Here is a 71,436-nt window from a genome sequence, read left to right as displayed (position 1 = left end):
ATTAAAAACGAAAAATATAAGATAGAAAAGAGTGCACCAGAAAGAGAAGAAAGTGAAGTTTTACACGATGCTGAGACAGCAACCCGCACAGAGGCCCTCACCCATGGGCCCCTCCCATGGGTCCCACCCGAGATATATAAAGGATAATCAATGAGAGTATATAAGAATACATAGAAATGACAGTGGACATAAAAGAGTGATAGAAAAATTTTCTTTTCGTTTCTCTGAGAAATTATTGTACAATAGATTTCTGCTATATTTCTTCTTTTGAAGTATTATTAGCTATATAAAATGAAAATATGTTAATGTTTAATTGGAATTAGTTTGAAATGATATTGGAAAATTAATACAGTATGCAGCCATTCGCTCGGTAATACCTGCATTTAAAAATTTACAATTAAACTTTGCAAGTAATACCGACCCAGGTCTCACTACGTGGAAGTTGCTGCATGTGGAGACCCACGGACTGACGGTTACTCTACTCTAAAATCCGCGTTCCGCGATACCGATCCGCGATACCTTTCCGCTTCAATGCACTGGCTTCTTAACTAACAGGGTATGCGCAGCTTAGCTGCAACACACCTCTTACAGATAGCTCCACCGATGTACCGTCCGCTTCAGACATAACGGATTATTAAGCACATCCGAATTCGTGCTTTCCGAATTTCGAACAATCAAAGCGCACTCCTTAGAAATACTAATCGCGTCGCGACACCCACGTGTGTGTTATAATTACGTAGATTCTACTGTTAAGCCGAAATTCGCGAAGTACCCCCCTCGAAATATCGAAAAAATCAAACGAAGTCCACGGTAGGACCTTTAATCGCGCCCGAACACCCACGCGTGTGTTAGAAAAACGATGATTCTACTCTACAATTCGCGTTATCGATTCGAACAATCAAACGTAATATAATCGCGCCCGAGAACACCCACGCCTGTGCCCGCCGACACGCGCGCCAGTGTTCTTCCTATCCTTCCCGTATTCGCGAGTAAAAATCGATGATGAATCCTGCCATGTGATGTATCATCCGGCCGCTGTTGAACCTATCCCTCGATGACCTATACTGTAAAAGAAAAAGATAAAGAGGAAATAAAAGAACAAAAAAATATATAAAACAAAATAATATATGTATACATATATATAAAATACACATAGAAAATAAATATATATAAATAGATAAGAAAGCTAGGAAAAGAAACGAAAAGAGAAGCAGTATGCACCATTCCATGGGTCCTACCTAAAGTTAATAAATCATAATTAATAACATAATTAAAAACATAAACACATAATTAAACACATAATTAAATACATAATTAGAATGAAAGAACATAAATAAATATTAAGAATACATAATTGAAAGGAAATAACATATTAATAACATAATTAAAAATGAAAAATATGAGATAGAAACGAGAGCCGGATATAAAAAAGAGAGCCCCAGAAAGAGAAGAATAGAGAGCCCCAAAAAGATAAGACAAGAGAAACATTTCTATATGATGCTGAGACAGCAACCCGCACAGAAGCCCTCCCCCACAGGCCCCACCCGTGGGTCCCACCCGAGATATATAAAGGATTATTAGTGAGAATAAATTAGAATAAATAGAAATGACAGCGGACATAAAAGTATAATAGATAAATCTTCTTATCGTTTCTGTAAGAAATTATTGTACAATATATTTCTGTTTGATTTCTTTATTCGAAGTATTATTAGCTATATAAAATGAAAATATGTTAATGTTTAGTTGGAATTAGTTTGAAATGATATTGGAAAATTAATACAGTATGCAGCCATTCGCTCAGTAGTACTTGCGTTAAAGTATTTATAATTAGAGTATGCAAGTAATACCGACCCAGGTCTCACTACGTGGAAGTTGCTGCATGTGGAGACCCACGGACTGACGGTGATTCTAATTTACTCTAAAATCCGCGTTCCGCGATACCGATCCTTTATGCCTTCCGCCGCTTGGGATATCTAGGGCGACTTAGCTAACAGGAGGTATATAGCCTTAGCTACAGGGACCCCACTTACAGAGAGCTTTACCGTTCGACTTCCTCGGCTCAGGCATAACGGATTATTATGCACATCTGAATTTGTGCTTCCGAATTTCGAACAATCAAAGCGCATTAATCGCGTTCGCGACACTCACGTGTTTTATAATTACGTAGATTCTACTGTTCTATCCAAATTCGCGAAGTAATCTAATGGAAATGTTAAAGAAATAAAACGAAGTCCCCGGTAGGATCTTCAATCGCGAACGCGAACATTTACGTGTGTGTTAAAATAACGGTGACTCTAAGTTGAAATCCGAAGTGACATGAGTTAACCGGGATTATGACTCTCGATGATATTTGATCGAGGGATTTTCTCCCGCTTACAAATAACATGATCGTCATAATATCGATCAGCTACATGTACTGCACTACTAGGTGACACCTTTCGCGCACCCCAAATTTCAACACTAAACGGAAGTCCATGATAGGACTTTTAATCGCGCCCGGACACCCACGCAAGTGTTCGGAAAACGGTGACTCTATTCTAAATAAACTAATCGAATATTCGAGCAAACAAAACGAAGTCCCCGGTAGGACTTTTAATCGCGCACGCGAACACTCACGTGAGTGTTAGAATAACGGTGACTCTAAGTTGAAATCCAAAGTGACATAAGTTAACCGGTATTTTGACTTTCGATGTTATTTGGTCGAGGGATTTTCCCCCGCTTACAAATAAGAGGATCGTCATTACATCGGCTAGCTACATGTACAGCACTACAAGGCAAGCCGTTCGCGCACCCCGAATTTCAACACTAAACGGAAGTCCATGGTAGGACTTTTAATCGCGCCCGGACACCCACGCAAGTGTTCGGAAAACGGTGACTCTACTCTAAAAAAACGCGTTCGCGAGATAATCTAATCGAATATTCGAGCAAATATAAACGAAGTCCCCGGTAGGACTTTTAAGTCGCGCCCGCGTTCATTCACGTGAGTGTTAGAAAAACGGTGACTCTACTCTAAATTCGCGTTTTCGATACGAACAATCAAACGAAGTTTAATCGCGTCCGTGAACACCCACGCCTGTGCCCGCCGACACGCGCGCCAGTGTTCTTCCTATCCTTCCCGTATTCGCGCGTAAAAATCGATGATGAATCGGTGATCCAGACCGGAGAAAACGAAGAAACGGAGAAAATATGAAAAAGAAAAGAAAAGATAGACGAGACCCTCGCGCACATCACAATATTGCTCGATGATCCCTCGATGATCCCTGAAAAATAAGAACAGAAAGAGATAAAATATGAGATATAAAAGAGATCTAGAGAAAGAAAAGTAATCAATAAAAGCAATAACAGCCAGCATAGAAGCCCATACGCATTGAATTTTTAATCGCGAGTTACCGTTTAGAAAAACGGTAACTGTACTCCAAAAATCGCATTCGCGCGATAAATCGAATTTACTTACATATAAAAAGTCCCCCATAAGACTTTTATCTGCACCGTGAACATCCACGCCTGTGCCCGCCGACGTTCTTCCTATTCTCCTCGTATTCGTGTGTAAAAATCGATGATGAATCGTGCCATGCAACGATGTTTCCGACCGCAGATGAATCCATTCCTCGATGATCTATACTGGAAAAGAAAAAGCTAAGGAGAAAATAAGATAAAGAAAGAAAATATATAAAATAAAACATAATATATATATATATATATATATATATATATATAGATTATAAATAGAATATAATAGAAAATAAATATGTATAAATAAATAAGAAAGCTAGATAAAGAAACGAAGAAAGAAGCAGCTCAGCACGATGCTAAAGAAGCAGCCCGCATCATCCCATGGGTCCTACCTAAGACATTTAAAACATAATTAAAAAGAATATATTAATGACATAATTAAAAATATAAATACATAATTAAAAAAAAATAACATAATTAATATCTGAAAATACATAATAAAAAGAAATAACATAATTAAAATCTGAAAAGACATAATAAAAAGAAATAACATAATTAAAATCTGAAAAAACATAATAAAAAGAAATAACATAATTAAAATCTGAAAAGACATAATAAAAAGAAATAACATAATTAAAATCTGAAAAGACATAATAAAAAGAAATAACATAATTAAAATCTGAAAAGACATAATAAAAAGAAATAACATAACTAAATTCTGAAAAGACATAATAAAAAGAAATAACATAATTAAATTCTGAAAAGACATAATAAAAAGAAATAACATAATTAAATTCTGAAAAGACATAATAAAAAGAAATAACATAATAAAAATCTGAAAAAACATAATGAAAAGAAATAACATATTAATAAGATAATTAAAAACATAATTAAAGAAGAAAAATATGAGATAGAAAAGAGAGCCCCAGAAAGAGAAGAAAATACAAGCAGCACTAGACAATGCTGAGACAGCAACCCGCACAGAGGCCCACACCCATGGCCCCATCACATGGGTCCCACCCGAGACTATAAATCATAATTAATAAGAGTATAGTAATGACAAAATTAAAAACATAATTAAAAACGAAAAATATAAGATAGAAAAGAGTGCACCAGAAAGAGAAGAAAGTGAAGTTTTACACGATGCTGAGACAGCAACCCGCACAGAGGCCCTCACCCATGGGCCCCTCCCATGGGTCCCACCCGAGATATATAAAGGATAATCAATGAGAGTATATAAGAATACATAGAAATGACAGTGGACATAAAAGAGAGATAGAAAAATTTTCTTTTCGTTTCTCTGAGAAATTATTGTACAATAGATTTCTGCTATATTTCTTCTTTTGAAGTATTATTAGCTATATAAAACGAAAATATGTTAATGTTTAGTTGGAATTAGATTGAAAAGATAATGGAAAAGTTGTACAATATGCAGCCATTAGCTCGGTAATACCTGCATTTAAAAATTTACAATTAAACTTTGCAAGTAATACCGACCCAGGTCTCACTACGTGGAAGTTGCTGCATGTGGAGACCCACGGACTGACGGTTACTCTACTCTAAAATACGCGTTCCGCGATACCGATCCGCGATACCTTTCCGCTTCAATGCACTGGCTTCTTAACTAACAGGGTATGCGCAGCTTAGCTACAACACACCTCTTACAGATAGCTCCACCGATGTACCGTCCGCTTCAGACATAACGGATTATTAAGCACATCCGAATTCGTGCTTTCCGAATTTCGAACAATCAAAGCGCACTCCTTAGAAATACTAATCGCGTCGCGACACCCACGTGTGTGTTATAATTACGTAGATTCTACTGTTAAGCCGAAATTCGCGAAGTACCCCCCTCGAAATATCGAAAAAATCAAACGAAGTCCACGGTAGGACCTTTAATCGCGCCCGAACACCCACGCGTGTGTTAGAAAAACGATGATTCTACTCTACAATTCGCGTTTTCGATTCGAACAATCAAACGTAATATAATCGCGCCCGAGAACACCCACGCCTGTGCCCGCCGACACGCGCGTCAGTGTTCTTCCTATCCTTCCCGTATTCGCGAGTAAAAATCGATGATGAATCCTGCCATGTGATGTGTCATCCGGCCGCTGTTGAACCTATCCCTCGATGACCTATCCTGTAAAAGAAAAAGATAAAGAGGAAATAAAAGAACAAAAAAATATATAAAACAAAATAATATATATGTACATATATAAAATACAAATAGAAAATAAATATATATAAATAGATGAGACCTAGAAAAAGAAACAAGAGATGCTGCATTATAAATCATAATCAAAAACATAATCAAAAACATAATCAAAAACATAATCAAAAACATAATTAAACACATAATTAAATATATAATTAAAAAGAAACAACATAAATAAATATTAAAAATACATAAATAACATATTAATAACATAATTGAAAACATAATTAAAAATGAAAAATATGAGATAGAAACGAGAGCCGGATATAAAAAAGAGAGCCCCAGAAAGAGAAGAATAGAGAGCCCCAAAAAGATAAGACAAGAGAAACATTTCTATATGATGCTGAGACAGCAACCCGCACAGAAGCCCTCCCCCACAGGCCCCACCCGTGGGTCCCACCCGAGATATATAAAGGATAATCAATGAGAGTATATAAGAATAAATAGAAATGACAGTGGACATAAAAGAGAGATAGAAAAATTTTCTTCTCGTTTCTCTGAGAAATTATTGTACAATAGATTTCTGCTATATTTCTTCTTTTGAAGTATTATTAGCTATATAAAATGAAAATATGTTAATGTTTAGTTGGCATTAGATTGAAAAGATAATGGAAAAGTTGTACAATATGCAGCCATTTGCTCGATAATACTTGTATTATAAGATTTATTATTAGACTTTGCAAGTATTAACGACCCAGGTCTCACTACGTGGAAGTTGCTGCATGTGGAGACCCACGGGCTAACGGTGATTCTAATTTACTTTAAAATCCGCGTTCCGCGATACCGATCCCTTATGCCTTCCGCTTCGGATATTTTGGGCATGGTTCAAAGCTAACAGGAAGTATCTAGCCTTAGCTACAGGGACTCCGCTTACAGAAAGCTTTACCGTTCAACACCCTTGGCTCAGGCATAACGGATTATTAAGCACATCTGAATTCGTGCTTCCGAATTTCGAACAATCAAAGCGCATTTATCGCGTTCGCGGCACTCACGTGTGTTATAATTACGTAGATTCTATTGTTCTATCCAAATTCGCGAAGTAATCTAATAGAAATGTTAAAGAAATAAAACGAAGTCCCCGGTAGGATCTTCAATCGCGAACGCGAACATTTACGTGTGTGTTAGAATAACGGTGACTCTAAGTTGAAATCCGAAGTGACATTAGTTAACCGGTATTTAGACTTCCGATGATATTTGCGGAGGGTTTTTACCCCTTCACACAAATATGAGGATTATCATAATACCAGCTAGTTATGTACAGCACTACAAGGCAAGCCGTTCGCGCACCCCGAATTTCAACACTAAAACGAAGTCCATGATAGGACTTTTAATCGCGCCCGGACACCCACGCAAGTGTTCGGAAAACGGTTACTCTACTCTAAATAAACTAATCGAATATTCGAGCAAACAAAACGAAGTCCCCGGTAGGACTTTTAATCGCGCACGCGAACACTCACGTGAGTGTTAGAATAACGGTGACTCTAAGTTGAAATCCAAAGTGACATTAGTTAACCGGTATTTAGACTTCCGATGATATTTGCGGAGGGTTTTTACCCCTTCACACAAATATGAGGATTATCATAATACCAGCTAGTTATGTACAGCACTACAAGGCAAGCCGTTCGCGCACCCCGAATTTCAACACAAAACGAAGTCCATGATAGGACTTTTAATCGCGCCCGGACACCCACGCAAGTATTCGGAAAACGGTGACTCTACTCTAAAAAAACGCGTTCGCGAGGTAATCTAATCGAATATTCGAGCAAATATAAACGAAGTCCCCGGTAGGACTTTTAAGTCGCGCCCGCGTTCATTCACGTGAGTGTTAGAAAAACGGTGACTCTACTCTAAATTCGCGTTTTCGATACGAACAATCAAACGAAGTTTAATCGCGCCCGAGAACACCCACGCTTGTGCACGCCGACACGCGCGTCAGTGTTCTTCCTATCCTTCCCGTATTCGCGCGTAAAAATCGATGATGGATCCTGCAATGCGATGTATCATTCGGCCGCAGATGGACCCTATCCCTTGATGATCTATCCTGGAAAAGAAAAAGATAAGGAGAAAACAAGAGAAAGAATAAAGGAAGAAAATAGAAGATAATATGTACATAGAATATAAATAAAAAATAAATAAAATAGAAAGTAAATATATATAAATAGATAAGAGAGTTGCAGAAAGATGAGAAAATAGAAGCAACTCTGCACGATGTTGAAACAGCAGACCGCATCATCACATGGCTCCCACCTAAAACATTAATCATAATTAGTAAAAATATATTAGTACCATAATTAAAACCATAATAAAAAACATAATTAAAACCATAATAAAAAACATAATTAAAAACATTATTAAACAAGAAAAATATGAGTAATAAAAGAGAGCTGCTGAAAGATAAGAAAATAGAAGTAGCTCTGCACGCTGCTGAAACTACAGTCCGCTTCATCTCATGGGTCCTACCTAATACTTAAAAATTAAAATTAATAAGAACATATTAATAATAAACCTAAAAACATAAAAACATAATTAAAAAGAAATAACATGAATAAATATTAAAAAAACATAATTAAAAGAAATAACATTATTATATTCTGAAAAGACATAATAAAAAGAAATAACATATTAATAACACAATTAAAAATATAATTAAAGAAGAAAAATATGAGTAATAAAAGAGAATTGCTGAAAGATAAAAAAATAGAAGTAGCTCTGCATGCTGCTGAAACAACAATCCGCTTCATCGAATGGTTCCTACCTAAAACCTATAAATCATAATTAATAAGAATATATTAAAAACATAATTAAAAGGAAATAACAAATAAATATTAAAGAAACATAATTAAAAATAAATAACATAATAAAAATCTGAAAAGAAATAACATATTAATAACATAATTAAAAATAAATAACATAATAAAAATCTGAAAAGAAATAACATATTAATAACATAATTAAAAACATAATTAAAGAAGAAAAATATTAGATAGAAAAGAAAGCTGCAGAAAGATAAGAAAATAGATGCAGCTCTACACGATGCTGAGACAGCAACCCGCACAGAAGCCCACACCCATGTCCCCATCCCATGGGTCCCACCCGAAACTTATAAATCATAATTAATAATAGTAAATCAGTATGAAAAATATGAAATAGAAAAGAGAGCCACAGAAAGAGAAAAAAAGAGAAGCAGCTCTATAAGATGCTGAAACAGTAACCCGCACAGAGGCCCACACCCATGGGCCCATCCCATGGGTCCCACCCGAGACTTATAAATCATAATTAATAATAGTAAATCAGTATGAAAAATATGAAATAGAAAAGAGAGCCCCAGAAAGAAGAAAAAAAGAGAAGCAGCTCTATAAGATGCTGAAACAGTAACCCGCACAGAGGCCCACACCCATGTGCCCATCCCATGGGTCCTACCCGAGACTTATAAATCATAATTAATAAGAGTAAATCAGTATGAAAAATATGAAATAAAAAAGAGAGTCCCAGAAAGAGAAGATAAAAGAAGCAGCTCTATAAGATGCTGAGACAGCAACCCGCACAGAGGCCTACACCCATGGGCCCCTCCCATGGGTCCCACCCGAGATATATAAAGGAGGAGATTAAATTAGATATATAGAAATGACAGTGAAGAAAATTTTCTGTGCGATAGTATATCTATTAATCAATAGTTTATAGTAGTACTTATGTATGATCTTTATAAGATTGATAAGAATATTCTGTTGTTTAAATATTAATTAATTATACTTTATTTATATCGTACATTATTTAAATGTTAAGATAATCTTCTTTATTAATTATTCCTTCCCGTGTTGTCGATCCCACGACCTGGAAATACCTGAAAAGAAATAAGGAAAGTAAAAAGTATATGTACGTGTGTATATTAATTATACGAATGATAAAATTATAAATTTAATTTAATTAAACATAACAAAAATAAAAGATTAATTAACAAAGAAAAAATAGAATATGCAGAACACTGACCTAAAGAAATATTATTATATCTATTAATCGATAGTAATATGATAATACATGTATATGATTTTTATAACGTTGTATAAGAATATCTTATTGTTTAAATATTAATTAATTATACTTTACGTGTATCCTATATCGTTTAAATGATAAGATAATCTTCTTTATTAATTATTCCTTCCCGTGTTGGCGACCCCACGACCTGGAACTAGCTGAAAAGAAATAAGGAAAGAAAAAAGAATATGTACATATAATATTAATTATATGAACGATAAAATTATGAATTTAATCTAATTAAACTTAAGGAAAATAAAAGATTAATTAACAAGAAAAATAAAATATGCTGAATACTGATGTAAAGAAATATTATTCTCTCTGAAAGAAATATTGTATTACTTGTACATTTCATAGATATATGATTTTTTAATATAGATCTCGATTTTATTAAAATAAAATTATGAATTTAATTGAACTTTAAAAAAGAAAAAAATGTACAAAATTTATCAATCGACTTTAACGTAAAATTTGATTTTATTAAACTAAAATTATAAATTCAATTGAATTTTAGAATAGAGAAAATGTGTAAAATTTATATCTCGAGTTTAATATTAAAAATTCATAAAATATGAAGTAATGTCTATTTGTGTACACGTGACAATGTGAGAATATTATTCACGGAATGTTTCTTCGTCTTAGTTTTTTAAATCTACACCCCTACAGGCATCACTATAACAACATTTTGAATGACAACATAATAAAATTAAAATACGACTAAGAGCCATTCTCGAAAGTTTCTAGTGAATTTTTGAAAATAATTCAATAGCCTAATAATTGTCCTCTTGAGCCATAATTTGTGATTGATCTCTTCGGCATATAATGTCTTGTTTACTTCGTGCCCTAATCAAATCGATTATCATTCAGAAACTGTAACGACAAAATTTTATTCGAAATAATAAGATATAAAAGAAAATCTTTACACAATTATTGGTAGCCTAAGAAAAATTTAAATTAGTATATTAATTGCTGAAAATCCTGAGCTAAAAATTAATTAATTTAATTATCTAGGCTTACGGACTGTAACTTTACAAGTCTTTTTGTTTTTTAGATATTATTCTATTCGACTTTTCTCTTTTAAAAGCAATGACTCTATTGAGACTTCTCTTTTATCAATTCAAATTAATAAAATATTTAATTAATATTTATTTAAAAATATAAAGCAAATCTTTGGATATTCCTTCTTACAAGCGAATATTTTTATTATTATAAGAAAATCATGCACAATTACGTTTGTAATCCGGAGACTATCCATCGCGAATATTTTCTTTTTCATTCTTTATTTAAACTCATGGATAACGATTCTTTGATATTACCGTGTGAGAAAATTATTTAAAAGTGAATTAAAATATTCCAAATTTGTAATAATTATAAACGCGTTTGAACAAGGAGAACTTATCCTGATCTAATAAATAAATCAAAAAATAAAAAATCATTCACGAGTAAATCTCCGAAGAAATTTACTCGTGGTTATTCAATGCTCTTCAAATATTTAATTACAACCAATCACTTGTGCCAATTTGGACCTTGCGTCCTTGACATGATTGAGTGATCGGAGGGATTTAAAAATTTACTCACTACTTAAGAAGTTCTGCGATGGCTCCAAAACACTCGTTCGCCGTTTAAATCGAAATTGAGGATGAATCATTCTTATAATTAGGTAGATCGACATCGAAGTTAGTTAAGATCCTCTTCAATGATGCACTGACTCTATTACGCGATAAATATATTTAAACGAACGGTCACTGAATTTACTTTGCGAAATTTTACTGTCTTTTATAAATACAATCTATATAACTGTTAAAAAAACAAAACGTTTTGTTGAACAAACACTGATTCTAACGATTGCATTGTACGCAATCGATGCAAATGTTTAAATCGCGGAACCCGAACGAACAAACACTGCTTCTACTTCGCGATATTCTTATATAAACGATACAAATATTCAATTTTATCATTGCTTCGCACGCGATTGCAATGATGTTATGAAACAAAAAAATAAAAACAAAATTATTATAATCATTGTTATAATAAGAAACTATATAAATTATTGAAGAAACGTGCGATATAAAAATATATTTACCATAAATATTCGGTGCTACTTGCAGCAAAGACAAGCTGAGAGACTTTTGATGTTTACTCGACAAAGGACATAAGAGAACTGATCCGGTAATCGCTCGAGTCAATAAAAAGATAGATTTCAATAATTACTCGTCGGAATGCAAGAGAAAACTAACTCGGTAACTGTCAAAGTTAAGAAAAAGCGCGTTTATGTTTATATTATGCAAGGCCAACTATCCCGAAAGTAAAATTTTAAAGTAATAGAATAATATATTACAATTATTCTAAGTTTCGCGCGCGTTTCCGTCTTTTTAATGTTTAAACAACTGTACTATTGTTTAAATATTACTCTATGCTATCCCGCGTACATGAAAAATGTTTAACTAATTATAAAATGATCGAAAATACTAATTTTTAAGTTTTCGCGTTTCGAAAAAGAGAGTTACGATGTACACACGTCGAAGTGCAAGAGAAAACTGACACTGTATCTGTCAAAGTTAAGATGCGACGCGTTTATGTTTACATTATGCAAGGCCAACTATCCCGAAAGTAAAATTTTTAAGTAATAGAATAATATATTACAATTTTTCTAAGTTTCGCGCGCGTTTCCGTCTTTTTAATGTTTAAACAACTGTATTATTGTTTAAATATTACTCTGTTCTATCCCGCGTACATGAAAAATGCTTAACTAATTATAAAATGATCGAAAATACTAATTTTTAAGTTTTCGCGTTTCGAAAAAGAGAGTTACGATGTACACACGTCGAAGTGCAAGAGAAAACTGTCAAGGTATCTGTCAAAGTTAAGATGCGACGCGTTTATGTTTACATTATGCAAGGCCAACTATTCCGAAAGTAAAATTTTAAAGTAATAGAATAATATGTTACAATTTTTCTAAGTTTCGCGCGCGTTTCCGTCTTTTTAATGTTTAAACAACTGTATTATTGTTTAAATATTACTCTGTTCTATCCCGCGTACATGAAAAATGCTTAACTAATTATAAAATGATCGAAAATACTAATTTTTAAGTCTTCGCGTTTCGAAAAAGAGAGTTACGATGTACACACGTCGAAGTGCAAGAGAAAACTGTCAAGGTATCTGTCAAAGTTAAGATGCGACGCATTTATGTTTACATTATGCAAGGCCAACTATCTCGAAAGTAAAATTTTAAAGTAATAGAATAATATGTTACAATTATTCTAAGTTCCGCGCGCGTTTCCGTCTTTTTAATGTTTAAACAAATGTACTATTGTTTAAATATTACTCTGTTCTATCCCGCGTACATAAAAAATGCTTAACTAATTATAAAATGATCGAAAATACTAATTTTTAAGTCTTCGCGTTTCGAAAAAGAGAGTTACGATGTACACACGTCGAAGTGCAAGAGAAAACTGTCAAGGTATCTGTCAAAGTTAAGATGCGACGCGTTTATGTTTACATTATGCAAGGCCAACTATTCCGAAAGTAAAATTTTAAAGTAATAGAATAATATGTTACAATTATTCTAAGTTCCGCGCGCGTTTCCGTCTTTTTAATGTTTAAACAAATGTACTATTGTTTAAATATTACTCTATGCTATCCCGCGTACATGAAAAATGTTTAACTAATTATAGAATGATCGAAAATACTAATGTTTAAGTTTTCGCGTTTCGAAAAAGAGCGTTATAATGTACACACGTCGGAGTGCAAGAGAAAACTGACACTGTATCTGTCAAAGTTAAGATGCGATGCGTTTATGTTTACATTATGCAAGGCCAACTATTCCGAAAGTAAAATTTTAAAGTAATAGAATAATATATTACAATTTTTCTAAGTTTCGCGCGCGTTTCCGTCTTTTTAATGTTTAAACAACTGTATTATTGTTTAAATATTACTCTGTTCTATCCCGCGTACATGAAAAATGCTTAACTAATTATAAAATGATCGAAAATACTAATTTTTAAGTTTTCGCGTTTCGAAAAAGAGAGTTACGATGTACACACGTCGAAGTGCAAGAGAAAACTGTCAAGGTATCTGTCAAAGTTAAGATGCGACGCGTTTATGTTTACATTATGCAAGGCCAACTATTCCGAAAGTAAAATTTTAAAGTAATAGAATAATATGTTACAATTTTTCTAAGTTTCGCGCGCGTTTCCGTCTTTTTAATGTTTAAACAACTGTATTATTGTTTAAATATTACTCTGTTCTATCCCGCGTACATGAAAAATGCTTAACTAATTATAAAATGATCGAAAATACTAATTTTTAAGTCTTCGCGTTTCGAAAAAGAGAGTTACGATGTACACACGTCGAAGTGCAAGAGAAAACTGTCAAGGTATCTGTCAAAGTTAAGATGCGACGCATTTATGTTTACATTATGCAAGGCCAACTATCTCGAAAGTAAAATTTTAAAGTAATAGAATAATATGTTACAATTATTCTAAGTTCCGCGCGCGTTTCCGTCTTTTTAATGTTTAAACAAATGTACTATTGTTTAAATATTACTCTGTTCTATCCCGCGTACATAAAAAATGCTTAACTAATTATAAAATGATCGAAAATACTAATTTTTAAGTCTTCGCGTTTCGAAAAAGAGAGTTACGATGTACACACGTCGAAGTGCAAGAGAAAACTGTCAAGGTATCTGTCAAAGTTAAGATGCGACGCGTTTATGTTTACATTATGCAAGGCCAACTATTCCGAAAGTAAAATTTTAAAGTAATAGAATAATATGTTACAATTATTCTAAGTTCCGCGCGCGTTTCCGTCTTTTTAATGTTTAAACAAATGTACTATTGTTTAAATATTACTCTATGCTATCCCGCGTACATGAAAAATGTTTAACTAATTATAGAATGATCGAAAATACTAATGTTTAAGTTTTCGCGTTTCGAAAAAGAGCGTTATAATGTACACACGTCGGAGTGCAAGAGAAAACTGACACTGTATCTGTCAAAGTTAAGATGCGATGCGTTTATGTTTACATTATGCAAGGCCAACTATTCCGAAAGTAAAATTTTAAAGTAATAGAATAATATATTACAATTTTTCTAAGTTTCGCGCGCGTTTCCGTCTTTTTAATGTTTAAACAACTGTATTATTGTTTAAATATTACTCTGTTCTATCCCGCGTACATGAAAAATGCTTAACTAATTATAAAATGATCGAAAATACTAATTTTTAAGTTTTCGCGTTTCGAAAAAGAGAGTTACGATGTACACACGTCGAAGTGCAAGAGAAAACTGTCAAGGTATCTGTCAAAGTTAAGATGCGACGCGTTTATGTTTACATTATGCAAGGCCAACTATTCCGAAAGTAAAATTTTAAAGTAATAGAATAATATGTTACAATTTTTCTAAGTTTCGCGCGCGTTTCCGTCTTTTTAATGTTTAAACAACTGTATTATTGTTTAAATATTACTCTGTTCTATCCCGCGTACATGAAAAATGCTTAACTAATTATAAAATGATCGAAAATACTAATTTTTAAGTCTTCGCGTTTCGAAAAAGAGAGTTACGATGTACACACGTCGAAGTGCAAGAGAAAACTGTCAAGGTATCTGTCAAAGTTAAGATGCGACGCATTTATGTTTACATTATGCAAGGCCAACTATCTCGAAAGTAAAATTTTAAAGTAATAGAATAATATGTTACAATTATTCTAAGTTCCGCGCGCGTTTCCGTCTTTTTAATGTTTAAACAAATGTACTATTGTTTAAATATTACTCTGTTCTATCCCGCGTACATAAAAAATGCTTAACTAATTATAAAATGATCGAAAATACTAATTTTTAAGTCTTCGCGTTTCGAAAAAGAGAGTTACGATGTACACACGTCGAAGTGCAAGAGAAAACTGTCAAGGTATCTGTCAAAGTTAAGATGCGACGCGTTTATGTTTACATTATGCAAGGCCAACTATTCCGAAAGTAAAATTTTAAAGTAATAGAATAATATGTTACAATTATTCTAAGTTCCGCGCGCGTTTCCGTCTTTTTAATGTTTAAACAAATGTACTATTGTTTAAATATTACTCTATGCTATCCCGCGTACATGAAAAATGTTTAACTAATTATAGAATGATCGAAAATACTAATGTTTAAGTTTTCGCGTTTCGAAAAAGAGCGTTATAATGTACACACGTCGGAGTGCAAGAGAAAACTGACACTGTATCTGTCAAAGTTAAGATGCGATGCGTTTATGTTTACATTATGCAAGGCCAACTATTCCGAAAGTAAAATTTTAAAGTAATAGAATAATATGTTACAATTATTCTAAGTTCCGCGCGCGTTTCCGTCTTTTTAATGTTTAAACAAATGTACTATTGTTTAAATATTACTCTGTTCTATCCCGCGTACATAAAAAATGCTTAACTAATTATAAAATGATCGAAAATACTAATGTTTAAGTTTTCGCGTTTCGAAAAAGAGCGTTATAATGTACACACGTCGGAGTGCAAGAGAAAACTGTCAAGGTATCTGTCAAAGTTAAGATGCGACGCATTTATGTTTACATTATGCAAGGCCAACTATCTCGAAAGTAAAATTTTAAAGTAATAGAATAATATGTTACAATTATTCTAAGTTCCGCGCGCGTTTCCGTCTTTTTAATGTTTAAACAAATGTACTATTGTTTAAATATTACTCTGTTCTATCCCGCGTACATAAAAAATGCTTAACTAATTATAAAATGATCGAAAATACTAATTTTTAAGTCTTCGCGTTTCGAAAAAGAGAGTTACGATGTACACACGTCGAAGTGCAAGAGAAAACTGTCAAGGTATCTGTCAAAGTTAAGATGCGACGCGTTTATGTTTACATTATGCAAGGCCAACTATTCCGAAAGTAAAATTTTAAAGTAATAGAATAATATGTTACAATTATTCTAAGTTCCGCGCGCGTTTCCGTCTTTTTAATGTTTAAACAAATGTACTATTGTTTAAATATTACTCTATGCTATCCCGCGTACATGAAAAATGTTTAACTAATTATAGAATGATCGAAAATACTAATGTTTAAGTTTTCGCGTTTCGAAAAAGAGCGTTATAATGTACACACGTCGGAGTGCAAGAGAAAACTGTCAAGGTATCTGTCAAAGTTAAGATGCGACGCGTTTATGTTTACATTATGCAAGGCCAACTATTCCGAAAGTAAAATTTTAAAGTAATAGAATAATATGTTACAATTATTCTAAGTTCCGCGCGCGTTTCCGTCTTTTTAATGTTTAAACAAATGTACTATTGTTTAAATATTACTCTTTTCTATCCCGCGTACATGAAAAATGCTTAACTAATTATAAAATGATCGAAAATACTAATTTTTAAGTTTCCGCGTTTCGAAAAAGAGAGTTACGATGTACACACGTCGAAGTGCAAGAGAAAACTGTCAAGGTATCTGTCAAAGTTAAGATGCGACGCGTTTATGTTTACATTATGCAAGGCCAACTATTCCGAAAGTAAAATTTTAAAGTAATAGAATAATATGTTACAATTATTCTAAGTTCCGCGCGCGTTTCCGTCTTTTTAATGTTTAAACAAATGTACTATTGTTTAAATATTACTCTATGCTATCCCGCGTACATGAAAAATGTTTAACTAATTATAGAATGATCGAAAATACTAATGTTTAAGTTTTCGCGTTTCGAAAAAGAGCGTTATAATGTACACACGTCGGAGTGCAAGAGAAAACTGACACTGTATCTGTCAAAGTTAAGATGCGATGCGTTTATGTTTACATTATGCAAGGCCAACTATTCCGAAAGTAAAATTTTAAAGTAATAGAATAATATGTTACAATTATTCTAAGTTCCGCGCGCGTTTCCGTCTTTTTAATGTTTAAACAAATGTACTATTGTTTAAATATTACTCTTTTCTATCCCGCGTACATGAAAAATGCTTAACTAATTATAAAATGATCGAAAATACTAATTTTTAAGTTTCCGCGTTTCGAAAAAGAGAGTTACGATGTACACACGTCGAAGTGCAAGAGAAAACTGTCAAGGTATCTGTCAAAGTTAAGATGCGACGCGTTTATGTTTACATTATGCAAGGCCAACTATTCCGAAAGTAAAATTTTAAAGTAATAGAATAATATGTTACAATTATTCTAAGTTCCGCTCGCGTTTCCGTCTTTTTAATGTTTAAACAAATGTACTATTGTTTAAATATTACTCTATGCTATCCCGCGTACATGAAAAATGTTTAACTAATTATAAAATGCTCGAAAATACTAATTTTTAAGTTTTCGCGTTTAGAAAAAGAGAGTCACGTTGTGCACTCGTCGGATTGCAAGAAAAAACTAACACGGCAACTGTTAAAAGTTAAGGAAAAGCTCGTTTATGTTTATAGTGCACAAGTTCAGCTACCCAGAGTAAAATTTTTAAATATTGGAATTTTAAATTATATTTATTTCAAATTCCTCGTATGCTTGGTATTTGTAATGTTTAAGCGAATGTTCTATTATTTAAGTATTAGAATATTGTAATCCGGGTACATTATATATTGTTTAAAAAATTATTGTAAGTAATTTTTAACTTTTCACGTTTATAAAGAGAGTGTTGAAACGTTCTCGCCGGAATAAAATAGAAAACTAATTCAATAACTGTCAAAGTTAAGAAGATGCGCGTTTATATTTATATTACACAAAACCAACTACTGTGAGATTAAAATTTTGAAGTATTGTAATTTTATATCGAAATTATTTTATGTTTGTCTTGCGTTACAATCTTTGTAACATTGGATACGAATTTCTTTATTTTTGCCACAGAATCATCTGACCAAAGAATGAATAAGCTTCTTCGTGTGAATATCGTGTAATGCATTTCTTTTCTTTTGAAATGGTTCAAAATATATTAGTATTACTTATATATATTGGATTGGCAACTAAGTGATTGCGGATTTTGTCGATAGATGGATTTTACACTTTCCGCAATCACTTAGTTGCCAATGCAATAGATATACAAACAAGCAGGTAATCGCTACTTCACGTAACAAACATATTTTATTTATCATGATATGAAATTCAGTAAAAGGTGTACGAGCTTCTTCTCTCTTGTCGCAAATTTCAAGAGGCGCCACTGTACAAAACTTTTTCTTTCCAAAAAATGTCGCAAACAGCATTTATCCCAACAATTATAATAAACATAATTCTTAATTAATTTTGATAGACAAGATCTCATTTTAAAGACGAAAGCTTAATCTGGGAAATTGCTTTTTCAAATTTTTAAAAAAGCTTTTTATTTTTGCATAAACTTTCCTCAAATAAACACCATTTTTTAATACGACTTTTTTAAAAAAGAATAAAGCTTATTCGAAAATTTGAAAGATCAAGGTCCTAAATTAAACCTTCCTTTTTAAATTGAAACCTTGTTCATAAAAATCGGTCAAGAATTACGCCTGTTCTCATTGTGGCGTAAACCATATTGTAAAAGCAGGGGCGAAATACAGCCTTAACATACTTACATGTACATTTGAAAGCAATAGTTCTAGTGTGAAGATTGTTAGATTGTTTTTCGTGAATATGTCGCTGGAATTTGGAAAAAATCAAACATATTCTATGCATGTTAATACACGCGTTTCTCCTCACGTGTTTACAGCGATACAAAATGTAAATATCAAAGAATTATCAAAATGTTCGCACAAGGAAATTCGTCCGATTTTACCATGTTTGGTTAGGATGAGTCTTATTACCCCTTTGGATATAACAAAAGAATGTGTAGAAGCAAGAAAAGAAGTTTTATCAATTTTGTCTGGAATTGAATCAGTTAATTCTATAATTGCATTACTTTCTATCGATTTTCATGCCTTGGAAACTGATGTACGCAAAGAACAACAATTAAGGTTAGAATATAATACAAATTTATATTCTCTATTTTATAAATTAAATATATTATTATGAATATTTTAACTAATATATACGATATATTTTTTAAGACAAAAATTGGGAGGCATACAAGCAGACAGTGTATTAGCACAATCATTGCAAAGTGGTCTTGCATTGGAATTTGAGAGAAGTGAATCTACACGTAGAATACGTTTGGTTTTAAGTGAAATTTTATTCATAGCATCGCAAATTCAAGAATTTAGAAAGAATCAAGACTTTCAAATCAAGCAATCTGATTTATTCGACAATGCTGTATACATGGAAGAAATTAGTTATGTTATATGTATTGCACTTGCTGAATTGCCAACTCTTTTGTCGATATTGGATATAACGGAGACGCTTTTACATGTGAAACACGGTCCACATATTATTTGTTGGATTGTTGCTAATAATCCTGACAGTTTTTCAGAAGTGTGTGGACATTTGATAGCTAATGGAGAACGTCAAGAAGAATCTGCATTAGGGAGAATTAGAACATCAACACTTACAATGTTATGTGAAATGAATCCAAGTCAAGCATTTGCTATAAGAGCAAAATGTGTGGAATATTGTAGAATGCCTGCATTGGCAATTACTTTAAGTCTAGAACATGAACATGCGAATACATTACAACCAGAAAGCGATATTGTTGCTTTTATATCCGGTTTATTACTTGGCAGTGATCAACAAGTTAGAACATGGATAGCAATGTTTATAAGAAATGGACAAAAACGAAAGTGGGAGTCCCATACCGCATTACAATCATTGAGAGAAGAACTACTCAGAAGATTACAAGCTATTGCTTTACAAAGTACAGATAGCCAATTAGATGAATCACAAGTTGTTCAAGCAAGTGCACTCTTAAGACTTTATTGTGCTTTAAGAGGTATTGGAGGTATTAAATTTCAAGATGATGAAGTTTCTATGATAGTTCAACTGCTAACATCACATCCTCCACCATCACCAGCTGGAGTAAGATTCGTATCTCTAGGACTTTGTATGCTTATAGCTTGTCCTTCCTTAATAGGGCATCATAGCCTTGAAAAGCGTAGTATTGAATGGGTACAGTGGCTAGTACGTGAAGAAGCTTATTTTGAAAGTGCTAGTGGTGTGACAGCAAGCTTTGGAGAAATGCTTCTTTTAATGGCCATTCATTTCCACAGTAATCAATTGTCAGCTATTTGTGAATTGGTGTGTGCAACATTGGGTATGAAAATACCAATTAGACCGAATAATCTTACAAGGATGAAACAAATTTTTACACAAGAGATCTTTACAGAGCAAGTAGTAACTTCTCATGCTGTTAAAGTGCCAGTAACTGCAAATTTAAATGCAACAATTCCTGGATTTTTACCAGTACATTGTATACATCAATTATTAAAGTCAAGAGCATTTGCAAAGCATAGAGTACCCATCAAGAATTGGATCTATCGACAGATGTGTGATAGTGTGCCACCTTTACATCCAGTTTTGCCAGCTTTAGTTGAGGTGTACGTTAATTCTATTTTAGTAACAAATAATAAAACATCAGAACACACAAACAAACCAATTACTGAAGACGAAATAAGAAGAGTATTTCAAAATAGTGTTTTTGGTGCAAATTTTGATTTTAAGAAAAATCTGATGAACATTGTGGAAGGAGAAATGCATAATATGGACATTGATACATTAAAACCTTCACTGACATCTCAATTGTTATTGTTATATTACTTGTTACTTTATGAAGATGTTAGATTATCCAATATGCATATATTTATATCACAAGGTAGAAAAGTGAAATCATACTCAACTGAATTTTTATCTGAACTACCGATAAAGTATCTCCTTCAACAGGTACAGAGAGATCAAGTGAATTATGCTGGTTTATTCTCACCTCTTCTTAGACTATTGGCAACTCACTTTCCACACCTGTCTTTAGTAGATGATTGGCTTGATGATGAGATGATTAATATAGATTCTCCTATCGTAAATTATGAAAGTACAAAGATTACTGATATTGCAATTGTTGAAGCATTTAGTCACATTAATAAATGTCCATCAAGGACAGGAAGATTATTGCGACAATTGATGGCAATGAAGCCAACAGATATTTGGCCACACACAGAAATAATAATACATTATTTTAAAGCTATACTCAATGATAGGGTTCCAAGATATATACAAGGTAAGACCACATTTGTGTGTGAGTTGAATTGTTAAAAACTTAATAACACATTTATAGAAATAATTAAAAATATAATTATATTGAAAATATTATTTTTACAGAACTTTATAAACAAGTATGGCTAAGATTAAATACTGTTTTGCCAAGATGTTTATGGGTTCTATCTATAAATACGTTATTAGTTGAAAATATGGTAGTCAAGAATATATTTCTTACGCAAGAAAATATTGTATTAGATCCATTACAAGTATTAAGATGTGATACAAGAGTTTTTAGATGTGCTCCAGTTTTGTCAGTAATTCTAAGGTAAATTGTAACAATTAATAAATATCAAAATTGATAAAATCAAATGTTAACTCAATGTTAAATTATTATACTAGGATTTTACAAGCAGTATTAGCTGCATCACGATCTCAACTATCCAGACATACACAAGATAGACCTTTAACGGAAAAAGTTGGTCAATTATCAAGTGAAACAGAGAGAGAAGATTTGAAAACAGCTTTGATAGCTGGTCAAGAAAGTGCTGCTGTACAAATTTTATTGGAAGCGTGTTTGGAAACAAAAGAAGATAGACAAATTCCTGGACAGATGTGGTCTTTAAGAGAAATTCGAAGTGTTATCTGTTCATACCTACATCAAATATTTATAGCAGATCCTTCTTTGGCTAAATTAGTCCATTTTCAGGTATATCTTATTAATATAGAAAAAAAGTAACTCTTATAAATATTTAATGTATTACATTTAAATTTACACATGTTTTGCAGGGATATCCAAGGGAGTTATTACCAATTACTGTTTCTGGAATCCCATCTATGCATATTTGTCTTGATTGGATCCCTGAATTGTTATCTCAACCTGAACCAGAAAAACAAGTATTCGCTGTTGATTTAGCTTCACATTTAGCAATTCAATATGCACTTCCAAAAGCTTTAAGTGTTTCCAGATTAGCAATAAATACTCTAATAACTTTGTTAGGAGTATTGCCTGCTAAAGATCGAGTATCTCTATTTATGCCTGTATTACCTTCATTGACAAGAATATGTCTTGCTTTTCCACCACTCGCTGAGGATACTACAGTATTGCTCTTACAATTAGGTAGGGTTAATTCTGCTCAAGCAGCTTTAGGTGATAAATCTGCAGATGCATTATGTCAGAAAGTTAATGCAACATTTTGTACATTATTATCAAAAGCCATATTACAATCTCAGATTTATTGATTTCCATACAAAGATTAGGTCAAAACTAATAAATTCTTGTTTTTTGTTAAATTTATTTTAGTATGACTTCAAACTCAATGGTGACATTTTATCATATAGAGTAGAATGTTAATAGTATCTATTTGATAGATCTATTGAATATACAAATTTATTATATAAACAAATGTAATATTTATGTTAAATAATGTATATGTATATTGTATAGTGTAAAATAATTATTTTTCTATTTATAACTTACTGTTTAGATATTATTATAAAATACGTATTCTACTTCTATCTTGTAGATATGAGATATTAATATCTATTTATATATGTCATTTATTAATATTATTAAAACACATTAATTTGAATCTGTAAATTTCAGCTAATTAAAAAATTATGCTTTTATTATTATTATATATGAAAAATAACAAATTTTAAATATTATTTTGAATTTCGTACGTAAAAATATGATTGGGTGGATTAGTATTAATTCTATCATCCAATCAGAAGGCGTATATTTTTAACAGCGCTATCTGTCGTCGTAAGAGACAAGCTCTGTAATTAGTTTATACTAGGTTATGGGTTGTTGTACATGTGATTTTGTTTATTAGTTTATAACACGCGATAAAATGCATATGAAATCAATTAAATTATCTAAATCAATAAATAATAACGGATTAGATGTAGATAATTTAATTGTAACGAGAAAAGGTGGTGGAAGTATAATCGATCATCGTCCATTATTTTCTGAAGATGGAGAGTAAGTATAGGTTATGTTATTAAGTGCCTTAATAATGACATATATTAAAATGTTAAAAATCGATATATCTTTTATTAAATTAACAAAATATCTTTGACTTACAAACGAAATTTGTCTTTGTGATAGAACATTATATGTCATATGGAAGCATACCCTACGAGCTTACAGTACGCAAACTGGAGATTTTGTGCAAGAGTTTGAGAGTATAAGTCGCAGAATAAGTGGTATTGTTCCATATCCTGATGGTTTTAATACAGTTATAGGTTGTACAGATAATGGGCAGCTTAATTTTTGGAGTTGCCAAAGTGGCATTATTACAAAAACATTAGTATGTATAGTTTGATATAATTTATAATGTTATATTTAGTTTTACAATATATCAAAGATTCTAATTGTATTTTATAACTTTTTACAGAACTTAAATTTTTCTTCGAAAGAACATACCAAAGTTAAAACTTTTCATATTGTAAAATATAAAAATGCAATTGATAGAGAAATTTCACAAGTTCTAATAACTTATACCACGAAAGGTAATAGCAAGATATATTTGCTATTATTTGACTTGCAAGATGGAAAGTGTTGTAAAACTACTTTTATTTTGTAAGTATTTTCTTAAATTAATTACTGTAATAAAAAAAAAAAAATAATATATTTTACATTTTTTCAGTATAAAAAATCCTGAATATTACGTTGATATAATAGGAAATCATGGAAATAATTTAGTAGCGGTTCTTCATGATACTGATTTGCACATATTAAATCCTTCACGTAATTTAGTTGACAAATTGTATGTATACTTTCTTATTTAATTAATTTTTATTCGTATCTATAAATTTATATATATTTATATAAAATTAGGCATAAAACAGGAAAAACAGGTAGGATACCAACATGTATTGCTGGACATCCTGAAGATGAATGTGTAGCTACAGGAGATTCAACTGGACGTGTAGTATTATGGAAAAATTTATTCCTAACTAGGCCACATACAGCAGTATATCATTGGCATACATTGCCTGTAACAGAGATAGCTTTTAGTAAAACGGGTAATTATTAAATTATTAAATATTTCAACTATAATTCATTAAGAAAAAGTTTAACTCACATAAATGTATTATAGGTGTTCATATGTACACTGGTGGTGGAGAGTGTGTGTTAGTAAAATGGACTATTGGAGCTCCATTAGAAAAATCATTTTTACCTCGTTTACCAGCACCAATTAAACATTTGACTATTGCACCAGATAATATTTATGTTGCTGTATCCACTTTAGATAATGGTAAAATATATAATTGAATATATGTATTAATATTTTATAAATATATTCTTAATGTCACATTAAAATTATTTACAGGTATTATTGTTGTAAATCCACAAAGAAAATTGACATCTGTGATACAAAATTTTACATGGGGAATTGCATTATCTTGTAAAGATTTATTTCCAGCAGGACTTGTAGTAGATCCACGTACAAATAGCCTTGTTTTAAATAGTCGTACAGGACATGTTCAGTTTTATAGCACACATACAAAAAGTCTATTATATAATGTAATTATATTACTTAGTTTGTGTATATATATATATATATATATATATATATATATATATGTGTGTGTTTAAAATATGCAAGTACATCTTATGAAGGATTTAATAGATATAATCTTTTATATATTCCATTTTTAGATTCACATAACAGCTGAAAATTTTATAACGCAAGAACGTAGTGTAAATATTTTAAACACAGAAGTAACAAAAGTAGCTTTGAATCACGATGGTACATGGATGGCTACGGTAGAAGAACGTGATGATAAAATTTCAACTCCAGAAGTAAGATTAAAATTTTGGATATTTGACATGAAGAAACAACTGTAAGTTAAATAGTATTTATATATAAATGTAGATAAATAATATATATATATATATATATATATATATATATATAATATAAACTATTGCATTATTATATAATTTAAATTTAATTATGAACTCCAACAGTTTTACATTAAATACATCAGTTGAACTTCCACATGAATTAGGAATTAATGCTTTACAATTTCAACCAAACTCATTATTTGGTGATGAAGATTCCTTAGTAGTAACTACTGGAAAAGATCAAAAGTTTAAGTTATGGAATCTCATAGAGCCAACATCAATCTATAGTAAGAAATGTTTTATATAATAGAATATTATTGTCTTTATGAAATAAACATGATTTATTTTATTTTAGAAAAAACAAAGCATTGGCATTGTTATGGTACAGGAAATTACCATGATTTATCAGCTACAGATGCTGCATTTTCTATGGATGGTTCTTTATTAGGAATTGGTTTTGGCTCATCTTTGACTATTTGGGAACCCGATACATGTACTTTGAAAAGTAGCCTTAGGCATAGTCAATATCCATATACCATAATGTAATACCATATCATTAAAATATTATCGCGTGATATATTAAAAAAAAGAAAAAATTTCACATTGTATTTTTTGTTAGGCGCATTGAATTTGGAAAACAGGAAGCTTGCAATCTTATTGTCGTTGTTTCGGATAAACATATTGCTGTCTGGAATATCTTATCTCTAAGTATTATGTGGAGTGTTTCTTTAAACGTGACGAAACTTACAGCCGATCCAAAATCTATTTATATGGCTGTTTTCACAGTAGATAATACATGTAAGTATTATCATTTTTTATGACTATATTTATTATTTAATTCTTTATTTATTTCTTTTCAGTGTACGTATTTAGTCCGCATAATTCATCGCCAGTATATGTAAAAAAATCAATCGTTGAAACTGATAGTTCAATATTAGGAGCTGTTTTTGTACCACGTTTGCAAGATAGTAAAGATTCTTCTTACAAGTTATGGCAAAAGAAATCACAATTATATTTTATAGATTCAAATCAAGTATGTTTTGTATATATAAATATGAGAAGAAAAAAATAATAATTACAATATTTATTCTCTCATTATTTTAATAATAAAATGAAGATATATTTAATAATTGATTTTTATATTTAGGAATTGTTGGCTTTGGAATCGGAATCCGAAATAGGAGATGCTTTAGAAATTTTCTCTAGAAATCAAAATATATCTTTAACGCCGTTCAGTAATTTTGTAGCATCTCAGACTGTATCAAATAAGGAAGAAAACATTTCATTCTTTCATGAATCATTCCGTATTTCAGGAAAAGAAAAAACAGATGAGGTAAGAAATATATGTATAAAAGTTCATTCAATAATTATATCTCACATTATAGCATCACACATACAGTATAAAAGTTGCTTATTTTTACAGAATTCTTATATCATTCGCACGCTCACGCGCGTGTATGTATATATATATAAAAACATGAAACAGTTCAATATTTTCTTGATAAATATTTTCGATAACGACGTATAAGATTAAATTTTCTATAACGTAAATAATTCCATTGAGGAATTTGTCTCATGTTTTTTATTGTCTATAAACGAAATTTTATAAATAATTATTGAAAAGAATTGATTTTCGGATAAAAAATACTTACCGTTTCCTTATCAGTAGTAAGATCCATTTGTAATGATTATTATTAACGTCAATATGAAAAAGCAAGAGAAGAAATATTTTCCAAACAATTTCATTTTTATGAAAATAATATCCTGGCAAAATCTTCTCACAAAAAAATATTTAAGTTAAAATAAATCCTCTTTTTTGTTTTTCTTTTCTTTTCTTTTCTTAAATTTTTCAATTGAAATATTCACCATGAAACAAACAACAATTGAAGTCAAAATCTTACAATAAGAATTGATAAATAATATGTATATAAAATGTATTTATTATAATTTATGATAGAGTTTCAACGTTCGATGTAACTGTCGTTAAAAAGTGATCTTGCCATGATTTTAATATAGGAGTTGCTTGGCTTTAACTCCCATCTTCTTATAATCTCATAACCCATACCTTCATTTTCCTGAAATTTCTTAAACACATCATTCAACATTCTTCTCCAGTTGTATATTAACTTCAATTCAGAAATTACCTTCTTTGAAAATTATCAATCAAATACACAAGTGTTTATTAATAGATATATTATGTTATATTAATAGATATTTTTTAAATTTATCCTATTATTACATAGGATCCAATAATTAATACAATATAAATAACAAAATTAAAGATTAATTTATGGTAAAAGTTATTTCATTTAATATGAATATAACAATATAAAAAATCATTTATATAATTTAAAATTAATTATTTTCTATTCCGTTGGCAACTAAGTCATTGCGGAAACAAAATCTTCAATCACTTAGTTGCCAACACAATTTATATATTTATATATAAATATATATATATATATATATATAGAGAGAGAGAGAGAGAGAGAGAGAGAGGGAGAGAGAGAGATAAGATTAAGTTTATCGTTTTATGAATGAGATCATAGTATCTTTGTTGCATCATTATGAAAAGAGATTTGAAGAATTAATACGTGTACTTTACACCAACCATAATTGTCTTCATTATGGTCTCAGTAAAGTATATTTTCAATTTCATTCTACTATATTTCTTGATGTTATTTTTCTCATACTACTTATGTTACTACTTTCTTCATCGTATTGTTGATATTTTAAATACAATTCATATCAACTTAAAATTTGCATTTTTCTATAAATAGAATTACACATTTAAATATTAATCAGTTAGTTGATTTTAAATACTTAAATTAAATAATATTTTATTAAGAAGAATAATATAATTCATTTCTTTTTTTTATTTATCAGCTTTTTAACGTCGCTGCTCATACGTTACCACCGATGAAAATGCTTTGTGCAACTTTTATAATGTCTTTACTATCGCAAAAAGATCAATCTTCGAATGATAAATTTTCAAGGTAATTAAAAATTAAAAATTTGATTATATATATTACATTAAAAATAATTAAATACATGGAAAATAAAAGAAAATGTAAATTTCTATGAAATATATTTTTTAGATCGGACGATCTTGATAATCTCGATAATCTTGATGATCTAGAAAATGAAGAAGTAGAGGAAAACGAAGACAATATTAAACATGTAAAAACAATAAAACGTGAACCATCACCAATTCCAATGAATATCAATATCGATGAATCAAACATACGATTAATTCATCATAATTGGTCATTTTTATCAACGATACTTCCAGACGAAGAAATTATTGAAAAATAAAACATATTTTGTATACATTATTTAAATAATATTAAAGTCTTTAATTAATAAGATGTATTTATCGTAGAGCACCCAAATACAAAAATAATGGTAAGTTTTAGAAAATTAAATACACGTAAGTCTAAACGTTTTCTTTTACAAAAAAAAAAAAAATTTATTAGATCTTTAAAAAAAAGATTAATTTATTAAATAATCAACATGGTACAGGTAATTCGTTAAGACGTTTAGCAATTTTAATTAACTCTTCAATCGTCTCCGTGATTCTATTATTATATTCCAAATTTTGTTTCATATGACCGATCACAATATTGGTTCTATCATTAAAAGTATATTCCAAATATCTGTTAGAATCGTTCATAATTTGGGTACTCAAACTTTCATCCATTAAAACTGTTGGAAAATATAACATGGCAGTTATCAAAGAACCTAAACGTTGTTCTTCTATTCCTTGAAGTAATTCGGACCAAGAAGGAGATTGTCCAGAAAATTGATGAATTTTTAAAGTCTCACAAAGAACTTTGTAATAATGTTTCAACATATCTTTTTCGCGTGTTTCTCTAAAACTACGAGATGTACATAGATAAAGTAATTGAGATACATCGTGTGCTAATGGACAGTATCTGACTATTTGAAAATCAATTAACAAACACTTCGGAGGTTCATCGTTATTAAACATCAAATTGTTAGCCCAGAGATCACCATGACTAATCACGTTTGATTTCTTTGTAGAAGACTGAATGGCTTCCATGATTTTTGGTGATGCTATTGGTATCAAGGTTGAATCAAGGCCAAGATTTTTAGCAATTTCAACAGCTACTTTAATTCCAGCATCAATCCATTGTTTATTTTGCCCTGCCCAAATAAATCCTTTCTCCTCAAACGCATTAGGATAGATTTTATTCAAAGGCACTGCCAAACGATCTTCTGCTATTAATGATGCTGCATGCATCTGTGCAATTGTTGTCAAAGCTGCAGTAATAAGTTCCTCATTGAAGAGTTTGTTTCGCATTGTATATCCTTTTCGTTGTAAATCCTCGAATATTAAATAATTATCTTTTACTTTGTAACAATTTGGTGACCAACGTTCTCCTTGATAGTTTTCATATAGTATTGGTATTATTTCATTGTAAAATATTACTTCCTTATTGAAAATACCTTTTGTTATTATGTAATCTGCTTGATCAGGTACATCATATGGTATTATCTTCGCAAAAAAGATGAATGTCCTTTTCTCATTCCTATGTCTCGTCGTAATGCAAAGTTTTTGATGCGAACCAAGAAAGCCAATTTTACCATTGGAATATGGTCGAAGAGAATAGTTTATGATTTCAATGTTGTTATTAAAAACACGATAAATTATTTCTTGAATATCTTCTGCAGTCAACAAATGATGAAACACATTCTGATTGGATATTAAATTTTCTTCATATTCTAAATCAGAATTAGATACAATTTGAACTTGTTTATTAGACATTCTCTGCTGTTTCTGCAGTCTCTGCAGTCTCTTTCTCTCTCTAATTCCTGTAGATTCCTATTATGTTCCTTTTTATATAGCATTGAATAAAGCTTTCACGAATATGATGCATTTATGATATGTCTATCTGTTTACTTTGAAACTTTGCTATGAGATATTTACCTCTACATGAATGATAATTTCCTATTTAAATTACCGATAAGGATACTACAGACAATATTCGATGCAATATGTTAAAGTATTTTTTTTTTTTTTTTTTTTTTACAGTACTCGTATTTTTTATTAACAGTGATTTATTGATCTTTACTGTACCAAGTTATTGATAAGAGTTTATGATTAAATTAAAATTGTATTATATTGTATAGGTTTAATCTGAGTTTATTTATAAAAAAAGATGTTTATAACAGATAATCAAGAAAATACGTGGCATTTCCATATTTTGCCATTGTTTGTATATTATCTATTTTTATTGATTAAATTTGGCACGAATTTTCTTGGTTATCTGATACTTTAAATTCGAAATAAATCAATCATATTCATATGATTTGATCACGACGAAGACAAAGCCAATAAGGTATTTCAAAGAAGCTGAGAATACTAGCGCCCATAAATAATCCAAGAGCACTTCCTACTGCAACTGAATAAAATATTAATTATTATTTACATTAGAGATTATTCGTAAAGAAATTTTCCATTAATCTACGTACACACTGTATATTATCATTAAATTTCCAAATATTTTTTGATAAGATATTCTTATGTTCTTGACAAATTCTTTTTATGATATCTTACAGAATGACATATTGCTCTGTCAAAAGATCAAATAATGTTGATTGCAGTTGCAAGAGATAGACAGAAAAATTCATTCATTTTAAATATTATTTTGATCTAATTGAACATATTTACCTATCAAATCTAAAAGGCTGTATACGACGTATCGACGATATTGTAAGAAGGGGCGAGATACTGACATAAAATCCATTCTTGCTACATCATTATCTATATGATTGAACTGAATGGGCTTGCTATGGTATCTGTGAAGACAAAATTATATTATAATTAATCATTACATTGTTAATTTAACAAAAAAAAAAAAATATATATGATAGGACTTCTTCTTACATGTTCATAGTATTTTCTTCACATTGAGGATAACATCTTTCTTTTATAGTTGTTAGCAATAAAATATCTTTTTTATTTTCAGACAAACATTGTAATTCCGTTAAATTACAGATTCTTGCGTTGGTAGGAGCAGGATAATAAAAACTTACACAGCCACAATACTCAATCATTTTTTGTATATATATCTATTAAAAGAATGATAAAAATATGAAGATATAAATATATATAATATTTATAATATTTATTAAAAATTTTTACCTCGATAGCACAGGTATCGCTACTATAAAATTCGAATATACTGTTTTTATCAGTTTCATGACTAAATCGACAATTTCTTTGTTTCATTGAAAAATATGATACGAATTGTTCGTTAAAAATAGGTATCATTAAAAATTCAATTCGAGTAGATTGTCCTTTTCTTATTGATGGAACTATATATTCACCCAAAGTAGCTACATTTGGTAATTGTAAATTATCCAATATATATGCCTACATTATATAATTATATATTGTATAACAATGTATATATGATCGTTTAAATAATTAGTATGAGAAGAGAAAGAAAATACGAACGTTAACAAATCGAGGAATATAACTACTTGATTTTTTATTTACTATAAGATCAATCACAAGATTTCCATTTTCAGTAGTACGATTAATCCAAAATTTAATATTTGAATTGTCGTATGGTTTGATATGTCGAGAATTAACTACGTAACAATAACCAGCGCCGGTTTTATTCAATGGTTTGAATTCATTGCAACAATCAAATTTTATATTGTTCCAGCTGCAATTAGCAAATATATCTTTACATTGTATCTGCAACTATAAAAATATTATTATTATTATTATTATGTATATATATATATATATCTTTTAAATCTGTAAATAAGCAGAATAACGATAAGTATACTGATTGATAGCCTTTCAATAATTCCTCAGCAGTAATATCGTCTATTTTCTCAGATGATGAAAATTCCAATTTTGATGGTAATCTATATAAAGTGATAATTATGAGAAAAAAAGCATGATGAATATTTAACAAAAAATTAATATTATTATAATATATTGTTAAAATTATTATTTTTTTTATGAGCTTACTGTTTAATATTGTATTTGTTTCTTAATTCGTTAGAATGCTTAATGCAAATTGCAATTGAAGGAAATGGAGTTTCCCAATTTATATATAATGTTTCTGTTGTAACATCAACTGGGTGTTCAATATATTCATAGATACTATCCTTGATCACTACAGTACAACCCCACCAACTCAGTACACAAAAGAATAACCAGAAAAATCTTCAAAGTACAAAAGAAAATGTTATTATTATAAATTATTTATAATAATTATTTATAATTATTTTACCGTTCGATATATAAACTATTCTCAGAAACAAGATATTTAACACCATGGATACTGCAATGACTTAAATATTGTTTAAGCACTTTCCAACAATAAATTATACATCGCAACATTTTAGATACCTTGTAATTTTTCATTCTAAATGTTAAGGTCGATTAATCGACATCACCACTGTCTCGGCTATATAATTCGATAGAGATATCATTCAACAATGAATTATAAAAAGAAAGATTTTAATCTTTGCTTTTAAACATTTATTTCTATAATATGCATGTGTCATTTGCTTATATTGAATATATGCAATATCATAAAATATGAAAGTGTTATTTAATTATGTAAACTCATTTATATTTCAAATATTTCTTTCTTTATCATATCATTTTCTCTCTTTTCTACATGTATACATTTTACCTTTTAACGCATATATATTTTCATAATTCATTAATGTATACACATCAATGAATTTTTAAAACTAAAATTATAAAAAGGGGCAATTCTTTTTTCAAATTAAAATATTTTAAAATTACAAAAGATCTTTTATTTTATTATTACTAATGGAAAAATATGACATCATCTGCTATAATAGCCGTTGATGATTTTATATTTCCTTCATCATCCTTAAATTCGCCATAAGTTAATCTTCCATTTACCAAAACGCGTTGTCCTTTCTTTAAGTAATTAGTTACATTTTGTCTAAGACTAGGTTTAAAAACACATATCCTGTGCCAATCAGTCTTTTGAATGAATTCATCTGCAAATAGTATTAAATAAGTGATATATATCACATTTTATTCTATCTAATTAAATTTATAAAAATTCATATATATGTACTATTTTCATATTTATAATTGAAATGAGTTGCCATAGAAAAAATCACTACGGGATGTTTCTCAGTTCCACGTTCTTGTGGAACTCCACCTACTCTTCCAAGTAATGTTATTTGGTTAATAGCTAAAATAATATTAATAAAAATTTATTTAAATATCATATTTCATATCTCATTCAATATATAATATATTATATATATTGTTAGATATAATACACATAACAGAAATTAAACAAATAATAATCTTACATACTTTTTTCTAGAGTATTCGTTTCGATTATTGGTGAAAAAAAACGTATATTGTTTAATTGATTTGTTCGAATACACACACGTGATATAACCTATAAAATAAATATATACAAATAATTATTACGTTATCATATGTTTTAAGAATAGTTTTATAATTAAAATGTTTGTTGATAATTTCTCACTTTATGAAACATTATGACAATTGTTAACACCAATTTTATTTATCAAAATGTAAAATAAGATTTTTAACTATTAGCCGATCTAAAGTTTAAGGAGTTATACTATGAAAATTATTTATATATATATATATATATATATGTGTGTGTATATATTTCGAATATTAAAAGAAACTACTATGTATTTCAAATGAATTGAATTAATTAGAAACAAAAGAAAAGTTTTAATTATGAAACATATAATTATCGCGCGTTAGGAACAGTAGAATAAATGATAGACTTGTTTAAAATAATTTAATATCTCACTCAATAAAAATACTTGTGTATTAGGCTTAATAGTTTACAATACAAATGATCCGTTAGCGCGTCAAGCTTTTGAGAACACATATTCGATTATAGTGATTACAACGGTAAGGTTCTCGAAGGCATTCTTGAATATTACTTTCATTTAATATTAAATTAATATTCTATTCTAAATATCATTTTATTATTGAAATTATCGATAAGTCCGAAGTTGGATATTTGTTAAAAATCTAAATTTGAGTTAGAAAATTGTACGTTATATATAAATAGAGAGAAAAGATATTATCTGCAAAATCAGTGCACTTTATAACATGCGTTTTAGAACGTAAATATACGAAACGTTAAAAATTTTTTATTTTTGAAGTAGAGAAGGCTGTGAAACTGACAAAAGCGCGCCGCCATATTGCGTGCTTGTGTTTAGTTACTGTTCTGGCGCGTGGTCAAGAATTATTATACTCTTAATTAATTACCATGTCCGAGAATCAGGTAAGCTCTCTCTCGATAAATGAAATTCTGATTTCTTCATTAACAATGTAATATTTATGATGCATTGTGAATTATTTAATTGATTGGCCGAATTTAACCGATCTAACCTTGCGAATTAGGAACAGAAACCTGAAGCCGGCCCAGGAGACGCGAATTCTGAATACATCAAGCTAAAAGTCGTCGGAAATGTAAGAATAGAGAATTATTCCATACTATTTTTTTTTTTACTTCAGTAATATATAGCAAATTCAATGTTACGTGAATTATCTTTTTAGGACAGCAACGAAATTCACTTTAGGGTAAAGATGACCACCCAAATGGGCAAGCTTAAGAAATCGTACAGTGATCGTGTGGTTAGTGTTTCTTTTTTATTTTTTACCTTCTTTATTCTCATTTTATTTCAATCATAAATATTCCCCTTTTCCTTTTATTCAGGAAATCTTTCAAATTTATACATCTGTTTACTTTGGTATAGTGTAGATATATGTACATATACATATATATATATATATATATACATTTGTATTTTGTATGTTCCATAATATAATATTGACAATATAATATTTTCAATGTAATATTTTAAAATATTATAGTATACGATAAAAGTAATTTTATAATCTTCTCTGATTTTAATTAGGGAGTACCTATGACATCGCTGAGGTTTCTTTTTGATGGTAAAAGAATTAATGATGATGAAACACCAAAGCAGGTAATTTATGCGATTTAATATATGAAAATTAAAGAAAAAGAAAAACAAGTGTGTGTCTCCATTTAAGTATATCATGATTAAAAAGTTTAATATGTATCAGAACTTAGATGGCGACTAATTATTTTCAGTTGGAAATGGAAAATGATGATGTAATTGAGGTATATCAAGAACAAACAGGTGGTCTCTATTGAAAAAATTATAAAGTAATATCATGCAATTTGGTTTTAATATTTTCTAAAGTGAAAGTGACTATCATAAGAAAAGGACAAGTTTATTAATATGCATATATATGTTAAAGAAAAACAATATGTAGTTCCATTTTCATATAATATTCTAAATGTGCTGTTCTACATTCCTGTAACAAGGCAAGTCTAAGGACCAGCAACACAATCAATCTTTTGTAATGTATACATTCATTGGTTAAAAAATCAGTTAAGGCGAATAATTGAGACTACCGGTTCTATTAAAATATTCGATGTTTTACGTATTACATATAATCCCTGTTTAATTAATTAGTTGTAGATGTCAAAGAAAAAAAAAAAAGAATTCGTTATTAGTTTCGTTAAAAGTAAAACAAGAAGGTAAATTTTAGATGATATGAACGTGGTTTAACAAAATTGTTGCATTTAAGGTACATCTGTAATAAAAAAAAAAAGTAACAACAATAATATTTTTATTTGCCCTCACAAATATTGTTCTTTAGAGAACTTGTAAAAATGTGTGTGTGTGTATGCTAGTTTTTAGACATATAATATTATGCTGATTTATTAATATAAATCATAATATTTCTAAAGAGTTACACAAAATGATCACATTTTTGTGTAAGTAATGTGGATGCTTGCTGTGTTTAAAGTAGTCATATATTACACAAAAAAATCTTTAATCTGATAATATGAATAAGTTTTATTTTACAGCAAAAAATAATACATGTCGAGCAATAAATATTTAAAATATATGAACTAATTAAAAGATATTTTATAAAAATTATATTTGAGATATCAGTTTGTCGTGTATATTTCCATATTCTTTATATATGAATATTAATTCTTTTTATCTTTATATACATATATATACATATATATATGTATATAAGCATCCCCATTATAGTATTTATTTAATCATTCATTAATATAATTAATCATTTAAAATAATACAATTTTTACAAATGTAATAAAGTCTATTCTAACAGAGGGGCAAGTGAGTTTCTTTCTGTAATGTAATAAAGAATATAATTCTATCAATACTCTCTCATACATCACAGTTATTCTTTTATATTCATAATAATTTCTTATCTATAAAGGATATGACACACGTTTTTGTTATTTCTAAAAGATATGGCACATTTAAAACGATAAAACTTGCCAATGTAATATCGAAATTACGACAGAGTTTTTTAATTATATGTAATTAATTTTGTATTTAAATACTTATAATCTCAATAATGAATAAAACAACACTTAATGAATATATTTAATCACTCTCAAAATTAATTTCTTTCGATGAAAAGAACAACTAAAAAATTATTATTTAATAATAAAGTATCAATTAAATAATAATTACTGCAATTATTTACACGTAAGCAGTATATTACATAAAGAGGAGTTCGGAATTAAAAAAGAAGTTTGAAATTATTGTTCGACAAAAAATTTATTAAAAATTAAATTGTCTAATAATTATATTACATTAAAAAATATATATTTATGATTTGCAAATAAGCAATTAATATTTTACGAAGCGACAATCAAGGCATCATTTAATATACATTGAAAAATACTTACAATAATTTTCTATTAATGTTAACAATATTATTTAATTACAAGAAAATTTAATCTGTTTAAAACTTAATTATAAAATATTTCACTTGCGTTCAATATTAGTAATAACATAATTGTGGAAACAATAGAATTATATATATAACTTCTCTGTTGCTTCAATATATTCAATATAGAATATGAATTTTAATTCCCATCACAGCATCCATTGTAAATAGACTTTTAATTCACCAAGGATTTTGTCCTGGTGGATTTGAACCACCATATCGAGGTAATGTAGCATAATTACCATAACCAGTATAACCACCATAAGTACCTGGAGGTAAAGCTTGATTATAACCACCTAAAAACGGGAAAACAAAAAAGGATAAAACCTGATTATATAAAAGAAAATAAATATTAATATTTCATAAATTGAAATTTTTTAATATACCTTGCCCGGGATATGGCATCGTTGCATATGGATTATATGTTGCTGGCATAGGTGGAGGCATATAAGTTGGATACGGAGCAATAGGACTTGCACCATATGGTACAGGCATAGCTCCTGGATGTTGCATAGGGTATGGTAAATTTGGCATTTGCGGATTTTCTGGATTAGATTGTTTTTGACTCGAACTTGCTGTAAAGTACATGAAAAAAAAAGAAATTTTTTCATTACTTTATAATAAAGATAAAATTTTGAAGTGAAATCTTTTTAAATTTGATTATTCTTTTACCTTCGTGATGAGATGGAATACTTGGCGTTGTGGCTGGACCGGTATGACTTAAATTAGTGGTTAAATCCTTTAATAATTCTTCTTTCTCAGTCTTACGAGCAAAACAGAAGTCCGATATTTTATTTTGGAAAATGACTAATAGCTGAAAACAAGATCATTTCACTTTTATACATCTGAAGATGCTTTAGTTAATGATGATGATAAACACTTATGATAAAAAAATAATTAATATTACCTGCGTTAAATCATTGTAAAATTTGATTCCTTCATTCAAATGGCTCTTTAATTCTTTAAATGCATCAAATGCAGAGGCCAATTTACAAAGCATTATTTCTCTTGAACTACCACTACCAGATTGTTCATTAGTGAACTTTGTATGAGCATTCTGTAAAAATCAGAATTATTTCACTTGTTTTCCTTAATAATAATAAATAAATAAAAAAAAAAAAAAAAAAAAAAAAAAAAAGTACAATGAAAATAATACTACTGATGAGTTCGTCAATAATTCAGCAATCAATGAAATAATTAATTAATGATTGAAATTAGCACATTAATCGTTAATTAAATTAAGATATTGTTTAAAGTGTAATATATCCATAATACTATACCTGAATATCAGCTATTAATTTTTCTTGACAAGATAAACTTTCTCGTACTTCTTTTTGCAAAGGTCCATAACATTTTCCAATATTTTCAACGGATATATTTGGTTCGTCGATCACTCCATCCTTGGCAAGAGCACTTAAAAATGTTGTTTTCATATCTGTTGTAGCTGATTTTAATTCACTTTCAATTACATCACGTTCTGCTTTCAGTGTCTCTACCTAAAAGTAAATTTGATTTATATCTGATGTATAATAAATAAAAACATAAATTGAATTGTACAATCGAAGATATTACATCTTCCATCAATTTTCTTAGTTGCATCACTATATTACTTTCTTGTACTGCTGAACCATTAGGGACAGCCATAGATATTTGACTTTCATCCATACTTAGGATTTCCATACCTTCTCGATGAGTTTCATATTTATTACGAACTTCCTAATTGATAAAGATAATAAAGAAATTTCCATCAGTATAAAATACATTTTTATTATAGATTAAATATATATATATATATATTAAGAAAGTATTACTACCTTATCTGCAGAAACAGCATTATTAATAATTTCACGATATTTACGTGTATTGGCAATAAATTGTTCTGTCAATCGAGCACTAGATATTCTTGTCCAACGTTCTTTAAATTGTTCTCTCAATTGATCATCAGATTCACGTTCTTCTTGAAGCATTCGTTCACACTATATCAAAAGTAAAAATAAAATTGATAAGCGATTAAATAATTGTGTTAAAATAGTTATAATAAAATTTCATATTTACTTCATCTAATAATTCCTGATTTCGTTGTAATAATTCTGGAAGTTCTTTCATTGATGCTTCCAAAATTGCCTTACCACCACCTTCTCGTACATAATTTGCTTTTTCTAACAATGATTGCGGTAATTCAGTTCCACTTGTGTCTTCAATGGCTGCTGGTAAATTTAAATTTGCTAACACACTGTAAAATGAAAAATATTTTATTTTATAATAGTATCTTAACATAATAATCTTTTAATAATATGTGTCTTTCTATATTTTAATAATTGTACCTATTAAGAACTTGTGTCATTTCTCGTAGTTTAGATATTTCTGCATTAACAAGTTCATTGCGGCGAACTTCATAAGACGATAAAGCTTGATGCACACCAACTGGCAATAATTCCGTAAAGAGATCTATAAACATAAAACATTTTTAATATATGAAATCAATATAAATATTAACGTAATATAATAATAGATAATACAAAAGAAATAAATGAAACCTTTAAAATTTGAACTGAATCTTTCAGGCAATGGAAGTAATTTTGCAACATTAGCCTTTCCAACTGGTTCTAAACTCTTAACATCTGGAATTCTTTCATGATAGATAAAATCATTATCCTTTTTAACTTCAGTTAAATTCCTTTGTGCTTTGTTAGCATAATCTTGGAATAAATTAGGCTTGTTAGATCGTTGTTGAGCAGCTTTAAATAATTCCACAGCATGCTAAAAATATATATATATATATACATATATATTTTTGTTAATGATGAAACATATTAAATTGTATAATAATTATAAAATTTACCTCTAATCTTGCAATTTCTTCTCCTATATTCTTATTATTTTTACATACAAGCGACTGATAAAATTCCATCATAGCACGATAGCCAGCTTGCTTGCCTGCGATCTAAAATAATAAAATGTGAAAAAAAAAAAGAATTGTCTAATATAAATTAATTATCTAATATAAAAATATTAGTATGTTAAATAAATAAAGTATTTACCAATGGAATCCATTCTTTATCCCAAAATGCACGGAAAATTTCTTTCTGGAATAACTTTAAGGCATCAGCATATAATTCTTCAGCTTGTGCAGCTAATTTTGCAACAATGCCATCTTTCATAGAATCATGAATTGCTTTATGGACAAAAATTTCTTGAGCTTGTGCTAACATCAATGAGGATAATGCACCTAATGTTTCAGGACTAATGTCAGGAGTTGGCTCTTGTTGAATAGCCATCATTACATTTCCTTTTAAAAAATTAAATATACCGGCAGATTGCTAAAATTATTATTAATTTAATGATAGATCAAATATAAATAAACTAAATCATATATATATATATATATATATATATGTATACATCTTAATAATTAATTGTAGATATAGAAAAAAACTAACTTGAAACAATTTAGCAGCCAGTTTTAATCCTTCATCACTTTCCAAAGATTGAGTTACAGCAACAGAGCTTTGTAATGCAGCAATGTTGAAGAGTACACAAACCTTTTCATATGCCAAAGTGCTAATTGCTATAAACAATAAGCACATTTATGAACAATAATATATTATGTGAATTTTTATTATAAGAATAAATGATATATAAAACAATTTCGTTCAATTTTGATCATATCTCTGCTAAATTAATTAAATATAAAAACTTTGCCAATTTTATATATATATATTATAATATTTTATTAAATTTATTGTGCATATGTATGTTAGCTCGAAAGATATAATGATAATCAAAATTAAAATCTTATCTTATCTATAACTTAAGTGGTAACTTTCATATCTGTTATATAAAAAATAAGAGGCAAGTAAAAAGAATAATTTAATAATACTTACTTAAACTTAATTTTCCACCAAAAATAGTACGATCAAAGGCATCTTTCCACTTAAATGGTATTTGTAATTCGTGTGCAGGTATCTTTCCTTCTAAAGCACATAGTTGGTCATAATAACTACAAAAAAAAAAAAAAAGATAAAAAGAATCATGTATTTCTTTGTATACAATATATGCACTAGTATATTATTTTAAAAATGATTAATTGAAAACAATGATTATAATGGTGCCCATGCAATTTTCATATGTAATAAATCTATTAACGCATATACAAAATAATCTATAAATCATAATATTATAAAATTGCATTATAATTTTAAATGATCATTTCAAATGACAATTTATATTGCAAACAATTAATTTATATAAATATATTGAAAAATATGTATATCATTTTTATTAAACAGCTTTGAACAGAGATACATTGTCAGTTTTATAATTTATTTTAATAATAATAAATATAGAATATAATATTAGAAAGATAATTCGTATATTGTTATTAAAATTATTGTATTTTGATTCTCTTTATTAATATTGCATGAAACGATATAATCAGAGTAATAATTAAATTGAATGAGTCATACTTGTAAATAACCTCCAACGAACTCTCGTATTTTTCGAAAGCTCGCCATAATGCGTTGTTCCTTAATACACTTAAATCGTGAATTGCTTCGGTATAATCCTTTTGATTATTTCCACCACTGTATGTCGATTTAATAACGTTTGTTAATGGTTTAATAATATCTACGTCGGACGGTTTCTTCAATGGTATTCCTATCAGCTCAGCCATTTTGATTTTGACGGCTTGATTTCGTTAGTACGCAATGGAACTGAAAGACGCTGTCATTCTGAAGTGAGCTTTGTATTATATATATATATATAGATTATTTCAATTATAAAAGTGCTCACTACATGCAGAAAATAACCTAATTTTTTTAACAGATAGAATAAATTAATTATAATTCATATTAATTATATTTTCAAATAACAATAATATGTGTTATAAGAAAAAAAAAATATACAAAATATGTAATATTTAATTCATAGATATAATATTATCGAGCAGAACATGACAACTTCTTTATAGATATTGGAATAAATTAAATATATATATATATATATTTTTTTTTTCTTTTAAATGATACAACTTAAATACATTGTATATTTAATAATTATTATTTTGCTATTTATAAAATATAAATATTTAGATGTGACAAAACTTCTATAAACTTTGAAATGATATAAAATCAAAAATGTTTATAAAGTATTCTTTATAACCAATAATTTTTCAATTAATACCTCAGTGATGTATTAATTAAGTAACGTACTAAATATAAGTATATTACTCATTGATAATTTTAATTATATTATTCCTAAGTATAAATTATGGACATGTAAATATTAATTCTATGGTTCTTTTGATTTAATTATAGACTATAAAAAATTTATTCAGAACGTTTAATAATTTAAGTATATACATATATATTAGTAAAGCCAACTTTCTTTGTAATATTCTTAACACCATCTAGCGTTAGGATTGGTACTAAATGATTAAAAAATGTATTTTTTTTACTACCCATGGCGTCATCTAGCGTTTCTCTTTGAACGATATTTTCGCGCGTTTTATTCAACGAACTCCACTATTGTCATGTGTTCCTATTACAAATCAAGCATTTTTGTGACAATATGACTGCTGATTATAGACAGTCCTATATATAGATATATTAAATATATATATGGTAGATATTAATAATTTATTTCTCAATTATTAAGTATTAAGTATTAAGTATTAACTTTTACGATTTTATGTTATATTTGAGATTCCATAGAATATTTTAAACATCTAAACGTTTATAACTTGTTCTCGGAAATTAAATAAATTATATTTTTAATGTAGATTAAAGATGATAGTTTGAAATGAGAAAATGATATTTCGAATTATTGAATAAGATTTATTTTGTTAAATGAAAACATTTTCCTTATCAAAAATGCTATTCTTTCTCGAGAACAATTTATTAGTGAATAATTATTATGCATAAATATTAAATATTTTCCAAAAATTCGAAAATATATATGTCATTATTTTTGTAACTTCCTCCGTAAAAATAATAATACATTTTATATTATTATTACAAATAATTCTACTATTATAATATAATAACAACAACATAGAAATTTTTCTTTTTTAAACGTGACAATTTGAAAATTAATATTTTCATTAATTTTATAATTATTTAAACGATAAATAATATAATCGAAATACATTGAATTAATATATAAACAATAATATATTCGATTAAACGTAACAAAGCTCGTAGTAAAATACGCGATAAATCAAAAAATAATCTTTATTTAAAATTCCAATAATAACAAATCTTTAACTAGCGATCGTCGAGCTATGTGTAATGTCAACAAAAATAAACTCTTGATTTGACTTTGAACGATTATTATCATCGAGCCCAGTTAGTTCTCCTTTGTATCTCGACGAGTGAACATCGAAGCTTGCTCTCTTCTTCCAAGACGTACAATAACTACGTAGTTAAGATAATTATCTAACATATCAAATATTTTCAATAATTTCTCGATATAACGATGATATTAATGATGTTTCTGTTTTTAGAAGACATCAATGGAATGATGTACCAGACTAAAGAGAAATCGAGTATATTGCATGGGATAAATAAAAAGGACAAAAGAATCGTCATGAAGAATCAGGATTGTTTTAGTCACACATGAAAATTTCAATTGGAATAAGAAATTCATTTGTAGTTTCTTATTTTCTTCATGGGTTTCTTTATCATCTTAAGGAAGAATATCGTGGACCAACAGCAAAGACTTAAGATATGTATATTTTCCTATGAAACATTTTCACATATTTTCAATAGTTTCTTCATTATATCTATTATACTTTTATTTTTATTTTTTTATTTTTTTTTTTTTGTTTCAGAACTTCATTGCAATCGCGCGCTTAGCAATGAAGTACATCGAGTATTCATATCGTTAAAATAAAAATATCGCGAACTAGAAGCAGCGTTGGTGGTTTGTTCGTTCGCGTTTTTTCAATTTAAAGAACAAATGTTTTTGGATCAGAGTCAGTGTTTGTTAACAAAGCTTTTCCCCTTTTATTAACAATTCCACACAGATTGTATTTATAAAAGACAGTTGAGTTTAGCGAAGTAAATTCAATGACTGGGTTCATTAATAAATAATTATCGCGAATTAGTATCAGTGCATTAATGAAGAGAATGATCTCATTCAATTTCGATGTCGATCTATTTTATTTTCAATCAGTTACCCTTAAATCATTTATCCTCAATTTCGATCTAAATCGTGGACGAGTGTTTTGGAGCTCTCAGAAAAAAATTCACTTACTATTTAAGTCCCTCCGATAGCTCGATCATGTCGTGGATGAAAGATACGAATGATTGATTGTTTAATTAATTAATAGAAGAGTATTCTGTGACCATGAGTAAATTTTCACGAAGATTTATTCGTGAATGGTTTCTTGTGCGTCTTTTTTTTTTTTTTTTTTTTTTTTAATCAGGATAAAATCTTATTTCATACGCGTATTATTTTGAATATCGAATATTTCACTGTCAGTCCGTGGGTCTCCAGGAAAAAACAAGTATTTTTCTTTACAAAAAAATAAAAAAAAAAAAAAAAAAAAAAAACATGTAGTACTTCTAATTCTTCAGAAGATTCTAAAATTACAAAGTTCAAGAATTTAATAGAGCACTTTAAAAAAATAATTAAATCTAAAAATCCTTTTCAACAATGGTTTCTTACAACTTCATCTAATTTTAGTTATATAAAAAAGGAACTTCACTGTATGCCATTTATTAATGGATTATAAAAGGTTGATTAAACGTTCGGATAAATATATTTTGACATTGTGTATTTTTATTTATTTTTTTATTTTTTTTTATTTATTTTTTTTTTTTTTTATAATAGAGTATCATTGTTAATTCTTTTATATATATGTATAATATATTACAATTCAATGACTATACGAATGATAAAGGTGGTATCTTACAAATATTAAAATATTTTCCAAATATTCTTTTCGTTTCTAATTGTATATAATTTCACAAAGGAAGGACACTTTGTTTTTATTTTTTTTTTTTTTTTACGGCACTGTTGTTGTTACAAAGGTTTAATTTTTTGTTGATATGATAAATATAGCCTTTGCATTGGATATATTATCTGAATATTTTTTTTCCTTTTTTTTTTTCTTTTTTTAAATTACACATCTTATTTTACTTAAGTATTAAATTCAATTGTTACGTTAATACCACCATAAAAGTATAAAACAGTTTATTTAGTTAATTCTACTTATTTTTAAATGCTATCAATTAATAGTAATCCTCGAGTGCATTGAGTATGCTCAATTGAAATCATAATTACATGTATGTATAAATCATTGGTAATAAATAATAGCTTTAAATACTGATTTACAATGTGTCTATCCTATAAATGTATTTGTAATTATTCTATATGGCAGTGGCAGTGTTCTGTATTATTTAATTCAATTATTGATTAATGATTACATTGAAAATATTCAAATTATCAATTGCAATTAAAGATTAAATTGGTAATTTAATCATTACTTGAATTAATGATTAACAATTTAAGTTCTCATTGCCATGAAATAAATATTTGCTTTATTATATATTTTTCTTATTTTCTTATTAACATTTAAAAAGTTAATTAAAACGATAAGTGATTCTATATATATATATATATATATATACGGAGTAAGTTAGTCAGTGATTCTGCTTTGTATGATAAAACAATAAAAAAAATTTAATGGTCTTCAAAGAAGCTCGTTAATGGATGATTCTACGATAAGATGTAAAAGTGTGTCAATGATCGTCAAGTGACAATAGAGATTAATTTTACACAACTTGTGTCAAGTAACGCTCGACATAATTTTATAATCGTACGTAGAATAAAATGATTCAAATAATTTATATGTTTATCGATTAATTCTTTAACATGTAAACGTTTAAAACATCAATGATTAATATAAGTAAACATTTAATCGTTAATTAAATTAAATATTGTCCAACACTGGGCAGTGATTTGTTTAATTACATATATATATATATATTTTTTTTTTTTTTTTATTTTTTCTTTTTCTTGAAATTACTGTTTACACAATTTTGGATATTGTGTGACGAGCTTTTGTGCCATGATTTCTAAACGCAGACTGATATCAAGTTTCCTACTAACTTTAGAGCTTAATAGATTTTATATTTTAGCATCTTTTGGCTTCGCTAAGTCTTACGTCTTAAGGATTATTAATCCCTTTGTCGCGTTATGGCACTTACCTCTGTATTTAACGATTAATTTATCAAAGGATTCATAAGAACATTCGTCACTACGTTGCGCGTCTGCCTCGTAACAGTCTTTGGATTGATTCGATGCACTTCAAATTTGCATCTAATACATGTTACATCATTGTATCGGGCAAGAACTCAAATGTATATTATGTAGCTCAGCCATATCTGTCCAATCTCGTCTCTCTCCTCCTATCATTACGTTTCTTATGCATCCATTGAAATGATCTCGCGTGAGTAACGTTCCTTTCATAGCTGAAGCTAAAAATATTAATATATATATATATATACATATGTATTAAAAATGTTTGAAGTAATTCAATGACATTGATAAAATTATATTTTTGACTACCTGGTAAACCACCGATATAAAGAGGACCTAAAGTCGTGGATTCCATGAAATGATAATTAACATTAGTAGGCAATCCATATTTTTGATCCAGATCATCAACCTTTAATGCTAATTCTTCATCATTATAAACAGCTTGAATACGATGCCAACGATTGTCACAAATAGCATATGGACTAGGAAATCGTTGTTCCACGTATAATGGATTACTATCTCCCAAATCACCAGACATGATCACTTTACCATTATTCAATTCCAAGGATAAGGATGGAGAGCCACTAGGAGCAGTTATAGAAAGTAAAACTCCTGATAATTCTGAAGTTCTAAATTCTAGCTGAAGTTCTAATACTGCTCCCAATTCAAAATTTCTTTCTGAGAAAAGGGATAAAATTTTTTTACAACTTATACGTTCATGATCGTCTATTAAACGTGAATTGAAAATTTACTTACTATAAATAGCGTAAGCTTCATCTTGAAAATAAGCTCCACTTTCTACACTAGGAAAACATTGACCAACATTATAAGCTCGACTGGTAGAACCGACCATGTCATAGATATTTCCATTAACTCTTAAGCCTCTTATACATCCTTTAAGAGTCTCCAATTTCACCACAATTTGTTCTGGTAATGGAGTACCACTTTCTGGTAATCCACCAATATACATCATCGGAGCTAATCCAATCTTTTTAGGTACTTTGATTGTACGAGGTGTTTGTGTATCCACAACAAGTGTCAGCCTTCTTTCATCGTGGCTCAATACAACGTGATGCCAATTTCCATCGTTGAATGGTGTCTTAAATAAGATCTCTTTTTTCTGTTTGCATTTGACAAGAAGCAAAAGTTGTCCATCTCTAATCACGATCATCAAATAATGCTTTAATCTAAGTCCCTATATATATTAACAAAAAAAAAAAAAAAGACATATGTTTAATTGTATTTCTTAAAAAATATTTCACAATTTATTATTTATTTCATTATTTTAATCACTTTACCGGTGTAATAAATAATAGACCATTGGGATAATAAGTCCTAAAGTCAAACTCAATGGTATATTTTTTTTCCCAAAATTTTTTGAAGTTCAAATAGAGCTGAGTATGGCTGTGCGATTTGTCACCAAATTTTAATGCTCCCGGTTCCAAAGAATAATATGGAACCTTTTGACAACCCTCAGGCTGAGTAGACATTCCCCTTGACAATGAGGCAGAAGGTGTATAATTAGGGAGATCTTTACCCATGCTAGGTCCTGGTCGACCAATCAGTGCATGATCGAACGACGTGACTTCGTCGAATCTTAAAATTCTAAATTGACAAAATTATTTAATAAGAATTTTATAAAATATTGTGTTTTATAAAATTTCCTATATATATATAAATTTCAATTCTTTTCTTTTTTTCTTTTTTTTTAGAACTTACTCATCATTGAAGATAGCATCTTTAATTGCACCATATAGAGGAATTTTAGTAGCCACCATTTTTGTATTATTAATCAAAGCTGGAAGTCCACCAAAGAAGAGACCGCCATTAGAATCAGGCGCTTTAATAGCCGCACTGCTAGGTAATCTTCCAGTGTTTTGGTAAGCATCATCGATCCTCAACTCAACTTCCTTTCTTCTTTTAATAATCGTAACAGTATGATATCTTCCATCATTGAAAGTATTATTAGATCTAAGAACGAGTTCTCCTTTGCCAGCATTTAAACGAACTTCAACTTGTCCTTTCATCACACAGACGGAATAATAATTTTCTCTCTAAAAAGAAAAAAAAGAACAAATACGCATTAACGGAGTGAATAGATTCTCGGGAAAAAAATTCGTCGAATAAGAAAATGATCAAAAAATTATTATTACCGTTATATCCTCATTAATGTCTTGTGGATTGTATAATCTTTCTTCTTGACCTTGGAACGTGGATAACAATAATATAGTATCTTCTTGTAAAGTTCTAAATGAGAAACTCATAGACGAACTTATTTTACGCAAAGTATAAGAGGAATGCTCGAGATAACCATCTCCATAAAATCCTACTATTCTTAATGGCTAAAATTTAATTATAATTCATAATTATAATAATAATTAATTAATTAATTAATTAATTAATTAATAAGAAGAAAATTAATTTTTTCAAATAATAACCTTGTTCGCGCAAGTTGGTTCAATACCATAATACTGTTCAACCATAGGATCATAGCCTTCTTGTACAATAATATTAGACATACAACCAAGAAATGATACTTGAGATGGTAGTATTATATTTTCAGCTCTAAAACTAGGTGGTACACCACCGAAGTAATATTTAGCTTTTGCTAGATCTGGAATATCTTCTTTTTTAGGCTGAGGTGTTGGTGCTCCCATCTTCTTATCATTTTCTTCACCGACGTTTAAACTACATTTCTCGATGCTTTTACGTAATTGATATTGTCTAAAGGCATCTACCGTTGTCCAATTACCATTATTGTATTTGTAAGTGGAGGACATTTCCATGCTAACGTTACCACCATAGCCAATGTGAAGAATGACTCTTCCTTCTCGAAGAAATATCATGATATGTTGGTTCTATCGATTGGGTGCAAACAAATTTAAATAAGTAGAAAACAAATTTCATTTCTGGGACTCTGTAAGTATACACATATATATACATATATATATATATATATGTATATATATATATATATATATATATATATATTTTAAAATATACGTACGTTATCTTCATTAATTGCTAAGAAGATTAAAGCATTTTCATCATATGTACGGAAACTGATAGAGACACCAAACGTGTATTTGTTGTAAGGACCAGATGATACTTTATTTCTAACAGCATAACCTTCACCATTAAAGCTATAAGCTATGTCATCCCTGATATCCTCAGTTCTATTTCATAAAAGAATAAATTAATAAGAAAATATTTATCCTTAATAAACAATTTCAAAAGGAATAATCACTTATTTCTAATAATTACCCTTCCATGCAAGCTTCACAGGCCATATCTGGTGCAGTTGTAATAAAATTCCACAAACCAATAGGTTTACCATCGAGAATGACCTGATGAACACAAGCAGGTAAACCATTAACAGCAGTGACTTCAACAGGTCTTCTTTGAGATTCTGGTATGCCTCCTAACCAGACACGATCCATACTGATGATATCGAATCGTCCATATTCTGGATTCGTTGAATTCATCACAGGAAGATATCTTCCAGTTGTTGATGATTGTTTTCGAACACTGAGCTTACCGACGTTTCGTATTCTGTAAAAATTAAAAAAGGGACCAGTGAGTTAGATAAGGTAAATATAAAGATATATTATATTTATCTACCTTTCGGCTTCGATTCGATACCAAAATCTATCTTCTTTGAGTTTACCACTTTCGATAATTTCAGGATGTGTTAAAATACCTGTACCTCCTCCTACATTCCACAAAAATTTTACTTTCCTATCGATCATTTCTAAAGCCATAAAATCGTCCTATAAAATAATAACAGAAGAAATAACATTGTCATTTGGAGTATAAAAATTGATAAAACATTTAGATTAAAAAGAACGTACGTTGATACTGCTTGGTAAATAAAGTAAAGATCCATCTTTTCTATTATCGGGAATAGCAAAAGTCATTACTATATTTGTCATTGAGGATGGCTGAAGAGTTGTTAATCTATAAGATCTAACACATTTTTTGTCTTCCACCGATTTTACCGAAATTCGAATCTAAAAGATTAAAAAATTAGATTAGATAAAAAAAAAAAATTAGAAAATAAAGAACATTTGATTTTTCTTAAATGATTATTACCCCTTCAGCGGTATTTCTAGCCTCGGCAATCTTGTCTTTTAGATTTTGTAGCTTGGACGTTAACGTATCATTCCATTTGTCGAAAACACTTTTACGTTTCACCGCAGCATTTGATAAACTTATTAGCTTCGCATCTGCTTTTTTGATGTTACTCAAAGCCTCTGATACTGAAAAAAAAAAGAAAAAAAAATTGATGATATAATTTATTAAGAATTAAAGTTGATTAATTATTTTTAACTTTTTTACATTTTTCACTAGCCAAACTGATCTTCGAATCTCCTTCTCTCTTAAGATCTTGGAATTTTGGTTGCAATCTATCGGAAATTCCTTTTTTGTAATCGTCGATTAATCTTTGCATGTCGTTCACTGACTCCGAAACTTCATTGTTATCCTGCATAACTTTTTCTAATTTTTCTTCCACTGAAAGTTATATATATATATATAAAAAAAAAATTAATTTTATGTAAGTAAAAATATTTTTATTTAATATTTACATGCATTTACTTACACGCTTTGCTTTCACTCTGCACTTCTCTCAATTTTACATTTATTTTATTATCACGTATACCAGTATTGTTTAAAGTATTTTTTAAAAGTTTCACAGCAACTTCCTGTAATTCCGTTTTGTTCGACGAATCTTCGACGGATTCCTTCATATCATTGGTTTTTTTTAATTGTTCAATTGAACCACGTAAAACATCTATCGAATTGTCCAACATAGATATCGATTCTTTTCCATTTGGAAAAATCTATATAAAACAATTCTGCATTATTTCATGCGTTAGACAATGTTTCATTCATAGTATGATTAATTATTAAATCAAACAATGAGTGAAAATAAAAAAAATTAATCTACGGATTAGTCAAATCTACGGAGTCCAATGATTGTCGAGTGACACTCGACAGAAATTTTACAAAACTCGTTTATTGATAACTAACTTTTTTTTTGAAATAATTAAAATGATTGAAAATCATGTATCATTGAATTTTTTGACAAAATAAAATGAATTTAGTTTAGAATTAAAAATTTGTTTATAATAAATTGTTTATAACAAATTGTTGATTAATTATTAACAATAGGCTGAAAAAATAGAGAAAATTCTGACCTTTAAAACGGTATTTTAATCGAATCTCTACGATTATTAGTTCCGGAGATATTTACGTTGACACACTGACCTATATAATTTCATTCAAATTAACTCGCTGACACACTAACCTATATAAATTCCAAGAATTTACGCATCTCAGCTGACTGAATTACTATTACTATACTATTACTACGAACAGCTGTATTGTACGAATTATGAATGGAAATCTTTCGGAGATGATATCTCCGGAACGAAAAGTCGTAGAGACTTGAAACCACCACCATTTTAAAGTGCAATTTATCCTTTATTTATTTAAATATTGCAATAATATAGTTATAATAAAATCGATTTTTTAAATAATTTTTTAAATTGTTTATTTTTCCTTTTCTTTCGTGATAAGAACGTAACCATAAAAATAAAATGATAAAAACATTTTATTACAATTATGTAAATTTTATTTTGTTAATTTCTTTAAAATAAATAATATATAATATTATTATTAGATATAAGATATGAATAATGAAATATATCGTTCAATTTTAATAAATATAATTAAATAAATATTTGGAATGTTGTTACCTGAGTGTTTATATTTTCGGCTGTCTCTTTTGCCATTAATGCAGTATCATTAGCTCTTGTCAAGCTATCAACGATGTTCTTGTAAGCTTGACTCGCCTTCAGCGGGCTAGCCGCTATGTCGCGTGTCTCCGAAAACAGACTGCTTGGCAGAAACGCGAGTTGCACTTTATCAAGTCATCGAGCATCAATTACACAAAGTAGTATAAAATATATCGTTCGAAAATAATGAACTCTTTACCGATAAGACGAAAATCATTTGTATCTATTGCTATTACTATAATATTAAAAACATTTGAATCGATTTCGCACGTAAGAGTTTAAAAATTATTCGATCTTATCAGTTAAGAGTTGATTCACATTTAGAGTAACGCGAGTATTATGAAAATGGAGCTCTTATAGAAAAAGAAAAAAAAAAAAAATAATAATAATAAAAAAAAAAAAAAAAAAAAAAAAAGAATAATTTTCCTACCTAACATAATCGTCCACATAATTTGACAAATTCTTCGCATGTTCGATCGCTGGAACAACGTATTTATCATTATATTCGTAATTCAATCTGTACAATATTTCTTCTTTCTCATATAATTTATCGGTCCAAAAGGACAATTTCTTTTTCAGTTCTGGAAGATCCTAAAAAAAAAAAAAAAAAAATACACATTGCAATATTTGCTCGTTTAAACTTGAATTAATTTAAATTCTCAATTCATACTAACTTGAAGATCATTCTGTGCGTCGATAATGAATCCTTTCGCTTCGTCGATCAATTGTATTTTATCGTTTATTGCGTCGATCTCTTTTGCGAATGCATTGATTTGATTACAATCATTTTCAAATTCCACGTATGTTTCATTAATATTTTTATAAAGACCGTCGTAAGTAAATAAAATCTCCATTGTTTCTTCCAAGATCTTTTTCATATCGTTCAATTTCAAAGTGAAATCATCAGTGTCTTCTTGAGCTATCATTATTGATTCCGTTGAATTACAGACTGAATTTAACCATTCGATATAATCCTCGGTGTTTCTATTTATCAAATTAAAATTTATCTTTTTATACTTTGAGAAAACTAATAAGTAATAATTGTAAAGAAAGAATTATAATCGCTTACTTGATAAATTCTTGAATTTTCACAGTTTTCTTTGGTAAATTTACATTCTTCAGATCGTGCAATATCGTCTTTGCCATTTCCAAGACTTTTTTGATTTCAACCCTTTTGTTATCATCGCCATAAGAATTTAATCGCGAGATAGTGTCTGAAAGAACGATACAATATATCAACTAATCGAAGAAATCAAACTCCTTATCCTTATGATCTCTCCACAAAAAAGAAAAAAAAAAGAATTTAAAAATACGATACCTTCGATACGTTCGTGAAGATTCCTAATCTCAATTTGTGCACTGAAAATATTATTTTTCAGATCGTTCGACTTGTTCTTCCACAAAGTGCCACGATTAGCATGATCGTTCGCCTGTAAAAAAACGAAAGATCTCCTTTCTGATATCAACGAGAATATATATATAAAGAAAATTTCTATTATGAATGAAAGAAAAAAAGAAGAAAGAAAGAGAAACAAAAGAAAAAAAAAAGAAGTAATTCTCTCTCTTTCAATCATATATACACTATCATGAATTGATCTAATTAAGGAAGAGTGTTTCTCACATTTTAAAACATTGGTCAGTTAAGTACGTACGTTTCTTAACAAAGTTTCAGCGTTTTTCATGAGCTTTTTGTATTCGTACCAGGGCACGTTCTTCATTCTCTGTTTAAGTTGGCTTTGCAGCTTCAACTGGTCTAGTAGAAGACTCGTATTAGATTCGACATAAGTTAGTTCCTCCCAGGGAGGAGGTACATAACCATCAGCGATGTGAGACGTTCCAGTTGCAAGTTCTTCCATCATTGCATCTACGTCGTCCAATAAAAGTCCGGTACAATTGTCGTCACATGCTGAAAATCATTAACATCAGTTTAATCAGACAAATGTTGATGAGAAGTCAAATGAAATATTTATTAATCTAGTATCACTTACACGTGCAAACGTTATCGATGTAAACGTGACGATAAGCTGTACATTGAGAACAATCTCTTCCAGTTGAACCTTGTCTACAATTGCATTGTCCTGTCTTTTCATCGCATTTGTCGCTGGTACTACCTGCTAGATTGCAATTGCATGGTATGCATTGGCCACCGGGTAGATTAGGGAAACCATAATAATTGTGAGTACATCGTTCGCACATTCTACCAGTGTAACCTGTTTATGATCGATTGAAAAAGAATTGTTGATTATTGTCATTGATTATTTATCCTTTATTCTCTTTTATCTATGTAAATTTATATAAATTTCTTTTATTAAACTGTTAAATCATATTTAAATAATAAATCACCAACCAGGCTTGCAATGACAAATTGGTTCACTATCAGCACGAACGACACAGCTACTTGAGAATCTTTTATCAATCTGTGGACAGGGACAAGGTTTGCAACCACCGATCTCAGGATGTCCATAAAAGCTATCCGCACAAATCTCACATCTTGGACCGATAGTGTTGCCTCTGCAATTCTACGGAGAAGAACATAGATATCCATGAAATATTACCCAGGTTTATACATATACATATATACATACACACACACACACACAAACACACACACTTATATATGTATGTACATGTTTACGATTACACGGTTCGTTATGTAAGACAAGCAGTTAGAGAATATCTTAGTCACTCACTTGACAATATCCCGTCTCTCTGTCACATATCTCCGATCTACCGCTGCACTGACAACGTCTAGCTTGTCCGACAAGATCGATTACTATAGTAGATGTGACGGTTGTGTTTTCATACGATCTATAGAAGCCTATACTTGGATCTTGGCAAGATGTGCCGTTATATTCTGGAGGACATTGACAAATCTCAACGCCACTTGCCAATGGTGGAGAATGAGTGTGAGTTAACACTGCAGCTTCCAAGGATGCTTCCAGAAGGCTAATAAAAATAATATTGTATTTTATATGATTAGAATAATTTTAATATTTCATATTGAACATGTCAAATGGTATTGTTAAGCTTACGTCGTCTTAGTGAAGTCCGCATTGTCTGTTGCTTTTATGAAGATATGTTGCACATTCTGTAAAGCGACCATCAAAACCTCTCTGGTAACTTTGTAATCTGGTCTGCCGTGTAATTGCCATAAGGACTCATGAAATCTACAAAGGAATGTACCGCCTTTTGAAGTTTCTTATCACATTGAATAGATCATTATCGTTATACCTGACTTCATAGCGATTATCTTTAACAGGCGAGTGCAAATAATATTCTAGGATGATCCTATCGTTTCCTTGTAGTTGTACAAGTGGATATTTATGTGCCGACTTCAATGATATACCACCATCAGTTGACGTAGCAAAACGTAATAATCCACCGTAAGATGCAACCTTGAATTTCAAACGAAAAGTCATAGAATTTTTTTTCCTTTCTCATTTTTTTTTTTTTTTTTTTTTTTTTTTTAACAAAATCGTCATCAAACATTACCTTGTCGCGTAAAAACGTTTCCGGAAGTTTCCAATAAAGATAATAATTATAATATAAATTAGCTGGAAGTATAACATCCCCTTCGGTATTAGGAATTATTGTCAAACCATTCATGACATCTAATTCATTATTTGAATAAACAAAAGTCGAGCCCGAATCAGTGATCTAAAATGAATACGTACGAATATATATATATATATATATATATATATATATATATATATATATATATATATATATATATGTGTGTGTGTATAATTAATTCTAATGATAATATTACAATAATCGTTTTTTGACTCACCATAATATCGTTGACCGATTCGTTAATAAAAAGAGTTCTAGGTTTTTTAATTCTTCTCAATCCCCAGCTGAAACCAGCCTGTTGACAATGTTTGCTTCTACCAAAGCAAAAGCATTCGGTACAACCTTTTGGATTATCTTTTGCCAGGCCAAAGGTACCATTCTTGCATCGATTACATTGTCTGCCAATGGCATTTTCCTAATTTAAAAAATACGAATTATAAAAGAATTATACCGAATTGAAGATAAAATTAGAATAAATTTTTTCTCAACTTAATTTTTTTCTTTTATAATCGTATTATTATCATGATAAAATATTTCTATATGAAAATGCACCTTGCACGGGCACTGTCCATTTTCATCGCAATCACAGATCTCTCCATCACATGAGAGAATTCCAGCAGCGTTGCATCCACAGGGACGACATCTTGGATAACCATAATAACCTTTAGCACATCTCTCGCATCTAAGGCCATCGTAGCCGATCCTGCAAACGCATTGGCCTCGATGATCGCACTGAGATCTCATCGAGCCTAAAGTGCAAGCGCATGGCTTGCAGCCAATTCCTGGAATCAGGTTCCACGAGCCTGGTCTACATCGATCACAGTGTTCACCGTAGGTCAAGCTTGGGCATACACAACGCCCTGTGTCGGGATCACAAATATGTCCTGGTCTCACACAGGTATCGCATCCTTTGTCATTAAAATAAAATTAATATTAAAATGATCGTAATATAACGTTGCATAATGTGTCTTTAAATTATTATCAGATATACGAATTATTAAGGTATTAATTAATAATAATTATAAATAAATTAAAATTAAATATATTTAGATGTAACTCACGTTGACATCCATTCGATGAGAAACCGTAATAACCAGGAAGACAAGTATCGCAACGTGGGCTAGCCACGCCAGATCTACAATAACATAATCCTGTATTTTGTTGGCAGGAAGAATTGAAAGACCCGATGGGATCGCAATTGCATGGGACACATCCTGCTCCTGTTGTCAAGCCCCAATAATCTGTCTGCGATGAAATTTCAAGCCGATACAAATGGATCTTACGAAACAAGTTGTAGGTAGTTTCTAAACTTATGTTTCTTTAGAAAAAAAAAACAAGAAGGCAAGAAAGAAAGAAGAGAAAAAAAAACTCACCTGACATTGATCGCACTGTCTACCGATTATGTGAGATTTGCATTGACATTGACCAGTTACTATGTCACATGTCGTACTGATCGAACCTATCATGTTGCAACGACATCCTGTTGACATAAAAAGAAAAAAGTATATATGTATGTACACACGTATAAGACACTATTATTATGCGATATATTATTATTCATAAATGTGCAACGTGCAATGAAAAATGAATTTTTTGTTGTTTGGTTTAATGTATGATCACTGATGAACAAGTTGCATAACAATAATAATATCTTTAGAATTCGATATAGTTCTATTCGCTTCTTTTATCGGCAACGTTAGAATCTAACGATTTCATAATTATTCATAAAGTTTCATGTCAGCAGCACGATGTATAAAGCTCGAATAATTTAAATCTTTAGATCGATCGTGATAATAATATATTCATGAAAGTAACTCTGAAACGTTTTAGGTATAAATCAATACGTAAGCTTCATAAATATTCAATCAATTTCTAGTAGGATCTCGTTTTCTCTTCGCGTCACCGCCCCAAGACGATAAATCCGCGTCGTCCTCGACGCGAATCCGCACGCGTAAAATTAACCGGACGAAATTCGTCGTTGCGACGATCCACATCGATCGATCGCATTTCGCAATTAGCGATGCATCGGACATACAAAGTATATACAAGCATTGTATTTAAATGAGATCTTGGACTTCGACGAAAATGAGAGACAATTTATTTTCATGTATATTTATGGATTATCCATTATCCATGAAAAACAATAGCTCGTGTTATTGGATAATAAAATAAAAATTTATTGACTTTATTGACATTCTAACCCAATGATCGATCTATCTATATTGTTCTACTTAACAGATAGATCGATATATATATATATATATATATATATATATATATAATATTTTTTCTAATGATATTCTAATGATGATTTGTCTTTCATTCAATTTCTTCATATCATTTATTTCAAATAACTAATGTAGAGAATATTTTTTCTAAGAATATATAAAAAATATTCTTTTTAAAAGAGTTAATTACAAGAATTACAATATCCTTGTACAAGTTAATTCATAGTTTTAATATCCATTGGGATATTAAATTAATAATTAAAATATCACTTGTAAAAGTTTTATTTAAGATTTAAAATATCTTTAATAAAAATTAATTGTCAATTAATCGTTAATTAAAACTATCTTGGATTAAGTCAAATTCAACTTGAAATTAATCAACGTCCAAGGATATTCTTATCATTGAAACAACTTCGATGAAATAAATAAATAAATAATATTAAATGTAATGTGAATTCATTAGATAAATATAAGATAGATCTAAAAATACAAGATAACGAAGAAAAATTATATGATCGGAATGTCGATTAACGTAAAAAATAAAAAGATTGAAAGTGATCAACACTCGGACGATTTCAAAGGACAGGAGACAGGACGATGTGTCGTCCAAACGATAATCGGCATCGAGGCGCGAACTACGTATGGTGTGACATCGTCGTAATTATAACGCTCGTTCACGCGGCTCGTTTAATTTATTAGCTTAACGAGCAACAACGACGTTACGCACGCTAATAGCCACCGATCCGTCCAACCGAGCGAATTTCAATCTGAATAATCTAGAGTCTACACAACATACTGCGTGTTCGATCCTACACTCTTTTAATTCTCGTCTACGTGTTCATGCTTATCAAAATGATCTTAATACTTGTTGGAATTAATTTCCTTGAAATATTGATTGTTCATAAAAATATAATATAAATGATACAAATCCAACATAAACAATATTAAATCTTATGTATATAATGTGCATTGACATTTTTTGTAATGCTAATTATAATCAAGTTTAACATTTAACATTAATTAATAGTTAATTAATACATATACATATAAAAATATATATCATTTTTTAATATATACTTTTTTCTTATATAATATATATTTATAATTATATTAATATATATATATACATATATAATATGTATATATATTATAAATAAACTTAATTATAATTCGGCTTACATCATATTTGACGAATTTGACGATGATATAAAAAATTTGTTTAATTATTTTATTCGAACAAATGACAAATGTATATTATTGCAATTATAAAAAAAAAAAGAAAAAAAAAGAAAAAACAGAAAAAAAGAAGTTAAATCACATCGGTCATGTAAAAGTTAGAGAAGCTCGTTACAGTAAAAGTCGAAGAGGCACGCAGCAGAGCTCATGACGTATGATAAATTTAAACAGGTAGACGTAAGATGCAACAAGCACAGGTCGTATAGCGCCGAGCTAAGGCATAAATAATGATCTCGCGTTTCTCTAATCCCTTCGAGCTATTCAAGCATCTATTCTCGTAACGAAACTTGCTGTGGAAACTTAATCGCGACAAATTCCGATCATCGTTCAATCTCACGTGACTTCCTTGCTATGAGATCGTTCATTAAAACTTAACGATTGTATATTTTTTCGTTTTATATCAAATGGAGTTTGATACTAATACAATACCTTATTAGTAAAATCTAGAGTACCTATATATATATATATGTATATACATATACATATACGCATATATATAGATTTTTTAATTATATAAATAATAAAAAATATATAGCAATCTATTTTTAGAAGAGATACATACGTAAATTAATAATAATTAATTAAAGTTTTAACTTTTCTTTTATAACGCAGCTTGATAAAAAAAAAATCTCACTTTCGTCGATCTATTTCTACGGGTTTATCTTTTTTTTTTTAATATAAATATCGTTACTTCTAAAAAAAAAAAATAATCGAAGCAATTACCTGCTCGTTATCATTAAATACATTCGATATCTGTAATATATCTCACAAAATCGAAAGAAGACTTAATGATTCCGCGTTCCTAATTAAACTTTTTAGATGATATCAGTATAAGACGATAATATAACCATAATGATCCTAATTAGCTATTCAAAGCCGCTAAATTGTGACTCCACAGTCAATAAAGAAGACTTATGGTGTTGTGTTCAATGCTGAAATAAGTACTATGTTAATATAAATGAAAATTTTATTACATTAATTAATAATAATAATAAGAGTTTTACTTAAATGGAGTATAATATTTAATTAATAAAAAATTAATTTTATTTTATATTGAAAAAATTAAGATTGATAATGTATTATATGTATGAATAATATTATACCTACATTGAATTTATTTAGTTTAACATATTGTTGAAATTAGGTTATACTTGTGGTTATTATCTTTTGTATAATATATATGTATATATGTATAAATGTGTAATATAAAATAATGCATATGTATAAATATAAAAATTTGACATAAGTTTTAAACAAATTCCGATATGAATATTAATTATTTATTAATTTGAATTATTTTTATTGAAATTCAAGAAATTCGTTGAACTACTTTTCTTTTTCTTCTTTACATAATGAACCAATCAGAAAGTTTGATTTCATACAATTCTGATTACGACCAATCAGAAACAAAATTGTATCAGTGAAGTAAAAGATTATTCTCGCGATTTTAATATGTTCGAGATAATGCATTATTAAAAAGTGTAAGAAAATGTAATTTTTGTTTTAATTGTTAATTTTTTATTATAATAAGATTTTCAAGAACGTGCAAGAAGACATAAAGAAAAATTTGAGAGATGATCTCGTGCGTTGAATTTAAAAGTATATACGTATTAGATAAATCATGAAAAATTTTTAATCAAAAATTATTAGACATTTATAAATAAAAAATCTTACGACATATTAAATGTAGAGAGAGTATTTACACATATATATACATATATTATTTCATTATATTATTTAATAATTATCTATATGTATATCTTTTGACTTACGATAGCAAGTTAAGAATGTATGGGTGTGAAATTACGTACATGCGATAGGAATTAATATTAATTAATTATTTAATTAAACAATAGTTATTAACTTTTATGATTCTAATAATTCAAATTTTCGACGATTAACATGCCGTAATAGTTTATTTTATATTTTAATTCATAATAATAGATAGAAAAATAAATTTTTAATTTTTCGCGCGAGAAGTGAGAAAGGGTAGGGGCCTAGTTAATTTCGTTGCCGGTAATGTTCACGCCATTTTCTTTTTATTTGTTCGATAGATTGTACGGTATTTCGTCATAGTCTTAATTATAAACAATTAACATAATTTTTTTCCTAACGTGCATCCTTTTCCAATATATCAATCGATTCCTTAAAAGACATTTTCTTGTGTGTATCGTTTGCAGAACGAGATATCATCGCGTTTAAGAAATATCCACGAAAAAAGAAATCGACGATTTGGCGTCTCCTGTAACGACTACTACGTAATAACTTTTTTCGATTGTTCGAGTTTATTTTCACGATATAGGTAATTATCTTATTTATTAACGATACTCTAATTAATAATCGCCTGTTAAATTATCTGGAACTATCGAATTTTCTGTTATATTCGATTTTCATATGAGTATATATATGCATATATGAAAATCGCATGTGTATATATATATATATATATGTATATATCATCAATATATATACTAAATATCCATAGCATATATATATATTAATAATGAGATATATACGCGTGTATAAAAATCGCGTATGGTATATATACACGCACACACACACACACACATATATACACGCACATATCTATCTCATACATTTATCACGTACATAGTTGTTAACCTTTGTCTTACGTGCTGGTATGTTTATTTCTTTTTAAGAATACAACGCATACGTAATAGAGAGAGATAGGTAACACTCGGAGAAGAATAATAAACATATAGCCTACGAAGTTCCAGGAATTTTTACGGTTGAGTAATGTCGATGTGAACAATCGACTATGTTAATCTTACATTTGTTTCTCTTTACCAGAATTCCAGGAAATAGGTCCTTCAAACTAGTACATAAACAAAAACATCAATGACCGAGCGAGTGTATCATTCACGGTACGTAGAGGTTAAAAGGATACGATACAAATTAGTACGGATTATGTTCTTGACGAGACAAGACCTGTTAGCACGAGAGCAAGTAAGGAAAGATATTTAAGAATATATATTTTATTATAATATTTTAATACGAAGTCCTATACAATTTGATTTTAGATTTATTCATTGTAATAAATCGACAACTTGAAATAAAAAAGTAGGTCTCTAATTATAAAGAATATATATATACATGTAATATATATATATATATATATGTCGTAGTAATGTATACAGATCTTCGTAATGCGCATTTATTCGTTTCTTTCCATCAATTTTTCCAAATTAAATATGGATCTCCATACGCAGCTACCTCCATGTGGTGAGATCCGGTAATCGATATTGCTTACGGTGTTCATATTTTTTTATATGGTACAACGTAAGCACTGTCGGGCGAAAGGCTGACGTTCGATGTATTGGAAAATTTTTATTTTTAATATTATTCATTATTTTTCCATAAGTATGAGAGAATGAGAATTATAGTTTACACTGTGATTTATATTAAAGTAATAGATATAATTCAAGATACGTTTAATCGTTAAATATTATATATGTATATATATATATCATTATTAATATAATACTGTTTCTTGTATTTTTGTAGTATATAATGCTATATCTATTTAATTATAGATATCGACATAATTAATATATTTCTTTGAACATAACCTTATTGCGATCAAATTTATTTTTATGAAATAGATATCATCGCGATAATTGTACGTTTGTTTTGATCTAATTTATTATTTAGATATAGTTTTTAAATTTTGCAGTTACATCTTGTGAATGATGTTCTTTTTTATTTTTTTTTTTTTTTTAAGATTAGATTTATTAAATATATATTTTATTAATGTACAATTTCACAATAATGGACCAATTGATAATAGTATTTATATATAATTATTCTATAAAATATACAATTTATTATAAAATACACTACAGTTTTGTTTTAAAGGATATTCAATGACACATTTTTTATGTGTCCATTTTTTTTTTTTTTTTAGTTTATAAGGCATCAGTTGTTGATCGCGCGCAATGCGATCATAGAGTCAGTGCTTGTGCGTGAAAAAGTATTATTAATTATTTGCAACCGAACAGGTTGTTTTAATAAAAATCAATTAAAATCGCGAATTAGAGTCAGTGTTGTTCGCCGATTAGAATTTCTCGGTCGCGTTAGTGAATCAAAGAACAAGAATTTGTGTCATATTCTTGTTTAAAAAAAGGATCATTTGTTTTCGCCGCGTTATTAGAATAATAACACATTTTCGGCCAAATCCGGTGGAAGAGGATTGCGTTGCGAAAAAATATTGTACTGGTCGAAAGTGTGAATATAAAGTGTCATCCTCATCATCTTTAACGACGAATATAACGCTTCGTCTGGATACAATCACATGTTAGTATATTTCTTTATTCTAATCGTTACTTCTCATTTATTATTTAAATCATATATATATATATATATATATTTTTTTTTTTAATCATTTTCATTCATTGAACATATTCCTTTGATATGGAACAAATAATTAATCTTCTTTTGTGTCAATTTGTTAATTACAGATCAACCAACTTCACGACATCGTTCGACCTACGTCGAGGGGGACGAGTGTTTTGGAGCCATCGCAGAACTTCTTAAGTAGTAAGTGAAAAAAATTTAAAGTTCCTCCGGTGCCCATCATGCTGAGGATGAAAGATCCATATCGGCACGGGTTTCTGGTTGTATTCGTAAATGTCTTCTGTCCAAAACGAGCAAAAGTGTCCGTTAATAAGACCTTTGGTTCTTATTTAACGAGTGGTTCCCTATATGTGTAGTTATCTCTTTTTCTTATGAATTTATTATTATTATTATGTCAGGATAGGATCTTCTTGTTTCATCGGATTTGTGTATTTAATTGATAGTGCTGTTAATTAGCACTCTTTTTCTTTCTTAACGTTTGCTCGCGATATTAGTTATGAAATCGGGCATTCATTTACCCGATTTCGTATAAATAAAGCATTGTAACGTGATTTACGTTTACATGCATTGCTTCGTTCTTAGTTTATTTAATCGCGAATTACTTCGATATTTCGATATATCGATGTATCAATAAATGAGCAAGAAGATAAACCCATTTCGCGACGGATAGATTCTGTCAGTTAAGTGGTGGATCATAATCCCGTTCTTTCATTAGAACAGCCATTTAATGAAAGGAATCGTCCGAGGTTGTTTTTTAATATAAATTAAATATTTTAATAAATTAAATATTTCAATAAATTAAATTTTTCAATAAATATTCTCTCATTATCCAATTTCATAACCGCATAATGTGTATGTATATATACGAGATATATGCATATTTCATACCTACATGTCAACACAGCTCTACCGCGGGTCGCTCAAAGGCCCTTATGCGGTGTGCAATGTAATAGAGTTGTATAAGGTTTTTTGCAACTCTAATTTTACCACAACGTGGTAACTATTATAATTATTATCATCATCAATTACCTCCCCCTCTTCCTCCTTTTGTTTGAGTCCTTGCTAATAAGGTAAGCAATGAGACTCGTAGAGTCACAGCCCGTTTAGGCCTAGTTTATAAGTTAATCATTTTTTAGTTCAGGATTTTCAGCTCTAATTATACTAATACCCGTTTCTCCCCCCCATGCTTTCTGCGTTCTCATCTATGCGTTTGCCCAGGTGTTACTCGTATGGGTGAGAAACAGTCTGCGTGGGTTTAGTTTTAATTTCTTTCCTTTTTGGCGGCTGTCATCGTGCTGGTGATTGCACGGTGTACCTTGCACTTGTATGTGCGTTTTAGGTGGTGCATTGTACATCGTTTCGCGATAACTTTTTAATTAATAATAAATAAATATCTTATTGTATTAATATCGTTTTACATAGTTACCACATTTTTTTTCTGTGGAAAATTTTAAATACTCGTATTTATTACTAGTATCCATGTATATACTAGTATGTACTAGTATTTTTGCTTTAGTCATATATGCAATAATCATTAGCCATGGCAGTCGATTACAGCAATTGGTACGTACTCCTAATATATTAGAACAATACGCGTTTGAACTGGGGTGTCGGAGGTGTCCCGGGGCATACTCTCTAGTGTAGGCTTTTGCACCCTGGTGGCATGTGAGAGAACCGTGGAGTGTATGTGTTGGTGTGAATGCTTTGCACTTTTTAAATATAGGTAATAGGCAGGCAGGTAGCATACCTTTTCTGAGTGAATGTCAAAATTAATTTTAAATAAGTAGGTAGGGACCGGAAGACGCTGGATCCGATTCTCACTCAGAAGTGGGAAGTCTTGTCTCTGGGGATTCGTGAAGTTTCAGCAAATTTTACGATCTTTCAGCATGTCTGAATTATCCTTTATTCTTCTTAATCTTTTTTTCTATTTTTTTTTTTTTTCTTTTTACACACTTTTTGCTGACACTTTGCATTGCGCGATGTATCAGTATCAGAACAGTTCGAAAAACTTTGCACTCAATGAGAACATTAGATTACATCCCATATCTTTTGAACTTAGCAAAGGATTTTGAACTCGTTCGATACTTAGTTATAAATTAACGCTTGCACTTCGCGATTCTTTAAATATTTATGATTCTATATATTTTTTTTTTAATCCTGAAATTTCATAACTGCATAAAGTGTATGTATATATACGAGATATATGCATATTTCATACCTACATGTCAACACAGCTCTACCGCGGGTCGCTCAAAGGCCCTTATGCGGTGTGCAATTTATTAGAGTTGTATAAGCATTTTTACAACTCTACTTTTACCACGACGTGGTAACTATTATAATTATCATCATCATCATTATCAACCTTCTCCCCCTCCTCCTTTTGTGTGAGCCTTTGCTCAGAGTAGAATATACTTGCGTGTATAAAATGGAAATATTACAATTCTCGTGGATCTAGACTTTTTACCGAAACTTATTTCATCTTTTAAGTGCAAGCAGTTAATCTTAGTTTATAATAGGTTCAACGATTAGAATGAATATCATGTCTGCTGGAGCATTCGATTAAATGTGCCTGTGTAATTGTGCACAGTTGATGGATTCTTTGAGTCCATTGAGTGTCCACAGGCTAGGATAGCTTTACGGATTAATTCAAATATTTATATATGAATTTTTTATTTTTATTTTTATTTTTTTACATTAAATAAATAAATAAATAAAGATGATTAGAAAATCGAGACGCACCCAGGTAGAATAGAAAACGCAGTTGAGAATACGTGTTGGGATTCGTCAGTGCCGTTTGGGGTGACTCATTCGCGAATTTTGCCATGACCTCAGTGGTTATACTATTTAGAAGAAATCGATACTTTACGTCGCAAGCACTTACCGCTCGTTAGGTTAAGTAATGAAAAGAACAAAAAAAAAAAACCAGCGAATGTGTTGATTACTTCCCAACTCCTTTTAGCTTGCGTTTATTGCGTCTCGTTCAATGCGTGCGTTAACACGAGTGGTTTGAGTCTTGTTGCGTAAAGTCAGATCAGGTCGGGATTAGGTCGGTTTAGATTAGGGACGATTTCATTCTTATAGTATAATCCACTGCGGCATGTCAATTTTTGTGGGTGTGTTGTTTCGAACGGTAGGGCGTTTTTTGATGCGTAAACTTATCTTGCGTCGCACGTAGGGAATGCTCCAATGCAGTGAATAGGGCACGAAGCAAGAAGAGGCTATTTGCTGAAGAGGCCCCCACAAATTGTGGCTCAAGAGGGCAACTATCGACTACAAGTCATTTTTCAAAGTTGGTCGGCATGTCGAACACTTCGTTAATGGCTTGTGGTCTTATCAAAATCCCCTTTACCTTTTTACCACGTTGACACTTATGCTCGTAGTAGTATGTTCCTGGATGGAGATGATGGACCATTCCATCTCCTTGCTACATCGTTCCGCACTCGCGTACGGTCTTTGAGATTAGAATCAAGCTTTTGCAGTGTCATTATTAATTAATAGAGTCTTTGCAATTTTCTTTTCTTCTTAAAGTAAAGTCAAGTCATTGAGTTTTTTAAAAGTAGAGTCAATTTTTCATTTTAAAGTATGGTCTTGTCCCTTGCACATTTTTTTTTTTTCTTTTATTTAAAGTCGAGTCGCCCTCCCTTTACATTTTAAATTAAAGTCGAGTCGTCCCCTTCCTTTACATTTTAAATTAAAGTCGAGTCCTCCCTCTTTTTACATTTTAAATTAAAGTCGAGTCATTGCATTTTTCTTTTTAAATTATAATCAAGTCCTTTTTCCATTTTAAATTAAAGTCGAGTCCTTGCATTTGAAAGTTTTAAAGTAGAGTCTTTTCTTGAAGTAGATTTTTAATTACAAAACTAGAGTCACGCTCGTTAAATATTGTGTGGATGTTCGTGGTCTGCTGCTGCAACATTGCACTCAGGAGTGTGCACCTGGATACCCAAGCATGTTGATTTTTAATTCAGAATAATCATATATTTTTTCTCTTTCATTTTCATAACTGCATAAAGTGTATGTATATATACGAGATATATACATATTTCATACCTACATGTCAACACAGCACTACCGCGGGTCGCTCAAAGGCCCTTATGCGGTAAATAATGTGAACACAGGATTGTAAAAACATTTTTACAACTTCCTACTTTTACCACGAGTTATTAAATGACTCATATGTGGTAATCATTATCGTTATCATCATCATCATCCTCATTATATTTTTGTAATCAGATTTTCATTATTCTGATTATTCTGCTTATTCTGCTTATTTTGCTTATTCTACTTATACTGATTATTCTGATTAAAAATCTACAAGACTTGATGTTTACAACGAAAAAGGGTATGCCTGCATTCAGAAATGCAGATGAATATATTATAGTAAGAATATACATTTCTCAGAATGATCAAAAATAAATAAATAAATAAATGAATGAAGGCACTGATAAAGATACTTAATGAACAAATATATAAATATTTAAATATTTCATAATATTCTTTCCAAGAAACTAAAGTTGTCTATCAATAAATAGAGAAATCTTTATTTTATTTCATATGTAATAATTGACTTATATTTAAATAGTGCAAATAAATGAAAAAAAATTTTGCATCATTCTGATAAGAAGATGTGTAGATCTTGCTAGATGAATGAAACGACATAAATGGCAGCCAGCACTCAGGAGTGCATATTAAAATATATCAAGGGTATCCATTTTTATTCCAAAAGTATCAACAAATGAATATGAAATAAGAGAATTAATAAGTAAATATATATGAGAAAGAGAGACAAAGAGAAAGAGAGACAAAGAGAAAGAGAGACAAAGAGAAAGAGAGAGGAGAAAGAGGGAGTATTTTTATTTTCTATATATACATGAAAGTTTCATAACAAACATTAAGAATATATAATGAATAATATAAAGATTATTAACAAATGTTTATACATATGTAAGAGAAATATGATTATTTTTGGAATAAAAAAGCATAAGACTTGGTATATAAATGAAACAATTGAAATGGCTTGCCTGCACTCAGGAGTGCATTATGATAGGTTCAAAGTAAGTACATGATTGCATTCAGGAATGCAAATGAACATATTATAGTAAGGATATACATTTCGCATTTGGAATGATTAAATATGAATGAATGAATGGACTAATAAGAATACTTAATGAAGAAATATATGAATATGTCAATTTCTGATGATATTCTTTTCAATATATTAAACTTATCTAACAATAAACAAATGAAATTTCATTTTATTCCATATATAATAACTGAATGATATTTAAATGATATAAAATCAATCAAAAGAAAATTTGAGTCATTCTGATAAGAAATGTGTAAGTCTTGCTAGATGAATGAAGCGACATAAATGGCAGCCAGCACTCAGGAGTGCATATTAAAATATATCAAGGGTATCCATTTTTATATCAAAATTATGAATAAATGAATATGAAATAAGAGGATTAATAAGTATATATATATATGAGAAAGAGAGACAAAGAGAAAGAGAGAGAGGAGAAAGGAGTATTTTTATTTTTTGTATATATTTGAAAATTGCATAAGAAATATTAAGAAGATACAATGAATAATATAAAGATTATTAATAAATGTTTATATATATATGTGTGAGAGAAATATGTTTATTTCTGGTATAAAAATGCATAAGTCTTGATATATAAATGAAACGATTGAAATGGCTTGCCTGCACTCAGGAGTGCATTATGATAAGTTCACAGTAAGTACATACCTGCATTCAGGAATGCAGATGAACATATTATAGTAAGTATATACATTTCTCATTCAGAATATTTAAAATACATGAATGAAAATTTGAAAGTATATAATAAGTATTTAATTATTACAATCTTATGATATTTTTTTAAAGAAACAAAAGTTATATAATAATAAATCAAGAATATTTTTATAATCCTCCTAACATAACAATTTAATTTTATTTAAATAGCGTGCAAACGAATGAAAAAAAATTTTTATATCGTTCTGATTAGAAATGTATAAATCTTGCTAAGCGAGCGATATGATACAAAAATAACAGCCTTGCACTCAGGAGTGCCTAAAATATGTCAAGAGTATACATTTGTATTTCAAAGTTATCAACAAATAAATATGAAATGAAAGAGTCGATAATTATATAAGAGAAAGTATTTATATATACATATAGATGTATGAAAGATTCATAATAAATATGAAGAGGAAATGAATGAGTGATATGATGGTGAACATTAAAGAAATGTTTATGGAAGGAATGCATATATGGAAGAAATATGATTGTTTTTTTGGAATAAAAATGTGTAAGTCTTGGCATATAAATAAAACGAATGAAAAGGCTGGTCCATACTCAGAAGTGTGGATGAAAATAGAATAGTTACAGGTTTGCATTCAGGAATGCACCTGCATATTCAAGCACATAGATTTTTATTTCAGGATAATTATATATATTTTTTATAATTATTAAAGGATAAGTAATTCCTTTTAATATCATGAGTTGTAAAATGACTCATGTGATAACCATCATCATCATCATTATCATAATCTTATTATAGAGATTTCCATTATTCTGATTAAAAATCTATAAGACTTGATGAGATTAGGGAGGAAGATCTGCTAAAGCAATCTGTAGTGATAAAATAAATAGCTAATTATAAAATATTAAATACATCCTATATATATTTAAAATTTCTATATTTAATTTTATTTCTCTTTAACATTTCATATTACATATTACTATTTCACATGCATACTTGAAATAGCTGGTTCTAAAATTGTGAAAATGTACAAGTATATTTTTTTATAATTTAATAAATTGAAAAGATGTTGTCTTATATATAAATGATGTAATATATACATCATACACTCTTGATGTAACTACATACTTCGCGTTAGTATAAACGTAATAAAATAAGATATATGTAATCTATTGATTAAATATAAATCTGATCTCATTAAGGATATGGTCATGGGGGTATATAAAATTGTGTATGCATTTTGTAAGACAATGCAAGATACAGTATATTTTTCTTTCCCTTTTAAACGCGATTTAAATTAATTCTTAAATATAATGAAATATTCGCTAGTCTTCTTTTTTTTTTATAACGTGTCTTGAATAATTTGCAATATCTATATTTTTAATTGTTGTTTAAGTACAATATTTAATTTCATTTAATTGCAATATTTAACTTTTAATTGTTGTATTAAAAAATTGTCAATTTAATATGCAATTTTTTTTTTTTATATATTTATACATAAAAGTCGAGTATAGTAAATATCGTATTTCTTTTTAAAAATAAAACACATTTTCTAATGCATCGAAAATTCGATATGTTAAATACTAGTTTTTTTTTTTTTTGCTATTTTAATATTTACTTCTTATATTTTAGCATTACAATCTGTGGCTAAAAATATATACCATAAGGTTTTTTAATATATATCATAAGATTTTTAAATATATACTATAAGATTTATTAAATTATAAAAGTAAAACTATTTGGCCATGGATTGTACATAT

General features: G+C 29.3%; 8 protein-coding genes across 17 annotated transcripts in view; 3 read left to right on the top strand and 5 right to left on the bottom strand.

Moving 5' to 3' along the window:
- The first annotated feature begins 19,063 nt into the window (after positions 1–19,063).
- On the top strand, positions 19,064–23,379 carry LOC124955648 (integrator complex subunit 2). Its single transcript, XM_047510373.1, has 5 exons — positions 19,064–19,573; positions 19,667–21,759; positions 21,861–22,065; positions 22,140–22,446; positions 22,527–23,379. The coding sequence occupies exons 1-5, from the start codon at positions 19,254–19,256 to the stop codon at positions 22,977–22,979; spliced, it is 3,378 nt and encodes a 1,125-aa protein (XP_047366329.1). The 5' UTR covers positions 19,064–19,253; the 3' UTR covers positions 22,980–23,379.
- Positions 23,380–23,513: 134 nt separating this feature from the next.
- LOC124955649 (WD repeat-containing protein 75) lies at positions 23,514–29,333 on the top strand. 2 transcript variants are annotated; one of them, XM_047510374.1, is made up of 15 exons: positions 23,515–23,721; positions 23,848–24,049; positions 24,137–24,321; positions 24,389–24,508; positions 24,580–24,767; positions 24,842–25,000; positions 25,076–25,269; positions 25,405–25,589; positions 25,717–25,880; positions 25,949–26,135; positions 26,213–26,391; positions 26,454–26,626; positions 26,741–26,926; positions 28,480–28,589; positions 28,692–29,333. In XM_047510374.1, the coding sequence occupies exons 1-15, from the start codon at positions 23,591–23,593 to the stop codon at positions 28,906–28,908; spliced, it is 2,580 nt and encodes an 859-aa protein (XP_047366330.1). In that variant the 5' UTR covers positions 23,515–23,590; the 3' UTR covers positions 28,909–29,333. The 2 variants fall into 2 exon arrangements, with proteins under 2 accessions (XP_047366331.1, XP_047366330.1); XM_047510375.1 differs by lacking the exons at positions 28,480–28,589; positions 28,692–29,333 and adding an exon at positions 27,017–27,791 and having other exon boundaries at positions 23,514–23,721.
- Positions 29,042–30,392, bottom strand: LOC124955650. The gene has a single exon (XM_047510376.1). It carries the CDS (start codon positions 30,380–30,382, stop codon positions 29,102–29,104), a length of 1,281 nt encoding a protein of 426 aa, XP_047366332.1. The 5' UTR covers positions 30,383–30,392; the 3' UTR covers positions 29,042–29,101.
- Positions 30,393–30,876: 484 nt separating this feature from the next.
- LOC124955653 (pickpocket protein 11) lies at positions 30,877–33,138 on the bottom strand. The gene is made up of 8 exons (XM_047510382.1): positions 32,871–33,138; positions 32,606–32,803; positions 32,418–32,499; positions 32,078–32,329; positions 31,763–31,993; positions 31,505–31,689; positions 31,289–31,416; positions 30,877–31,019 (listed from the first exon to the last, which is right to left on the bottom strand). Exons 1-8 carry the CDS (start codon positions 33,002–33,004, stop codon positions 30,919–30,921), a joined length of 1,311 nt encoding a protein of 436 aa, XP_047366338.1. The 5' UTR covers positions 33,005–33,138; the 3' UTR covers positions 30,877–30,918.
- Positions 33,139–33,380: 242 nt separating this feature from the next.
- On the bottom strand, positions 33,381–34,394 carry LOC124955651 (single-stranded DNA-binding protein, mitochondrial). Its single transcript, XM_047510378.1, has 4 exons — positions 34,125–34,394; positions 33,947–34,034; positions 33,699–33,818; positions 33,381–33,618 (listed from the first exon to the last, which is right to left on the bottom strand). The coding sequence occupies exons 1-4, from the start codon at positions 34,134–34,136 to the stop codon at positions 33,419–33,421; spliced, it is 420 nt and encodes a 139-aa protein (XP_047366334.1). The 5' UTR covers positions 34,137–34,394; the 3' UTR covers positions 33,381–33,418.
- A 98-nt stretch (positions 34,395–34,492) lies between these two features.
- Positions 34,493–36,281, top strand: LOC124955652 (small ubiquitin-related modifier-like). Of its 3 annotated transcripts, none has more exons than XM_047510381.1 (6): positions 34,493–34,528; positions 34,789–34,907; positions 35,027–35,095; positions 35,183–35,260; positions 35,545–35,616; positions 35,717–36,281. In XM_047510381.1, the coding sequence occupies exons 2-6, from the start codon at positions 34,893–34,895 to the stop codon at positions 35,732–35,734; spliced, it is 252 nt and encodes an 83-aa protein (XP_047366337.1). In that variant the 5' UTR covers positions 34,493–34,528; positions 34,789–34,892; the 3' UTR covers positions 35,735–36,281. The 3 variants fall into 3 exon arrangements, with proteins under 3 accessions (XP_047366337.1, XP_047366335.1, XP_047366336.1); XM_047510379.1 differs by having other exon boundaries at positions 34,501–34,528; positions 35,745–36,281; XM_047510380.1 differs by having other exon boundaries at positions 34,513–34,528; positions 34,786–34,907; positions 35,745–36,281.
- Positions 36,282–37,453: 1,172 nt separating this feature from the next.
- On the bottom strand, positions 37,454–42,150 carry LOC124955750 (programmed cell death 6-interacting protein). The gene is made up of 15 exons (XM_047510634.1): positions 41,902–42,150; positions 41,320–41,435; positions 40,876–41,003; positions 40,477–40,755; positions 40,278–40,379; positions 39,973–40,195; positions 39,760–39,883; positions 39,491–39,668; positions 39,250–39,411; positions 39,008–39,151; positions 38,716–38,931; positions 38,343–38,492; positions 38,108–38,249; positions 37,822–38,010; positions 37,454–37,731 (listed from the first exon to the last, which is right to left on the bottom strand). The coding sequence occupies exons 1-15, from the start codon at positions 42,105–42,107 to the stop codon at positions 37,616–37,618; spliced, it is 2,475 nt and encodes an 824-aa protein (XP_047366590.1). The 5' UTR covers positions 42,108–42,150; the 3' UTR covers positions 37,454–37,615.
- Positions 42,151–44,928: 2,778 nt separating this feature from the next.
- The window catches only part of LOC124955748 (laminin subunit alpha-1), a 125,171-nt gene continuing 98,663 nt past the window's right edge, over positions 44,929–71,436 (bottom strand). For 4 of the 7 annotated variants that reach the window (XM_047510633.1, XM_047510630.1, XM_047510632.1 and 1 more), the window contains exons 3-32: positions 57,447–57,553; positions 57,135–57,318; positions 56,626–56,981; positions 56,291–56,488; positions 55,990–56,154; positions 55,729–55,892; positions 55,530–55,664; positions 55,188–55,443; positions 54,845–55,016; positions 54,486–54,707; positions 54,150–54,403; positions 53,816–53,927; positions 53,567–53,711; positions 53,172–53,481; positions 52,928–53,088; positions 52,459–52,597; positions 51,300–51,540; positions 51,038–51,211; positions 50,792–50,958; positions 50,551–50,709; positions 50,321–50,469; positions 49,964–50,251; positions 49,707–49,875; positions 49,138–49,557; positions 48,853–49,041; positions 48,419–48,753; positions 47,998–48,304; positions 47,456–47,894; positions 47,009–47,377; positions 45,184–46,917 (exon numbers count right to left, since the gene is read on the bottom strand). In XM_047510633.1, coding sequence (XP_047366589.1) covers positions 46,775–46,917; positions 47,009–47,377; positions 47,456–47,894; positions 47,998–48,304; positions 48,419–48,753; positions 48,853–49,041; positions 49,138–49,557; positions 49,707–49,875; positions 49,964–50,251; positions 50,321–50,469; positions 50,551–50,709; positions 50,792–50,958; positions 51,038–51,211; positions 51,300–51,540; positions 52,459–52,597; positions 52,928–53,088; positions 53,172–53,481; positions 53,567–53,711; positions 53,816–53,927; positions 54,150–54,403; positions 54,486–54,707; positions 54,845–55,016; positions 55,188–55,443; positions 55,530–55,664; positions 55,729–55,892; positions 55,990–56,154; positions 56,291–56,488; positions 56,626–56,981; positions 57,135–57,318; positions 57,447–57,553 — 6,629 coding nt within the window. In that variant the 3' untranslated portion in view covers positions 45,184–46,774. Of the gene's footprint in view, positions 46,918–47,008; positions 47,378–47,455; positions 47,895–47,997; positions 48,305–48,418; positions 48,754–48,852; positions 49,042–49,137; positions 49,558–49,706; positions 49,876–49,963; positions 50,252–50,320; positions 50,470–50,550; positions 50,710–50,791; positions 50,959–51,037; positions 51,212–51,299; positions 51,541–52,458; positions 52,598–52,927; positions 53,089–53,171; positions 53,482–53,566; positions 53,712–53,815; positions 53,928–54,149; positions 54,404–54,485; positions 54,708–54,844; positions 55,017–55,187; positions 55,444–55,529; positions 55,665–55,728; positions 55,893–55,989; positions 56,155–56,290; positions 56,489–56,625; positions 56,982–57,134; positions 57,319–57,446; positions 57,554–71,436 lie in introns of all 7 variants that reach the window. The other 3 variants (XM_047510627.1, XM_047510628.1, XM_047510629.1) reach the window with 2 other exon arrangements.

The sequence above is a fragment of the Vespa velutina genome, chromosome 19 (genome assembly GCF_912470025.1).
Source record: "Vespa velutina chromosome 19, iVesVel2.1, whole genome shotgun sequence".
NCBI classification, from domain to species: domain Eukaryota; kingdom Metazoa; phylum Arthropoda; class Insecta; order Hymenoptera; family Vespidae; genus Vespa; species Vespa velutina.
The sequence above is the reverse complement of the archived record's forward strand: the minus strand, read 5'-3'. Positions and strand labels throughout refer to the sequence as shown.

What these genes read in the sequence shown, in the direction of transcription:
- LOC124955648 (XM_047510373.1), top strand. Translation starts at nt 19,254, where the DNA reads ATGTCGCTGGAATTTGGAAAAAATCAAACATATTCTATGCATGTTAAT. An exon ending in CGCAAAGAACAACAATTAAG is followed by an intron (nt 19,574 to 19,666) that starts GTTAGAATATAA and finishes ATATTTTTTAAG; the next exon opens with ACAAAAATTGGGAGGCATAC. An exon ending in CTAAATTAGTCCATTTTCAG is followed by an intron (nt 22,447 to 22,526) that starts GTATATCTTATT and finishes CATGTTTTGCAG; the next exon opens with GGATATCCAAGGGAGTTATT.
- LOC124955649 (XM_047510374.1), top strand. Translation starts at nt 23,591, where the DNA reads ATGCATATGAAATCAATTAAATTATCTAAATCAATAAATAATAACGGA. An exon ending in CAAAAAGTCTATTATATAAT is followed by an intron (nt 25,270 to 25,404) that starts GTAATTATATTA and finishes TTCCATTTTTAG; the next exon opens with ATTCACATAACAGCTGAAAA. An exon ending in ATTTTATAGATTCAAATCAA is followed by an intron (nt 26,627 to 26,740) that starts GTATGTTTTGTA and finishes TTTTATATTTAG; the next exon opens with GAATTGTTGGCTTTGGAATC.
- LOC124955650 (XM_047510376.1), bottom strand. Translation starts at nt 30,382, where the DNA reads ATGTCTAATAAACAAGTTCAAATTGTATCTAATTCTGATTTAGAATAT.
- LOC124955653 (XM_047510382.1), bottom strand. Translation starts at nt 33,004, where the DNA reads ATGAAAAATTACAAGGTATCTAAAATGTTGCGATGTATAATTTATTGT. An exon ending in AATAGTTTATATATCGAACG is followed by an intron (nt 32,804 to 32,870) that starts GTAAAATAATTA and finishes TGTACTTTGAAG; the next exon opens with ATTTTTCTGGTTATTCTTTT. An exon ending in CAGCCTTTTAGATTTGATAG is followed by an intron (nt 31,020 to 31,288) that starts GTAAATATGTTC and finishes TATTTTATTCAG; the next exon opens with TTGCAGTAGGAAGTGCTCTT.
- LOC124955651 (XM_047510378.1), bottom strand. An exon ending in AACGAATACTCTAGAAAAAA is followed by an intron (nt 33,819 to 33,946) that starts GTATGTAAGATT and finishes ATATTATTTTAG; the next exon opens with CTATTAACCAAATAACATTA. An exon ending in CAATTATAAATATGAAAATA is followed by an intron (nt 33,619 to 33,698) that starts GTACATATATAT and finishes TACTATTTGCAG; the next exon opens with ATGAATTCATTCAAAAGACT.
- LOC124955652 (XM_047510379.1), top strand. An exon ending in AATCGTACAGTGATCGTGTG is followed by an intron (nt 35,261 to 35,544) that starts GTTAGTGTTTCT and finishes GATTTTAATTAG; the next exon opens with GGAGTACCTATGACATCGCT. An exon ending in ATGATGAAACACCAAAGCAG is followed by an intron (nt 35,617 to 35,744) that starts GTAATTTATGCG and finishes AATTATTTTCAG; the next exon opens with TTGGAAATGGAAAATGATGA.
- LOC124955750 (XM_047510634.1), bottom strand. Translation starts at nt 42,107, where the DNA reads ATGGCTGAGCTGATAGGAATACCATTGAAGAAACCGTCCGACGTAGAT. An exon ending in TGGTGGAAAATTAAGTTTAA is followed by an intron (nt 41,004 to 41,319) that starts GTAAGTATTATT and finishes TATTGTTTATAG; the next exon opens with CAATTAGCACTTTGGCATAT. An exon ending in GATGCCATATCCCGGGCAAG is followed by an intron (nt 37,732 to 37,821) that starts GTATATTAAAAA and finishes TCCCGTTTTTAG; the next exon opens with GTGGTTATAATCAAGCTTTA.